The 72,089-nt window shown below is 38.6% G+C and overlaps 1 protein-coding gene and 1 pseudogene across 2 annotated transcripts; both read left to right on the top strand.

The window, feature by feature from the left end:
- The first annotated feature begins 17,966 nt into the window (after positions 1-17,966).
- ABC1 (ABC transporter 1) lies at positions 17,967-35,840 on the top strand. 2 transcript variants are annotated; one of them, XM_079065635.1, is made up of 9 exons: positions 17,967-18,715; positions 19,190-19,415; positions 30,518-30,670; positions 33,195-33,353; positions 33,896-34,055; positions 34,191-34,300; positions 34,672-34,788; positions 35,088-35,457; positions 35,546-35,840. In XM_079065635.1, exons 1-8 carry the CDS (start codon positions 18,087-18,089, stop codon positions 35,451-35,453), a joined length of 1,920 nt encoding a protein of 639 aa, XP_078921761.1. In that variant the 5' UTR covers positions 17,967-18,086; the 3' UTR covers positions 35,454-35,457; positions 35,546-35,840. The 2 variants fall into 2 exon arrangements, with proteins under 2 accessions (XP_078921761.1, XP_078921760.1); XM_079065634.1 differs by having other exon boundaries at positions 35,088-35,840.
- Positions 23,740-25,732, top strand: LOC145128909 (uncharacterized; annotated as a pseudogene).
- Positions 35,841-72,089: the final 36,249 nt, after the last annotated feature.

The following is a 72,089-nucleotide window of genomic DNA, read 5'->3' as shown; positions in this document are numbered from 1 at the left end:
AACCTCTTGTTCTCATCCATTCTTAATTCTGAGATTGGAATTATGTCGGGAACTTCTCCCATGAACTTCATCAAATAACTGATGTGCACGGAAGTACCCACTAATTTTAATATTTATAACCTAACAAACTTAGACTAACTATGCACTTGTAGGCAGTGTACCTAGTCAGATTACAGTATAGCTTAGGTAAGTCGGGTGTCGATCACAGGGAACAGTGTTATTAATTAATCTATTTACTACTAAATTAATCTAATTATTAACAAGCTAAAAAGGGGGTTTTTATCTGATTTTGCTTAACTCAAATTCAATCAATAATTAAAAAGACACTCTTATCTAGTTCGAATCCACTTCGTCCTTACGGCTAGCTAATAATTATGGATTATTAAGTTGGATATTATTATATTAGTAATTTCGGTCTAAATTTACCAATAGTTAATTAATTCATGTAAAACTATGTATGGTCACACACAATTAAACACAAAACCAATTATGTTTATGAATATGCTATGTAAGATTTATCATGCAAACACAATTATGGTCATAATCTATGTTCTCTAGCACAGCAAGGTTAATTACTTCAATTACTAACTAAGATTTTGGTCGATCCTAGCTCTAGCAATTCAATGTTCACTAAATTACTAGGTTATCAAGTTCATGCAGTTAATGGTCACTAAGCTACACATAACATGAGTTTAAGCAATTTAAGCAACAACATGAGCATGCTAGGTAACAATAAATCAAACACAAGCAATTCACCAACTAAATAAATCCATGTAAAGTTATGTTATTCATAAGTTTGAAGCTTCATCTAGCTAGATAAGAGTAGCTAGATTCAGCTGCTCATAGTAGCATCTAACATATAAACACAACTCAAATAAGAAAACATGTCTATAAGCATCAAACAAGTAAACGAATTATGAACTTTTACTCTTTTTGGTGTTGAAAACCCTTTTCCAAGACCTTGCTTCTGCTGTAAATCGCCTCCTGGAACCTCTTCCTTCCGCCAAAAGTCTCCCAAAACGTAATGGAGAAGGGTTTATATATTTTCTGGAAAATCATGTTCCACGTCGTGGCAGGAAGCTCCACGACGTGACTTCAGGAATTATCCGTATTCACCAAGGATTCTTTCTTCGCGTACTTATCTTCTGAAAAGATCGATTCCATGTCGTGATTATCAAGTTCACGTCGTGGCCCCAGTATATTCCGTGAATTACTTCATCTTTTATGATTCAAGCCTCCAATGTTCCATAAATTGTCACTTCTGGTCCCTTTCTTCTAAAATGCTTTATTTTGGCTGCAAATAACATTTTATCCTTATAAGTACCATAATTCTATGCAAATAACCAAAATATTAAATAGAATGTAGATCAATATTGCCTAGAACTATGTATAAGTATGGCAATATCAAAATACCCCACACTTAGGCTTTGCTTGCCCTCAAGCAAATCTACTTATTTAAACTTAAACCTTCATCACTAGTATTTCATAGAACAATCCAATTCCAGCTCAGCCATTATGCCAAGACCTCAACGCATGCATTTGTGTCTAAATTTTTCCTAAGTAACCCCCATACTTTAAATACTCACAATCTTCATAAACACTCGCCCACTTCTTTCGAACAATGCTCATTTTATGCAACCCTCCGAATCCATCCCCAGAAATCCTACTTAACCTCAAAGTATTTTTGTAAAGCTACCCAAGCATACATAAACTAGAGAATTACAACTTTTTAGAAGATACCACAACTTGGAGCTCTTGAATTCTTCTTTTCTTTAATGTTTGATCTTTCACTTTCTTTGAATTCACCATCTGTGTGTAATTTTGATATCTTCAACTTTTGAAACTTCAGAATTTTCGATCTTTGATCTTCTTACTTTGATACTTTTATGCTCCAAAAATTCTTCAATTTTTCACTTTTTTGGTAATTTCTCTCTCTCTCTTTTTTTTACATGTATAACTCACTTTTTTATATCACTCAAAAACCTACATGCTTAAGCAGGGGAGCTTGACTTCAACCTTTATTGGTTAAGACATATCTTTCCTAGATACATTTCAGGTTTAGGCTGCTAAACATGTTGCATTTCTCAAACTAAGAAGGGTTATGTTTTTGTTCCATGATTTCACTAAAATAAGGGAGGCCACAAATGCATTATAACATATGTCGGCTCAACTAAACATTTGAGCTCTTATCGGATCATTCCACTAGCAGGTACAGTTCAAATTATTACTACTAGATCCAATTAATAAAAATTTTAAAATTTACCAAATTATCTAGCAATTTACTTTTTCTACCCCCTACCCCACACTTATGTCATACAATGCCCTCATTGTATGCTTAAAATAATATAAAAATGAAGAGAAAGGAGAAAAAGGAACAGACTCCCCTGGGATAGTGGCATGAACGAAACTCCAAAAGTATGGAAAAACGTGCATCTCGAATATGGACCTCTTTAAAATAAGAACTCGGACTTGAAGCTACTGCATATGGTGGAGGCAAACGAACCACAATAGTCGTTAAAATGACCCCAAGAAGATGCGTGGAAAGCCATATGGAAAAACACCCAATGGTCTTCAAAATAGTGAAATGTACAGAAATCACGTCGTGGTGTATAATACCACGTCATGATATTGTATAAAAACGCGAACAGAATATCCCAGATATATCACTCCACGACGTGAAAATTTAATCACCATGTCGTGGAAAATGGACCATCAGAAAAGTAAGAGTTTCCACTGCTTCATTCAACGTAGCACCTTGACTAGCATCTTAATGGTTTAAGACTCTTCAAATGTTGTAAAAAAAACACTTGTGGACTCTATCCTCTCTCTCTTTAACGCACCCCACACTTATTTCAAATTGTGGGTCATGACTCTTGACTCGACCTTACTCCTTTTCATGATTCCTTAGCAAGCTGCAATCAACCAAAAGAACTAAAAGAGTAACATAATGGTTTACTAAAGTCTTACATCAACAAACCAAGTTCAACATTAACTAGCACCACATAAAACAAAAAACAAAAAACTAAACAGAAAAGAAATTAATCATCATCCTCTCGTCCCTGCACTCCACTCGGTCCTTCCCCATCGTCCCTCGGGATCCAAAGCGCTTCCCATGTCGGAATATAAGGATATTGTGGTGGCACCGCAGGTGGTAGCACCACACCCATGTGGGAAAACATTGCTTCCAAAATTTGTGTGTTGTAATTCATCCCACCACGTAGATTATCCAAATATGATCCAACCCGGGTTTGAAACGGGTCGGTGGGTACTCCTCCCGGGTGACGGTCTCTCTCAACTTCTCCCCGGGCTCTTGATGGGTTTTGAGCATTCTAACACTTCCTAAGTGTACATGCAACCCTAATAACCTTGGATCTATGTTTGTCTAATTATCATGCAAAGTTGAATTCCAAGGTTATATTCCTATCTAGCATATATGGGGAACAAATTTTAACTTGCATGAAAGATAGAATAACTTACCTTGTTGTTGCTTATGATCCTTGAAACCTTGTGAGCCTAGCACCTCAAGTGTGATGCCTCAAATGCTTCACACAACACCAAATGCTTTTGGAATGACTTTAGAGAGAATACACACTTCTAAAATCGGCCTAGCCCTCTTGTTTCTTATGTGTAGCCAATTTTGGTGGAGAATGGGTTTCTTATATAGTGTTGACACATCTAGGGTTACACCATGTAAACCCTAATGTGTCATGACTCTTCATTTCCATGACCCATGGGTTTGTAACTCCCTTGGAGCATCCATGGAGCATCCTATGGGTGGAACCCAACTTGATAATCCACGGAGCCTCTTAGCCCACTATATAAGATATGGAAGATTTACATAATCTACCCATATATTTAATTAGTTATCTTTTGATCACTTAATTAATTCTAAATTAATTCTTGATCAAACTAATTAAATAATATTATTAATATATTAAAACTTATAATATATTAATAAACCATAAGTGTTATTTCTCTCATATTAGTTTATCCAATTGCATGGTGCCATGCAACCCAAATGGACCATGCCGGGTCGGGTCAAGTACATACCAGAAATAGTTATGGACTTAGACACCTTATCCAACAGTCTCCCACTTGGATAAGTCTAATAACTATAACTGTAATACTTCAGGAACCGATCGGCAATCGTAGCTCTTTCAAGGTCTCTCGGAACTGAGAAGATGATGATACGCCATTTAAGATAAGTGATCATATAATCCTCTGTTCTAGATATCAGCCGGACAAATACATGGAACAATGTCTTACTTATTGTCCAGCAGTTTGTTTCCCGATTTCCGATTTGTTTGACAAAGAACTTAATTGAACACATCAACTTAGTTCTGACCGGGCCCGGTACATAGGTCAAAACAAAATCATCGAGGGGCCCAGATATCAGCTTCTAATCCAAGAAGGAACAGATAAACTTCGACTCATATGTTTGTTCTACCACTCATTGAATTATACACAAAAGCACGTTTTATAACATCAAGTTACCAATGCGTTAACGTACAATCAATGCATAACCAACTCATAAGTAACAAATCATATCTCTAGGTTTGAAGACTTATATGATATTACCGTCTCACGATCACTCGAGATAAATTCCATGAAGTGATTCCAGTGAGCGTGGGTTGAGTCCAATGCTCAGAACTTATGAGCACTCATGAGTGTTGTAGCCATGTCCAACAACTTAGACCTCTGCAACCAATCATGACAGTCTTGATTCATACCTACTTCCGACATATGACCGACTGTGAAGGTTCGAATAATATGATATACCAAACATAATTATTCTGGAAGTCAAAACATGCAAAAGAAATATAGTAAACGATCGACAAGAGATAGCAACACTTTACTCATAAATAAAACACCTTTTATTCATCATCTAATGTCAATTACACTTTACAAATTTCAAGGTTATCTAACTACTAAATCTAATATCATCCTTCAGCCCTATGCTCCGAGCATGCTGGAGATGCTTAACCCGAGTCAGTCCCTTCGTGAGGGGATCTGCTGGATTCTCATCCGATGATACCCTCTTTGCCACGAGGAGTCCTTCTTCTATTCGATGTCTGATGAAATGGTATTTTCTGTCGATGTGTCTGGATCTCCCATGATCCCTTGGTTCCTTGGCTAAGGCAACTGCACTTTCACTATCACAGAAAATTTCCATTGGCTCTTTAATAGCTGGTACAACTCCAAGGTCTCCAATGAAGTTCGTCAGCCATATCGCCTCCTTTGCTGCCTCGCTAGCTGCTATATACTCTGATTCGCAAGTTGAATCAGCCAGTGTCTCTTGCTTGGAACTCTTCCAAGAAATTGCTCCTCCATTTAAGGTAAAGACCCAACCTGACTGAGAGCGGAAATTATCCCTATTAGTCTGAAAGCTAGCATCACTATACCCTACAACTCTCAAGTCTTCACTCCCACCGAGGGTAAGGACCCAGTCCTTAGTCCTCCGTAGGTACTTGAGGATATTCTTTACCGCAGTCCAGTGTGCCTTGCCAGGGTTCCCCTGATACCTGCTAACCATGCTCAAAGAAAAGGGTACATCAGGTCGAGTACACGTCATAGCATACATGATCGATCCTACAGCCGAAGCATAAGGTATTCGACTCATTTCTGCTATCTCAGCCTCAGTACTAGGGCTTTGTGTCTTACTCAATCTGGCGTTACTCTGGATGGGTAACTCTCCTTTCTTGGAGTCCTGCATGCCGAATCTCTTCAGCACCTTATCCAAGTAGGTACTCTGACTAAGTCCAATTGATCCTTATCCCTAGAATATAGGCAGCTTCTCCTAGGTCCTTCATAGAGAAACACTTCCCAAGTCAGGACTTAACTTCCTGCAGAGTTGGGATGTCATTTCCTATGAGTAGTATGTCATCCACATACAATACCAAAAAGCTAACTATACTCCCACTAGCCTTGACATATACACAAGATTCATCTTCACTCCTAGAAAAGACAAATTCTTTGACTTTCTCATCAAAGCAAAGATTCCATCTGCGAGGTGCTTGCTTTAACCCATAAATGGATTTCTCAAGCTTACACACTTTATTAGGGTACTCTGTATTGACAAAACCCTCTGGCTGACTCATGTAAACATCCTCAGCCAACTTTCCATTAAGGAAAGCGGTTTTGACATCCATTTGCCATATTTCATAGTCATGAAATGCAGCTATGGCTAACAGAACCCTAATAGACTTAATCTTGGCCACTGGAGAAAAGGTCTCATCATAATCAACTCCCGGAGTTTGTGAGAAACCCTTTGCAACCAGTCGTGCCTTATAAGTGTGTACATTACCATCCATGTCGGTCTTCTTCTTGAAGATCCATTTGCACCCTATAGTCTTACGACCTGGTACATTCTCAACCAAGTTCCAAACTTGATTGTCATACATGGACTGTATCTCGCTGTCCATTGCCTCTTTCCACTTGGCTGACTCAGGGCCTGCCATGGCTTCCGCGTAACTGTTAGGTTCATCCAGACCTATCAGTGTCTCATCACTGATAAGTGTATCACCTTCCGCAGTAATATGGAATCCATAGTAATGCTCAGGTGCATTCCTAACCCTTGTGGAACGCCTCAGAGGTACAGACTTGTCAATTGGCTCAACAGGAGTTTCCTCCTCAAGTTGAGTGCTAGGGTTTGAAGTTCCTTCACCACTTGACTCTTGAATTTCTTCAAGGTCAACTTGCCTCCCACTGTCTCCTTGGCTTATGAACTCTCTCTCTCGAAAGAAAGCCCTCCTAGCTACAAAGACCACATTCTCACTAGGTCTGTAGAAGAGGTAACCAAAGGATTTCTGTGGGTAGCCGATGAAAATACACCTCTCACTTCGAGGTTCGAGCTTATCATGAGTCTCGCGTCTCACGAAAGCCTCGCAACCCCAAATCTTAATGTGGTCTAGTTTGGGTACTTTACCAGTCCACATCTCATGAGGAGTTTTGGCAACTTTCTTTGTGGGAACTAGATTAAGGATATGGGCGGCAGTATCTAAGGCATACCCCTAAAATGAGATTGGTAGCGAAGCTCGACTCATCATGGAACGAACCATATCCAACAAGGTTCGATTACGCCTCTCAGCTACACCATTCAACTGCGGTGTCCTGGGAGGTGTCAATTATGAGACAATCCCACATTCCCTAAGATAGTCGAGGAACTCTGAACTAAGATACTCACCACCTCGATTGGATCGAAGCATCTTAATGTTCCTGCCCAATTGATTCTCGACTTCCTGTTTAAACTCTTTAAACCTCTCAAAAGTCTCTGACTTATGCTTGATTAAGTAGACATATCCATATCTACTGTAATCATCAGTAAAAGTCAAATAATAACGATTAGCATCCCTTGTGGCATGTTTGAAGGGCCCACACACATCCGTGTGTATAAGATCCAACAAACCTTCACCCCTCTCACAAGAACCTGTGAAGGGTGACTTTGTTATTTTTCCAAGTAAGCATGATTCGCAACTATCATCTGACTTTAGGTCAAATGACTCCAATACTCCATCCTTTTGGAGTTGGCCTATGCGTTTCTTGCTTATATGTCCAAGACGACAATGCCATAATGATGCTTTATCCAAGTTATTATCATTAACAGAATCAATACACAATACATTATTTCCTAAGTTATCAACCACAGATACAGTTTCATACACACCATCACAAGGTAATGCTTTAAAATAAAGAACATTATTAAAGAAAGCATTAATTGAACCAACTTCATTATCAAATGAAAAGGTGAAACCTTGTTTATACAATGCATGAAAGGAAATAATATTTCTTGCCATTTCTGGCGAATAACAACATTTATTCAAATCTAAACTAAACCCACTACTTAGCGATAAAGTATAAACTCCAATCTTGGTGACAGGTAAAGCTTTCCTATTCCCCATGATTAAGTTTATTCTTCCATGCTCCACATTCTCACTTCTTCTTAGTCCCTGCAAATCAGAACAGATATGAATACCACAACCGGTATCAAGGACCCAAGAGTTAGAATGGGGTGAGTTATTAGATAAGATAGTGTAAATACCTGCATGGTTGGGTTTAACTTTCCCATCCTTCACATCTTGCTGGTACTTTGGGCAGTTCCGCTTCCAATGTGACTTTTCATGGCAATAGAAGCATTCAGCCTCTTTAGGGTCAGAAGAAGGAGTGACAAAACCTTTCTTGGTTCCACTTGAAGAAGAGCCATCAAGGGTCCTAGCCTTGGTACCCTTCGAAGAGCTCTTCCTCTTCTTCCCTCTACCTTTCCCGATTGCCAAAACCGGGGCGGAGTTTGGAGTAGGAGTGTTAACAACCGACTTACCCTTAAGACCTGTTTCTGCGGTCTTGAGGAGTCCCTGAAGTTTGCTGAGTGTGACCTCTTCCTTATTCATGTGATATGTCATGCGGAATTGATCATAGCACGATGGTAAGGAGTACAAAATGATATCTATTGCAAGCTCCTCAGGGAAGTTCACATTAAGCTTCAGCAACCGATCCACATACCTTTGCATTTTCTGCATGTGGCTCGTGACGAATTCCCCGTCCTTCATCATGGTTGTTATGATAGAACATATGATTTCATACCTCTCTTGTCGTGCACTTTGATGGTATCTTTCCATCAGATCTTGGTGCATTTCAAAAGGGTAGAAGTCCTCATAGGACTTTTGGAGTTCCGCTGTCATGGTGGCCAACATGATGCATGCCACTTTTGTAGCATCCCTTTCATGTGCCCGGAAGTCAGCGATCTCCTGGGGAGTTGCAGTGGTCTCATCAATCTCCTTAAGCTCCTTGTCAAGGACATATTCTTTGTCCTCGTAGCGGGTAATCATCCTGATGTTTCTGATCCATTCATTGAAGTTGGATCCATCAAAAGTGACTTTCCCACACAAGTTCATAAGGGTAAAGGAGCCATTAGGATTAGAGCCAGAAGCAGCATTGTTTGAAGACATCTGAAAGAAGAGGACAAGATTAGTTTAGATATTAAGAGAGTCCTTAATAAAACACCCAAATGTAATATTAAGGCTAGGATCCAATCACAATATATTATAACTTAGAAGAGGTATGCCGTAATCCAAGCTATAACATATTTGAAAGGTAGGTGAATGACGATTCACCAATTTCCACCATGAAAAACGAAATATAAATATTAGGTTTTTAATTGGTTCTTAGAAATTCCTAGATTCTTTTGAGATTCAATGAACTTTTCAAAGGCATGTTTCAATCTCGAGTGTGCCATCCAAGTTTTGTGACTGGGATACCGAGGATCACAAAACGAGGTGTGAAGTAACCATGCAAATCACTTGGTACCCTCAAGGTTTATCACTCAATCGATGTGCCGGTAAACCACACACGCTCCACCGATGCTATGGTAAACCTTAAGTCACCCTTTACCTACCTTGTTAAGTTACTTTAGGAAAGTGTGCCGGTTAACCACACACGCTCCACCAATGACTTAAACAAAGTGTAAAGTGTAATGTCATGGATTAGCACCTTATTCACATTTTCCTAAAGTAACTAAGATTGGGAATTTAATAAAAGCATTTAGTTACTTTATAATATTCATCATACTTTTAATGAGAATTTATAAGTCCTTGTCTTACCCGTTCGGCTAACGACCCTCCACCGATCAAGGAAGCGGTGGGTGAGAGTGGACACACATTAAGTTGCCATTTTATAGGCAACAACCTTATACTCCCCTTATAGACCGGCTTCGTGAATGAGGCGTACTAGCGGTAAGACGACTTGACGTTATACATATATATATTAGTAACTTATAATATTATAAAGTATAAGGGTTGAATTTTAACTTTTAAAATTCTAAGGGTTGGAACTAAAGTTTTAATCAAGACTTTACATGTTCCAAAACTTGAGGGCAAGTTTTGTAAACTTCCAAAACTTTTCATTTCTTATAACTTATGAATTAATTGAGTAATAAAAATGAAGACTCTTCATTTTTATAACTCTTGTGTTCTTTTAATGGCTTTAATAAAAGTGAGACTTTTGGTTTTCCATAACTTGAGGACAAGTTATGGACTCCATTAAAACACATTATGATCATGAATTAAACTACCATGAAGGTTACAAACAATTCCTATGATCATCTAATCTTCATAAGTTCAAGAACATGAATATGAACACTTTCAAGAATCAAAAAATTACACTTAAAAAAAACTTGTAATTTTAATAATTGCCATTGTAAATGGATTAGCATAAACATTACACCATCTAAAACAAGCTTTAAAACATCAAAACAGTTTAGGGTAATGTTTCTAGTCCATTTCAAGCAACAAATGTGCAAACTTTCATACGAGCAGAAAACAGATAACGATTTTTTTTCAAGCTGTTTGCACACAAAAAAAAAACAACAACAAACAAACCTAGGCTCTGATACCACTGATGGTTTTTGAGCATTCTAACACTTCCTAAGTGTACATGCAACCCTAATAACCTTGGATCTATGTTTGTCTAATTATCATGCAAAGTTGAATTCCAAGGTTATATTCCTATCTAGCATACATGGGGAACAAATTTTAACTTGCATGAAAGATAGAATAACTTACCTTGTTGTTGCTTATGATCCTTGAAACCTTGTGAGCCTAGCACCCCAAGTGTGATGCCTCAAATGCTTCACACAACACCAAATGCTTTTGGAATGACTTTAGAGAGAATACACACTTCTAAAATCGGCCTAGCCCTCTTGTTTCTTATGTGTAGCCAATTTTGGTGGAGAATGGGTTTCTTATATAGTGTTGACACATCTAGGGTTACACCATGTAAACCCTAATGTGTCATGACTCTTCATTTCCATGACCCATGGGTTTGTAACTCCCTTGGAGCATCATGGAGCATCCTATGGGTGGAACCCAACTTGATAATCCATGGAGCCTCTTAGCCCACTATATAAGATATGGAAGATTTACATAATCTACCCATATATTTAATTAGTTATCTTTTGATCACTTAATTAATTCTAAATTAATTCTTGATCAAACTAATTAAATAATATTATTAATATATTAGAACTTATAATATATTAATAAACCATAAGTGTTATTTCTCTCATATTAGTTTATCCAATTGCATGGTGCCATGCAACCCAAATGGACCATGCCGGGTCGGGTCAAGTACATACCAGAAATAGTTATGGACTTAGACACCTTATCCAACATCTCTAACGTTTCTTCGTCTTCTCGCAGGAGGTTGCTCGGGTTGTTCCACCTCTTGCTCTCTATCTTCCGGGGGTATAACATAACGTCCCCCGACATCAACCACCACGCGCATAACACCCAAAAACTGAATAGTCAAATCATTGTCTGGAAAACGGGTAAGGTTCCGCACAAATTCTTGGGACAAAATCCCATATGACCGGGCAAGACGGGTGACCAAATGTCCACCTGTAATTGGACTTCCTTGTCGTGAACTAACCGCTCTCTTTCCCAAAAACCTTGCTAGCATGTAAGGAATATCACAACACACCCCGGGAGTAATAATACTCCACAAAAAGAACAAATCTTGTAAAGAAACCTTATCACCGTGATGTTTATGATTGATAGAAAAGGTGATAAGGCGGTGAAAAAAACGATGCACCGGATTCCGAATTTGTGCTTCACTTGAATCACGAGAACTGTACTCGTGATTTGCGATAGTGCGCCAAAATTGAACATCAAAAATACCGGGCACAAAATCTCGAATACAACCAAGTAAAAATGGAACAAAGAACGGGGATTGAGTCTCCACTTCCGTATAGATCCCCATGCACCATGAAAATTCCCGGAGACTACACTCCCGATACACCCCGCCCAACCGAAAAACTAGTGCCCGGTTATAATCAAAATCCATGGTGCGTTCTTCAAAGTTCACAGTAAAGAAAAACTCCACTGATAATTCCCGGTACACGGGTTCTTGGATCGCGAACAAGTTCCTCCATCCATGGCAAGTAAAGGAAAAATGGTCTCCCTCGTATACTTTTGTCCAATGGCGCTCCAACTCAACAACCATTCCAACACCACCAAGCCATCCCAGTCAATAATCGGAGCTATAGCAAACTCCCTATTGTATAACCATCCCAAACGGTTTTGATAAGACGTCAACAAGGCCCGTGAAATGGTTCGCGGAAATCGATATAACAGATTGATATTCAAGACATCAATCGGGTCATTGTCCTGTTGAACAGCCCTTCTAGGTGCCATCTTCCTGCAATGTTCAAAAACAAACCAAAACCAAAACAAAAACAAAACACTTAAAATATGTTATAAAAAACAATGCAGAAAAGTTGTCGCCCAGGGATCACGTCGTGGCTTGGCTCGCCACGTCGTGGTCTTGCAGTCGGATCGTTGGCATCGATCGAACACTAATTACGCGATTCTACCCAAAAACAATACTTGGGGTTTGTTTCTATTGCTATTCTACGGGCATGCAACCTAAAAACAGTAACCAATTTCATCCAATTTCAGAAATCCTATCATTCACATAAACCCTAACCATGAAAATGTATAAATTGTAAGTAATATCTACAATTAATGGATGAAATACATACCAGATGGAGTAAAAGGACAAGAGAATGCAGGAAAATTGGAGGAAAAGTTAAAAAAAAATCGGCTGTGGGGACCTTTCTTCCGTTCGTGAGGCAGTAAACAAATGGGGAAGAAGCTTGTGGTCAAAGGGGTTAATAACTGGTCCCCCCCTGTGACTTTTAAAGGTCACGTCGTGGCAGGCTATACCACGTCGTGACTTTTAATAATAGATAAACCGGTCAAGTCGAATTCAGTCCCCGAATTGTTCCTTAAAATCACGACGTGGCTCTTCTGACCACGACGTGATTGATGTCTGGTCACAAAAATTTGCTAATCTAACAATTTTTATTTATGTTCTTTGTGTTCCAATTATTACCAAAGCATCCCACAGCTAATTTTTTACCAAGTAATAGTCTATAGATGATGACTTGATAACCTTTTAAAAAAAACGTAAAAACTAAAAAGAAAAGAAAAGAAAAAGCAAACCAAACTCGGGTTGCCTCCCGAGAAGCGCTTCTTTTTTAGGAGTCTTGAGCTGGACTCCGTGCCTCCTACGTTGAATCATCTGAAGAGTCCACCACTAGGATCTTTTGTTCCTTGAAACGCCTCTTGTAAGCTTGAACACGTCTTTTATACGCCTTTTTCGAATTTTCCTTTTTAGTTTTGACCTCGTCTCCATCAAGCTTGCGTTTAGTCCCTTTAGTCTTCAATTTTCCATCATTTTTAAGCTCCAAAGTATCCTTCTCTTCTTTCACCACTGGACTTGTTACTTTTGAAGTAACCTCCTCTTCATCACTCGACATCTCATCATCTTCCTCGCTCACCCAAGAAGTTGGATTCGTGTAGGCAACGACTTCAACCAAAAATGGAACAGATGCTCTCGGTTTTGTTCTTTTAACTTGTTGAATTGTTTTGATTTCTTCTTCCATGAGCTTCTCTAATTCTTCAAGTTCACTTTCTTCATCAATGTTGAATACCTCTTCTTGAGCACGATTCCCTTGAAAGCCATCTTCTATCCCAAAAATTTCCTTTTCATCACCAACCCTCAAGGTGAGCTTAGACTCCCGAATATCAACAAGAGCTCCAGCAGTGTTAAGTAACGGGCGACCAAGAATAATCGGTACATTGGGATCTTCTTTCATATCCAATACCACAAAGTCTATTGGAAAAATGAATTTCCCAATTTTTACTAAAATATCTTCCACAATGCCCCGGGGTTGTGTCACTGAATGGTTCGCCATGTGAATAGTCATCTTTGTAGTCTTCAACTTCTGAATATTTAATTTTTGATAAAACGAATAAGGCATCAAATTTATGCTAGCCCCAGAATCGGCTAAAGCATAAATCTTCATATTATTCCCAAACTCACATGGGAGAGTGAGTCATCCAGGATCCCCCATTTTCTTCGGTATTTCTCCCAACACAACTTTTGAGCTTTGCTCACTTAGAATCACCTTAGAATTCTCCTTTAATTGCTGACGAGTGTCTAACAAGTCTTGTAGGAACTTAGCATATTCTAGAATTTTTGCAAGCGAATCAATAAAAGGAGTATTGATAGGAATACCCTTTAATTGTTTGATAAACTCCAGATGTTCTCTTTCCAGTGGACTGAGATTAGCTCTAGACGGGAATGGCAAAGGCGGTTTATAAGTCGAGACGGTTTCTGGAATTTTCTGATCAGACCAAGGCCACGACGTGGACATATGATTCCCACGACGTGGTTTCTGTACTTCAACTACATTTTTGTTCTCGAATTTTAGCTTCTTCGGGTTTGGATCGGGGTGCTGGGGCTCCACTTCCAAGGCCTCTAGGAACTCAGAAATCGGCTCTTCTTCAATATCTATGGCCATTACGTGAGATTGGGTTTTATTTTCAGGATTTTTCGGGAATATTTTCTCATTAACCAAAGTGGTAAGTTGACCAAGTTGTACTTCAAGGTTATTAATGGAGGCTTGCTGATTCTTTATTAATGCTTGCTGATCTATCATTATTGCGTGATGATCTTCATTATATTTCTTTGTTCTTCCATTGCAGCGTCAGTAGCATCATGTATTTTTTCTGAAGCTTCCATGAATTTCATCAACATGGTCTAGCCTAAGGAATCGATATGAACAACAACTGACGAAGCTGCTTCGGAAATTCCCTGGCAGCAAACGAGGATCAATAAAGACATCAATTGAGGGGAATGGAATAAGTTTCACCACGAACCTTCGTTCGTAAAAGAAAGAACCACAAGACAGTTAAGTCAGAGGTAGTTATCTAGATAACAATGCCTAGGCGTGGTTCGAATATCGTGAGGTATTATACCCCCAGACTCTCCCTATCCAACATCGAACTTTGCCTAGCAGTGGCTTGAATACATGAGGTATTTCACCCCCAGATGCACCCTATCCAACAATATAACACCAGACATACCTAGCAGTGGTCTATTACCGACACACTTTATTAGGCAGTCTACGAAGTTCCCTTAATTACTTCGTGAAAGAAAACGCTGACATATGAAGCTCGGTCAATCACTTCATAAAAGAAACGTTGACTCCAAAGCTCCCTCAAAATAAAAGTATGGGGAAATACAAAAAGAGTACTCCCGTACGCTCCCGTAACCGACACACAAAATTGTCAAAAGACATTGTACATTATAGTACTTCTGGCACATTATAGTACTTTGGTATGTGAAAGACTCGTAACCGAGAACATAATAGTACCCTGGCACAAGCAGCACCCCAGACACAGAGCTTTGAAAAGGACTTCGTACATAAAATGTACTTCTGTACGTAGGACGTACTCCACCGATCATCAATCTCACCCCACACGTACTCTTAATAAGAGACTACCCAAAGTCCAATCTTAATTGAACTAAACATCCCATTTAAGTCTTAACCCATCACTAGGCAAACCTACAATACTTATAATCAATTTCTGATACTATCTCCGTTTAAGCAATGCCAACTAGTGTATACTTAACACAAGGTTTTAAGTAATAATATCATATATACACATCTTAACACATATTGAACCATAACTGATTCGCACGTTGTATATCATCAAATATATCTAACACGTATTTCGGACAATAAAAAATACTTCACATACATATATATTTAATACTTTAATCAATACTTGTATTTAAATCATGTCCATGAAAGGGACTATGCACATGATACCATATCGAATGAACACATAATTCAAAAATACATAATCCATACTCCCGGATCTAAAATTTACCTCCTTACCTAATCCATATTATCGGATCTAAAACTAACCTCTTGATCTAATCCATACTCTCGGATCTAAAACTAACCTCTTGATCTGATCCATACACCTAGATCTAAAACAAGTTTATCTCTTTATCCTTTTATCTCGTGGTCCAACCCATCTTTTATTACCTACCAACAACCTCATCTACCCATGTTCTACCCGACATATTTGTAGATACAAAATACATATACAGTTTAACTCATTTAAACTTATATAATCCATCCATACGTCAATCAATATTGTTACCTTTGCATCACGCTGAGCAAAGGGGTACATTCATGAGAGATCATGCTAATCAGATAGAACATATAAATTATAATAGGTATAATTTATGAAACAAACGAGAAATCTATTTTTACTAGATAAGTATACAAGGTTTAAACTACTTTGTTAAGAAAATGATATAATTCAATCTTTACTTAAAACTAGATAAACCAAAAATGTGAGATACTACTTCACGGCATAGCAATATACTTGTTATGTCGCGTTTTGTAACCAGAGTCTCCTGGAGGGAGAGCGGACATTGTGTGTATAGATCTATACGGGACTGACAATCCCACACCTCACTGCTAGCTACAGTGGGACCTGTCGGTCTACGGGTGACAAATGTCACATCAGTTTCGACGCTAGAAGGTCGTCGTGTTTATAGTAGTCAATCAGCATGGTTACAACCTAATCACATTTTAACCCTAATTAACTAGTTTAACAATAGGGTAGTTATTACACCACTAGTGTATTGTTAAGAAATACTACTGCACCAATCATTTTCCACAAACAAAACAGAAAACATTCTTCTTATAATTTTATGGTGAGTTAAAATTATGTCATACTATGTTATAAGTACAATAACACTTAAACGAGACGGTTTTATGAGATTAAAACTACTTTTCAGTTGTAAAGCAGAAAATATAGGATTTTCTGGAACGTAATCAATCACTTTCTTAAAACTAAAGCAACCATAGATGAAACTAATACTTATGAACTCACCAACTTAAATGTTGATCCTCTCTTTCAAAATAATTTGTATTCTATGGGTTATGGACCGGGTCAAGGATCCGGGTATAACACTCCTAAAGCTTTTGGAGAAGACAACCTAGTACCGTGCTGCGTCTTTTGTCTTTTACTGTACCTACTTTTGATGTCAAATATCTAATGTTTGAGCACTTATGTAAAAACTTATACATTATTAATGCAATGGTTGTTGTACTTTGATTACTATAATGCATGTGTTGTGATACTTGACGTGAAGTCACCCGTCCCCGGACGTTTCCGTCGTTCTGGTTTGGGGGTGTGATAAAAGATCATGGGACTGGGCTGCAACAGGTCTCACGTCGTGACACCTTATGTCTCACGTCGTGAGGATGGTTCCAAAACGCGCCTCTTGTGTTTTGCTTGTCACGTCGTGATCACCTTATGGTTACATCGTGACACTCGATTTTCTCCAAAAGTCAAGCTGTTGACTCCTTAAAACCCTAAATCGATCCATCCTGAAAAAAGCGGGTGTTACACTTAAAGTTCTTAACTTTTAGGGGTTCTCATTTGATCTTTAACATATATATAGAAAAATAAGAAAATACGGTTGAAGCGACGTTCGAACCGGTTCCACTAAAAGACCGATTTTTAAAACATTAGTAAATGGAGAATATGATGGATATATTGGAGGGAAGGTGGCATGGAGAGATAACGGTAGTGTAGGGTACATGTAGCGGTAATCGACAAATGGTAAAACGTAGAAAGCGAAGAAGAAAACTAGTGTCCGAAGCAAATACCAATAGGAGGTAGGAGAAGTTTCCTAGTATGTAACTTCTAAATGATGTCTCTTGATAGCAATTCCAAAGATACCAGGTAGATTTCGATGTGAGACAAAATAGATGAATCTGCTGGTATGGATGCCATCCGACTTCTATAGACTTAAATTTGAGACAAAATAGATGTTTATGCTGGTATGGATGCCATCAGACTTCTATAGTGAACACCACCTCAATATTTATTTTTGTTTACATGCCAGAAGCCAACAAGGTTCTATAGTGAATACCACTTTAATATTTTTGTTTATGAGTGACAACTCATAACCCCCTCCCATTTCAAATGGAGATTTCTTATATAATAGTGTAATATTTATAAAATATTAACACGGAAATAAATTTAAAATATAATTAATGAATCATAAAACCTTCCCTTGAAAAACACTAGCCACCGTTGGCTTGCCCCATTTTATCATAGGTTTCTATAGTAGAAATCCCTATACGACCGTCTTTGCCTTTGAATAAACACTAATTCATCGATACGACGCCTCCGCGTCGTTGAAATCGTTGTCTGGATATGGCATCGTTGAAAGACCTTGGCAAGCTCGTGAATGGATTTTCCCTGGTCGCCAAGGAGGCCATGAGACGGGGTATCGATAAGCCAGACTTGCAATCCCTAATCCGGCGAGCCATCTTATCAGCCACCGACATATCCGGTCTCACTAAAGGCGAGGTTCGCAATTTCGTGATCACCAAAGCCATTGGTGATACGGACGGTATCAAACAAGACAGCAGGGTTGTCTATTTTGGGGAGGAGGTAGCACCCTCGTATACATCGGTAGCTTCTTCGTCCGATAATGCACTGTGGCGTACAACTTCTGACCAAAACACCCCCAAAGAAGCGAATTTTGATTCTCAGAGACATTTCCCTTCTCCTACCCTTATATATGACAATGGAAATGTCCACGCGGATGCTCGTATAAACCATCCAAAAAATGCAAAGAGGGAAGGTGATGTCGAATCGGGGTCCCTTCAGACTATGATCATTACTCCTCCGGCTACTTTGGAGAACAATGCTGCTGCAATTGGAGAAGGAAAGGCTGTTCCTTTGACCAATTCCCCGCCTAAAGCACCACCACTAATAAATAAACAGAGGCGGCGCAAGGAGAGGAGGGTTCCTTCCACCCCCTTCTCGAGAGCGCTTGGGTGAGTTACTTTATCTATGTATAATATCTCTTGCTACCAGCTATTTTTTTTTCCAATATCATCACAGCGAACATAGACATTAGCATAATTTGGATTGCGCTGTTCTATTGCTTAGTATTTCCTCTCATATTGTTGACCACTTCCATGGAATGCTCTATTGTTTAATAGAACATCTATATAACTTGTCAGTTTTTTTAATGAACTTCTGGTTGTACAACAAATGGTTTAGAACTTCTTTTTGAGCCTTTAAGTAACTGCTCTACCTTTATTACACTGAATATAGAGCAATAATTTTTCTACTTATTTGTACGCCTCCTTTTAATGTTTTGTACCTTTTCAATGACATGTTGTATATGTTTTGGAATCGAGGGGAACAAGATGCAACTTACAAGTCCGGTCTGATATGCATTGCATGCCTATATTTATTACTTTTTTAGCAAATTGCTGCCTTGATTGCTAACTTATGTTGTTAAGGTTTGCTGGACTAGGAGCTGGGCTTGCCTGGGGAACTGTACAGGAATCTGCTAAGAGACTCGTCTTTGGTACAACTAAATCAGAAAACAAGCAGTCTGCCCTTTCGCCTTTTTTATCCGAAAAAAATGCAGAACGGCTGGCTCTGGCTCTATGTAGGATGCGAGGGGCAGCACTCAAACTAGGACAGATGTTGAGCATCCAAGATGAATCCCTTGTTCCTGCTCCGGTAATTTCTTCTTCTTCTTCTTCTTCTTCTTCTTCTTCTACTCCTCTCTCTCTCTCTCTATATATATATATATATATATATATATATATATATATATATATATATATCGATTTATGGTTAGCAAGATGTTTGTGTTATCATGCATGACAAGTAATTATATGTCTTAGAACCCTCAATAAGTTTTATTTTGAAAACACACACAATAAAGAAAGACAAATGTTCCAACTTTCGAGGGAGAGGTAGGTGCTCAATTTAATTTAGGCTATTATATTAAATGAAGCATAATTTCTACCTTCTCCTAGCACAATATTTGTAGCCTATTTCTAATATGGTAATGTTATGTTCCTGGCTTTACTACGAGTTGTATACAATTGCTATATCTCTATATCACTAGTTGGTGAGTGGCCAATTTGGATAGCTACCGCTAATGCTTCTATGCCATCTACTTGTTTATCTGTCCTTATCAATCAAATGAACGAACGTTAAACAACTCATACCAATTCCTTTTATCCTCTCCCATTTTATAAAAGGGTTAATGTTGTTTTAAATCAAACAACAACCCAAAATGTCTACTTTAGTCCCTCACAATTCCTTTTATAGTGAAAGTTTGACTGAACCGGTTTGACCTGTTAAAATTGCTAAAATTGCTGAGTTGTCACATTTTGCTAATGTGTTTTTTGATTTATTTTCACCTTATAATTTACGCAGATGTGGCTTTTTAGTTTTAGTTTTATATTTTTCTGTCATAATAATTATTGTTCATATTTCTTTCCATACACACCTGAAATGATAAAACCCTCAAAATGTACACGTGGGGTCCATGTGAGCGAACATTCTGCCAAATCAGCATGCGACATGTTTAATGTTTTGTTCTGCATAAATGGAACTAGAAACCATAGTTGAGGGACTTTAACAAATCTTTTTTTGTAATGGACTAAAATGGATATTCAGATTGATAGGTTTAAAACAAGATTAACCATTTATTAAATCCTCAACTCTCTTTTAGTGCCTGTTTAGATTGTTTTCAACTTCATGATCGTTTCAAAGTAGAGTAGAAGCTAATGTAAAAGTGTCATTTTCTAATTCAGGATTAGGAAAAACAATAGCAAAAAATGAAAAAAAAACATAACATTACCCATTGAAGATCAACCTTCGTAGGAAGGATTATTGTAGCAAAAAGTGCAACCGTGAGCAAATGTACGATGGAAAAAGATTTCATTTTTGAAACAAATGATTTCCTTGTTTTAATCTCATTTGAGCATTTTATTGAACACCTAAAATGCTTTATGTAGATAAAAACATAAAAATACCAAGTGGAGAAAGATTATAAGTTAGGTGATATTTCTTTTTTACTTGATGGGCTTAATGAGTCAAGCACTCAATATCTACATCTATACATGGTTGGTTTTTTTTTACTTAATCTATTAAGAGTGGCTTAACGGGTTATGCCAGGAAGTGTGGCTTAATTCATACCGACACAAATCCTTACATATTTTAGAGGTGAAAAAGGAAACCTACCACCTCGCCCCTTCAGGATAAGGATTGCTCCCCTATACTTACATCTACTCCTTCATCATTCGACTCTCCACTGAAATTGCACCAAAGAGTTTGGTCGGGCTCGTTTAAGTTATACGAGGCTCGAGCTCGGATCGATTCAGGCTTTCTTGTATTGAGTTTGGATCGAGCTCGTAAATAATTATACAAGCTCGGCTTGGACTCAAACTCGACTCGTTTTTTGTCTAACGTGCCTAAATAAGCTAAAGCTCGGCTTAAGCTCGTTAAGAAGCTCGTTTGTTAATACCCTAAATCCCTAATTCCCCAAATATGTTTTTATTTTAATATATAAAAATAATAACAAATTATATTATATATAGGCTCGTTTAGGCCCGCGAGCCTAATCGAGCTTAGTGACATAAGCTCAAACTCGTTTAATAAACAAGCTTAATATTAAGCTTGAGCTCGGCTCGGGCTCGTTTAAAATCGGTTTCGAGTCGAGCTTTTAACAAGCCGATCCCGTATAGCTCATGAGTAGCTTGGCTCGTTTGTACCCCTAGTTTTAAGTGGGTTGATATGTAACACTTTTTGTTCTAAAGTTGACCACCAAGTGTCTAGCCGAGCATTCAGCTAAATCTTTGACTCGGCTACCTACAAAATGTCATCGGCAAAAAGCATACACCAAAGCATACCCGACTCTGCATTACTTCTGGGTATTCCAACAGGTCTCGACAATCACTATAAATCCATGTATCTTCTTCCCTTATTCTCTAATCCATGTAGTTTTCTTCCCTCGTTCTCTATATTCTTTTGCTTTCATTATTCTGAAGTCTTTTCTTGTCATCCCTTCTTCTCATTCCACTTCCCTTCTTCCCATTCCACTGATACTATGGACACCAACAATCCTATTGTTGACACTGAAGATCCAATGGATCCAAGCAGGAGATATGGTACAGTTGACCCAACAAATAGGCACAAGTTTATTTGCAAATTTTGTGGAACGTCAACTTCTGGAGGAGTATACCGACTAAAACAACATTTAGTCGGAGGTTTCAAAATTGTAAAAGATGCCCAAAAGTGTCCAGAGCATGTGCGGGAAGAAGTGAAGAACTATATGATCCAGAAAGAAGCAGAAAAAAATGCAAGAATGTTACACCCAAAATTTTAAAACAAATTTTTCATTTTAGCATATAAAAATCACATGTCATATTTCCCAAAAATCTCAAGTATCAACATTAATACAATTTATTATCAAAAGTTGTTTATCACAAAAACCAGGATCCTCCAATACATGTCTCCCAAGCGAGTGTGTGTACAATCAAGCCGGGGCCTTCCCGCGATCTTCTGAACTACCTGAAACACATAACACATAACACGGTAAGCATAAAGCTTAGTGAGTTCCCCAAAATACCACACACATATAATCAGCCACTCGGGCTATAACTCTACGAGACCTTCCGGTCAATGTGTCTCAGTGGGACCTTCCGGTCCCACAACTTGGGTAGACCTTCCGGTCCTACCCATGATGACCTTCCGGTCCTAACTCTGTTGACCTTCCGGTCCAATCCCTGTTGACCTTCCGGTCCAAACCATACAAACATATACATATCACATAGAACATATATCACATAACACTTATAAGCACATAAGACCTTCCGGTCACACATAGTTACCACTCTAGGTAAGGTATAGTGAGAAGACTCACCTCGTAAGCTAATGAATGAAAATCTCGTACTCGGGATCTCGAGCTCTACCCACCGGTCTAGCCTCCGCCTAACACATAATAATTATCCCTAATTAATATTGGCCCTCAAGAAGCTAGACTGTCCTTCTACAACTCACTGTAGGGTAAAAGACCATTTTACCCCTCCAAGGCTTACAAGTCCCAATCTTGACCAAACCCTAAAAGTCAACAAAAGCCAACAGCAGGGAGTACGCTGCGCGTTCCACCTCCCTACGCTGGGCGTACTCGGCTGCTATACAGAATCGAGGGTGCTCGACCCCTACGCTGCGCGTACTAGGGTTACGCCCAGCGTACGCCCTAGTTGCACTCTTCTCACATTTTTGGTCTTAATCAGTTAAGACATAAGCTTATATCTCAGATCTGGACCCTCTAATGTCTCTTAATTCATAAAGTCAGTGACTTTACGCCTTTGCATGGCTGTAAAGGTCACCAACACTCAAAACACCCATCCCCTTTCCTTATTAAGTTCTTAACTCATGCATGACTCATTCTTAACGTCCAAGATTGGATTTTTATGGCTCTATATCATCATATACACTGAAAAGGGGTAGATCAAGGTCTATGGAGTTCCTTTACTCATAAAGTCTCCACCTTTGGGACTAAAAACCCCAAATACTCCAAAAAGAAGAACCAAGACAAAGAATCAGAAAGAATGGAGCTTTATACCTTTTTGTGAAGCTTCTCACGTAGCAAAGCTCAGATCCAAACTTCTGGGGCTCTCACTCCTTCTCCAAGCTCTTTCTTCACCTCAAGAACACAAAGATACACTCACAAGCTCCTAGATGCACTCTCCAGCTACAAGGACGAAGATTTAGGGTTAGGAGGGTTTGGGGTCTGGGAATGGTGGCCAGAAATGAGGCCATCATGTTCTTTAAATAGGGAGCTTGCTAGCAATTAGGGTTTCATTCTGAGCCTAGTACGCCCAGCGTACTGGGTGACCTCCGCGTCAAGAACACGCTCACGAGTACGCGCAACGTACACTCACGTACGCCTAACGTACTCGATTATCACATAATCTTCTTCAAGGACTAAGTTGACAACTTAAGGAAAGATGAAGGGCCAAAGATATATATACCTGATCCCGGGATGTTACAAAGAACTACTGACCATTCAAATGTAGGGGCACTTAATGACTATGGTGAAGATGATGATGGCGTGGGACAAGGAAGTAGCAAGCCTCCACCTAAAAAACCAAGACAAAAGGGTCCTCTAGACAAGTTTTATGCCAATAAACCAGAAGACAAACTCAAAGGAAGAAAATGTGGAAAACAGCAAACAATTAACGAAGTATGTCGAAAAGACCTTAGGGACAAGGCTTGTAAGGAGATAGGTCGTTGGTTTTATGATGCAGGGCTACGTTTTAATGCAGCCTCTTATGATAGCTTTCATATTGCAATGGAATCTGTTGCACAATTTGGCCCGGGATTCATACCTCCAAGCATATATGAGCTTAGAGTTCCTCTACCTAAAAATGAAGTGGAATCCACCCAAAAAGTGTTGAAAGATTACAAGCAAGAATGGGCAGTAAAAGGTTGCTCGATTCTATCAGATCGATGGTGTGATTCAACCGTTTAGAAAGATATTGTGAACTTTTTAGTGAATTCTCCTAAAGGTTCAGTCTTTTAAAGTCCTTGGATATCTCAGAAATCAAAAAAGATGCAAACACATTGTTTAAAATGCTCGATGATATGGTGGAAGAGATAGGAGAGGAGAATGTAGTGCAAGTGGTGACATACAATGCATCTAACTATGTTAAAACTGGTAAGTTACTAAGTCTTAGTAAATTTTTTACTCGTTAGTTACTGTTTTGAGTACACTTGTCTTATTCTTTCATATTTCTCTTAAAACTCTTTTAAGATCAATGTTAGAGGCAACAAGACCACATTTATACCGGACTCCTTGTGCTGCTCACTGTATCGATCTGATGTTGGAAGATATTGGAAAGATCCCAAAGGTGTGGAATACTTTGAAGGGAGCTATGTTCTGCAATGGTTATATTTATAACCATGTTGGCATTGTCAACATGATGAGGAGATTTACAAATCAGAGAAACCTACATAGGCCTGCAATCACGAGATTTGCAACATCATTCATTACTCTCTCCCAAATGCATAAACAAAAAAATATTTTACGGAAGATGATCACGTCTCCAGAGTGGAACAATATCAAGTGGTCAAAAGTTGCTGCGGAGAAGAGACTAACATCAACTTTTTTGCAAGAAAGGTTTTGGAGAAATATAGTCTATGCTTTAAAGTTGACTGGACCTCTTGTTAAGGTTCTTAGAATGGTAGATGGAGACAAAAAGCCAGCCATGCGATACATCTATGAGTCCATGGATAGGGCTAAAGAGACTATTGCTGCTAGTTTTTTTGCATAAAGAACATTATAAAAAAGCTTTTGAGTATATTAATGCAAGGTGGTATTGCCAACTCCATAGACCCTTACATGCAGCTGGATTTTTCTTAAATCCATAATTGTTTTACAAAAATCCCAAGAATGTAATGTGTGCTGAGGTTATGAATGGATTGTATGCAACCATTCAAAGGTTGGTACCTGATTTGAGCACTCAAGATAAGATTGGGGAACAACTAGACTTGTATCAAAATGCCCATGGTCTTTTTGGCAATCCGATGGCCATAAGACAAAGAGACAAAAGAGCTCCAGGTAAAAAAAAAACAGTGGATTGGTCCCTGATTTTGTTACCTGATTTTTTTTTCCTGTTAACAGCTGATTTTTTTTTTTTTTTTTTCTGTTAACAGCTGACTGGTGGTCTGCATATGGAGCGTCGACACCGGAGTTACAGAAATTTGCTATCCGAGTTCTTAGCTTAACCTGTAGTGCTACGGGTTGCGAGAGGAACCAAAGTGTCTTTCAACAACTTCATTCAAAAAAAGGAACAAATTAGCACAAAGTAGATTAAATGACATGGTGTATATAGGGATGTCAACGGATGCAAACGGGAGCGGAAATAGCTGCCCCCGCTCCCGCTCCCGAAATCAGTTGTTGCCCCCGCCCCCGGTCCCGCCCCCGGATCCCCCGTTTACATAGCCCCCGGTCCCGCCCCCGGTTACATCCATCGCCCCCGGTCCCGCCCCCGTTCCTCCGGTTCCCTCGGTTTATAGGCTTAAAAATCGATTTTTTTTGCTAAAAAACTGCTTTGTTTTAGGCTAAAAAAGCTATTTTTAATAACTTTAAAAGCATAAAACCTAATCTTTTAGAAACTAAAAAATTAAAAATCCAACATTATGAATCCAACATTACAAAACGACAATTCCAACAATCTTACAAATATAAAATACGACAAATCCAACATTACAAATATAAAATACTTACATGTCCAAAAATATATTATCAATTCGCTAAACCTACACTAAACCTAAAATTAGAAAATCTATTTTGTATATGTATTTTATATTAAATATATATTTTTTACATAAATGTTCAACCGGGGCCCCCGCGGGAGTACGGGACGGAAATACCGACTCCCGACCCCGGTCCCGAAAATAAACGGGGTTTAATTCTGCCCCCGCCCCCGCTCCCGCTCCCGGTTTTTTAAAAAATTTAGTCCCGTACGGTATCGGGGTCCTGCGGGAGCGAGGTCCCACGAGGGTTTTTGACATCCCTAGGTGTATATCAAGTTTAATCGTGCTTTGCAAAAAAGATATCAAAGAAAGGACACCACAGATCCTATTCTTTTGAAAGAAATAGATGAAAGTAACGAGTGGTTGATGGGCCATATGGATGAGGAAAATGTTGAGGAGGATGACTTTGTGTTTGATGGAAATGATTTAACTTGGTCTGTTGTTGATAAAGCTTCTGGGGCATCTGAGCCTAATTATTCTACTAGGAGGTCATCTACACCAAGTTCAACTTCATTAAGAGATAAAGGAAATGGTGTTGCTGAAACCTCAAATTGTAAAAGGGCTTCTAGGGGATTTAGCTTGATTGATGAAGAGATAGAAGAAGATAATGGAGTTTCTGAAGATGATGGGGAGGAGTAGGTACTTGGGATTGATGTTGATGACGATGATGCTGATGAGTTTTAGGCATTTTGGTTATTTATGATTTCTGTTATGTTCTATATTTGTCTTTGAATTATGACATTGGTGTTTTTGCTTCTTAACTTGGTTATTAAGTTGTTTTGTCTAGGAGTTATGGTTCTAAAATACTTTAACTTTTTTTGAAAATATAAGCGCCTTGCGTACGTGAATCCCTTGATTCGAAGCGCCTCAAAAAATGAGGCTCTCGGATGGCTAATCGCCTCGGAGCGCTTCACGCCTTTTAAAACCTAGCTTTAGTTACCATAGCTTTAGGCATCACCTTTGTTCTTATATATTGGGATCATTGTAGTGGCTCTCCACTCCTTATATATTGGGATCATTGTAGTTCTTATATATTGGGATCATGTTGAATAATGTTTTGATCCACACAAGTTCTTCCTCTCCAAGGGTTTGATTTGGACCAACAACTTTGTTCCTCCTCATCTTCCTCAAAGCCATCATTACTTCTTCGCTACTAATCCTTAAGTAAGAGCCCTTTATGGCGGTCTAAAACCTATCTAAAACATCATCTCTATTCCTATCTATCACAGTGAAGAAACTCTCATTATATAAAATTATAAATAATGAAAGTAGCTACCCCATTTCCTCAAAATATCTTTATCATTTACTAGAGCTTGGCCGTTGTCGTCCTTAATATATCTAACGTTCCATAAGTCCCTCTGTATTCTTTTAGTTTTAGCCGGCTTGTAGATTCCTTGCTCCCCTTATTTTGTGTCCAATCTCTTATATACCTCCTCGTAAGCCATGACCTTAGCTATAGACACGACCCTCTTTGCCTCACGATTGGCCTCCTCGTACCTATCTTTCGCCCTGCCTATATCTTTGTCCCGGATAGCCTCTGAAAACTCCTTATAGTGAGCATGTTTTACCCTAACCTTTGCTTGTACCTCCTTGCTTCACCACCACGATTCTCTATGATCCTTAACCTTCCCTCTCGACATCCCATAGTGTCTTTAACTACCACTTTGATCGTATTGGCTATACTATTCCATAACATATATGCAGTCCTCGCATGATCAGACGATGCGTGTACGGAGGGGGTGGTTTTTTATTGGGTTTTCTGATTTTATGAACGTAACGGAAAATAAGAACAACGATAAGAAAGCAAGAACAATGGTGGGGAAAGGTATGAGGGTATGTGGTGTCGTATGGTGGTAAGGGGAGGGTTATGCGGTTGTATGTTTAATGGTGGAGAAAGTTTGACAGAAGCAGGAGTTGGGTTTGTCCCAACAGCTGTTTAGATGGAGGTGACAAGGATGGGAATTTGTGGGTTTAGTACGGGCACGACAAGAGGTTTATGGGGTTTAGTTTTAGAAAAATATGGTTGTCGTTAGGGCTAGGCTGGCTGGGATATTGAAGGTGTCTGGTGCTACGGTTTGCACTTAGGAGAGTGTACTGCGATTTGCACTTAGGAGAGTGTAAGGAGTGTGGGAAACTTACATGGCTTCTGCAATTAACTTACCTGTGTGCTGCACTAGTCGGAAAATGAAGTCGGTGTTGTTTATGCTGCTGGTGATGTCTTCTCCGGTGATGTGTCGGAAATTGTAATGGATACATGCACAAAAATAAAGAGGAAGGCAATGTACACTACCGAAGAAGAGAGGGAGAGAGAGATAGTGTGTGTGTGTGTATATATATATATATATATAGGTTCAAATGTTTCACATCTATTGTGTGCTAGAATGCACCGATAAGAATTTAGTAAAAATTATATGTATATTAAATGATATCCATACTTATAATTCATTTTTATGGAAACTAATTAAATTCGTCATTAATGTCAACAATAATATTCTTTCGGAATGAATTCGTATCTAGAAGAATGAGAGTGTATTCTAGCAGAATGTGATTGTATTCTAGTAGAATACATCTCGTTCTTCATATTCCATTCAACTTTATTGTATTTTAAGTGAGGGAGTCCTGAAACAAACAACGAACCCATACATAAATCACTTATAATTTATTTTTATCGAAACTAATTAAATTCGTCATTAATGTCAACAATAATATTTTTTCAGAATGAATTCGTATCTAGAAGAATGAGAGTGTATTCTAATAGAATACACTCTCGTTCTTCATATTCCATGCAACTTTATTGTATTTTAAGTGAGTGAGTCCTGAAACAAACAACGAACCCATACATAAAAACCTAGGTATGAATTCATTCTGAAAGAAGGATATTGCTAACATTAATGACGAATTTAATTAGTTTTCATAAAAAGAGAAATATAATTATGGATATTATTTAATATACATACAATTATGGAAATCATTTAATATCTATCTTTATTTAATTAAATAATTATTTAATTTTACTAAATTTCTATTGGTGCATTCTACCACACAATAAATGTAAGAAACACATTAACCTTGCCCTATATATATATATATATATATATATATATATATATATATATATATATATATATATATAATTGTTGGTTCGGTAATATCATGGCATGTAAACTTTTATACTATTACCGTACAATGATTACTCGATTGGTATGCTACTGTCAACAAAACATGTTGGCTACCAAATATATTGGCTTCTAACTTCTTGGTTTGGTTGGTTTTCCATAGTACATTTTTGACGGCCCTAGAAAGAATGCATTAATTATTAATTTTCGCATTAAATTTGATTAAATGTTTATGCTAAATGTTAAAACCATAACTACTCAGGTAAGTTTAAAGCTTATGTATTCGTATTCATGTATGTATCTCAGCAAAGGAGTAGGAACCACATGAAGTAGTTACTATTTTTAACATATCTTTTGGATGTGTTATAAGTTGTTGAGATAGTATTGTACGTATTTCCTTTTATGAAATTTTGTTGTAATAAACCTTGATGAAATAAAAGGCATTTAAGTCATGGAAATCTCTGAGTTTGTATACAAACTGAAACATACTAAGAATCACAACTTTGAACAATAAACCCTTTAACTTTTGAGATTTTGTGGATTAGGCCAATCAACAACTACTTTTATTTTGCTTGGATATGTGGATATTCTGTTTTGAGTGATAATATGCCCCAAGTACTCGATTTGAGTTACTCCAAATGCATACTTGGTCAGCTTAGCAAATAAAGAATGATGATGTTAAGCTTAAAGACAACAGTGAGGTGTTTCAAGTGTGTAAGCCAAGTGGGGCTATATATATGAGGATGTCATTAAAAAAGACTAACATGAACTTCCTTAAGTAAGGCTTGAAAACACTATTCATCAGACTTTAGAAAGTGGAGGGTGCATTAGCAAGACCAAAAGGCAAGAAATTTATTCTGTCCATAATGAGTTCTAAAGGCTGCTTTACGAATATCTTTAGATTCCATTAGTAAGATAAACATGCATTACACTCATGAATCAGAAACCTTCTGACCTGAATGAGAAAACCTAAAAAACTTGAGTCTGGCATGAAAACCCAAAAGCGGTGGCATGAGAACCCAACAAATCGACCATCTAAAGACGACCATGCAGGCTGATGTTGATGAATGACATCCCAAAATTAAATTCGTACGGAACTGAGTCATTAACCGAAGACGACTAGCCAAGATCAATCGATTGAAGAACCGTTGACTACTCCACCCAAATTAAGTATTATGACTATACACACACATTTTATATCTGTTAGACACAAATTTTTATGTAAATTAGATGTAATTTGTATATATATTTATATATTTTTTAATATGTACAAACTGGTAGTATTTGTGGTATTTTTTAACTACGTGTAATTCTTGTTCCAGAACATGCAAATCTTATTTGTGCTTGGTTTATGGTTCTGAATCTTTGATGTATTATTCCTTGTAGATCTTGGCTGCTTTGGATATTGTCCGTCAGGGTGCTGATATTATGCCAAGAAGTCAGCTTAATCAAGTTTTGGAATCTGAATTAGGCCCCAATTGGTCGTCCAAGTTGAAAAGCTTTGATTATGAACCCCTTGCTGCTGCAAGCATAGGGCAGGTGAGTGGGAGTCAAAGTTGATTGATTTGCTTAGAGTGCATTTGGTTGTGGAAAATTGTTTTCATTTTTCTAGAAAATGTTTTCAGAAAACAGAGTTGAATTTTCGTTTTTAGTTTTCAATGAAAATTTTAGAAAATGCATTTGGTTGAAACCGGTGGAGTTTTCATTTTCTGTTTTAGAAATTTAGAAAACTTTGGAAAGCTGTAAAAATCACTTTTCTAATTTACATACAATTTGGAAAACAGAAAGTTTTCATTTTCTTGGAAATTATTTGAAAATTGAATCAACCAAACACGTTTACAAAATTTTCATGGAAAACTTGAAAATTTTCCACAACCAAACGCACTCTTGATGTTTTGGTTCCTTTTAGTTGTCGATTTTGCTGCTTGTTCTATTGGGGTCCTTAATCAACTTTCAAAACTGAGAGTCCCTTAATGCTACGTAGCTAAGATATTGTTGTTTATAAGTTTGTTCTTATCTGTGTTATGAGATCTTAACTTGTATGGGTGGCTTGATGATCCCACATTTAGTTTTATATCAGTAGACATATGTTTTCTGCAATTTTTTTTTGAGAATCCTCTTCACTTCAAATCAAATAACCTACATATAATTATTTCTTTTTGATAGTATAATTAGATCATTGAGTTTTCACATTGCAAGTTCTGGACCTGCATTTGTAATTGTTAGAATGCATATATAGTATAGGGTTTTATCTATTCCTAATGTTGCTTTTCCTAGTTTCCTATTTTGGTATTTGGTTTGTACATAATTGAGGCTTCTCCTCCTTATAAAATATAAGTCATGGTAATATGAGTGTTTGAGTATTTCACATGGTATCATAGCTAGGTTAGTAAGCATTAAAGGTTGGACCATTGTGAGTACAGTACAAGCATTAGAGGTTGTACCCTAAGAGTACAACCTATCACAACTGTTGTCAAGAAAGCCTTGTTCCGAAGTGAATCTGATCTCACCGTCACCACCAGTCTTCGCCCACCCCGATTAATAAACCCTGAAAACACGGAGCTGTTCCGACCACGGACCACCGCACAACCGCCACATGCCGCCGCTCTCCACTGTCTGTCCGCCACTCATGAAAGCACGTGAACCCTCTTCCCGGTGCCGTTTTTTTTGGATTCTAACTTCAACTACGGTTCGTATTTCACTGTTCAAGCTATATTTGGGTTCGTATTTCATTGATTCAATGAGACAATGATGATTTATTGGTATATATACTATACATGTCCTTGACTCGACAACAGATTTTCCCATACCATCTAACTCTGAGCCGTCACCAAAGCATGCAAGACCATTAATGATTCATGTATATAGTAGGCAATATCGACAAATGATGCCTCTGATACAACAATCAATGAGGCCCCAACTTCCCATACATAATTTTTGGATCTTGATATTCCTATAGCTTTTCGGAAATGTTAGCGTTCATGTACTTACCTTGTTGCTTCATATGTTTCTTATGATAAGCTCTCTACATCTTTCCCGTTTATTGGTTGCAACATTAGACTCGATATCGATCACGAAAACTGTTTGTGAGGCTTTAACCCATCCTGGCGTGTTGCTATGGTTGACGAAATGTATATCCTTGATCAAAATACCATGCAGAGTTTGGTCGAGTTGCCTGTTAATAAAAGGGTTTACTATAAAAGTTAATCCATATTGATCGGTGGCTCGTTTAAAGGAAATACTAGTTTGTAAGTCGGTTTATGTCATCTCCAAGGACTTCTCATTGGGACGTGGTTATTCACATTCTGAAGTACCTAAAGGGTGCACCTGGTCGTGGTATGTTATATCAAAATCATGGTAATCACGTCATTGAAGGGTTTATAGATGCCGACTATAATGGGGACCCTAGAAACAGGCTATCCACCACAGGCTCTTGCGTGTTCGTTAGAGGAAACCTGGTTTCATGGAAAATTAAGAAACAAAATGTTTCCCGGTCAAGTGTAAAATTTGAATACAACTATGGCCCAGACCACTTGTGAGCTGATATGGTTACGTAAACCTGCTAGGTGAGATTGGGTTTGCTCAATCTAAACCGATGAACCTATGTTGTGATAATGAGGCGACCATTCACATTTCAAATAATCCTATCTTCCATGAAAGAAGTAAACACATCGAAGTCAGCTGGCAGATGTCTTCACGAAAGTGTTGCCCGGTTCTCGAATCTCTACCATTTTTAACAAGCTAGGCATGATTAACATCTATACTCCATCTTGAGGGGGAGTATTAGAATGTATATATAGTATAGGGTTTTATCTATTCATAATGTTGTTTTTCCTAGTTTCCTATTTTGGTATTTGATTTTTAGTTTTGTACGTAAATAGAGGTTTCACCTTATGAAATATAAGCTCTAGTAATATGAGTATTTGAGTATTTCATAGTAATGAAACAATAGCTTCTTGAATGCTGAGCTCCTATGCTTGTCATTTACGTTATTCAATAACACATGCATTAATTTTTTAAATTTCTTATATTTTGTTGCTAACTGTTTTAAATGAATTCTTAGGTGCACAAAGCTGTCACCAAGGATGGTTTGCAACTTGCAATGAAAATTCAATATCCTGGTGTCTCAGATAGCATTGAGAGTGACATTGACAATGTAAAATTGCTCTTAGACTATACAAATCTGATTCCAGAGAATTTGTATCTCGATAGAGCTATGAAGGTAACTTACTAATCACAAGCTTTTGACCTATCTTGTCATCTGAGATTAGGCCATCCATTTCTTGCATTTCTTCTTCCTTACTGCCTTCACTGCTGTCCATAAACATCTCCATACACACATAAAGATAGAGCAGATAGCGAAAAAACTATAACCACCTCCTAGAGAAGTGCAAGGAGCTTTATTAGATTGAGTACTTCGTGTATGTTTTGCATCCACCTTCGAAATAGAGAGATTATGTCATCAGTATATATTTGCTTTTATGTTTTTTTACTAACAACTTTCAACCCCTAAACTTTTACTTACGTCTATGCTTCCTTGACATTCAACACACCTACCAAGTATAAATCTTTCATTAGGATCGCTCGCGTGGCATACATTCTCTTCCCTATCTCTATTGAACAAGTTATCAAATTCATTTGTGCACCTCTCTTTTTAACATCATCATTATTGTCCAAAGTATGAACTCCACGGGTTGTAAAATGTATAAATGTTATGAAGACTGAAGAAGCATAATTTATGTTGCATTTGAAACCCTTTTACAGGTGGCGAAAGAAGAGTTATCACGTGAATGCGACTACGAGTTGGAGTCTTCAAATCAGAAAACATTCCGCAGATTACTATCAAATGTACAAGGGTTTTATGTTCCATTGGTGGTAGATGAATTATCAAGTAAAAAAGTTCTGGCTACGGAACTTGTTCATGGTAAAGTCAGTATAATAATAACTATGGTTCCTGTCCCGAGGCCTTAAGTAATTTTACACTTCAATATGCTATCTCTGTTAGGAAATGAACTTGTTTTGGGTCTTAAAAGTTTATAACATATTTTTCATGCTGCAGGAATTCCTATTGATAAGGTTGCAGTTCTGGATCAAGAGACTCGTAATAATGTTGGGAAAAAGTTGCTTGAGCTTACACTGATGGAGCTATTTGTCTTCCGATTCATGCAGGCATGTTTTATATTTATTTCTTTCAATTGTGAATTAATTCCTCCTTGTGTAATTCTTTCCATGTAAAAAAGATCCTCAAAAACTTGTAGCCATCTTCAATTTAGTTCTTACTCAAATAGAGTGGTTGAAGTGGGTTATCAGATAAATCTTTTAAAATTCTTATGCTAGTTTTCTATTTTGTCTAAGCTTCCGCATTCAACTTCTCTAAAAATACATGTTGCAAAGGCAAAAGCTGTGTCACACTTTTGCCTTTTTTTAAATGGCAATATACTAGCACACCTTTATGCATTTGGTATATTAAGCTTCAGAACTGATTATTTGGACAGCTAGTCGTACCACCCCCCTTGAGTTTTTTGATGTATCTTATGCAGACTGATCCCAACTGGAGCAATTTTTTGTACGATGAGGCTACACAATCAATAAATCTCATAGACTTTGGAGCAGCTCGAAATTACCCCAAGCGTTTTGTTGATGATTACTTGAGGATGGTAGGTTTTCTTTGTTTCTGTAATTGTCATTCTGTAAGACTTTATAAGGGATTCAAACAGAAGTTTATAAAATAACTAGATAGTATTCTATGTTCAAACAGAAGTTCATAAAAATAAGAGTAATTTACAAGAATGGTCCCTAGGTTTGATTTTTGTTCCCAAACTTGTGTAAAATGACTTGTTTGCCGTTATGTTACTTTTTTATTATTTTTAAATGTGGTGGGTGTGGGTCCTACCACATTTAAAAATAATAAAAAATAACACATAAGATGATATCTGGTGTGGTGAATTGTTATTAGGTGGTTGCGTGTGCAAATTGTGACCGGGAAGGCGTAATCGAGATGTCCCAGAGGCTTGGTTTTCTGACAGGGCAGGAATCAGAGATAATGTTGGAGGCTCATGTTCAGGCAGCTTTTGTTGTAGGGTTGCCGTTTGCAGAAAATCATCCTGGGGGTTATGATTTCCGTGCTAACAACATAACTCAAAGCCTTTCAAACATTGGTGGAACCATGTTGAGACACAGATTGACACCACCACCTGATGAGGTCTATAGTCTACATCGCAAGCTTGCTGGTGCTTTCCTCGCTAGCATAAAGATTGGTGCTGTTGTACCTTGCCGGGACCTTTTGCTTCAAGTATACCAAACTTATCAGTTTGATGATTAGAGAGGTTCTTTGTTGCCTGCCCGCTTTATCTTGGTGTATTAACTAGATATGATATGATATGGCTAACTGGGTTAATAATCGTGATGCTACAGATGACAACACAACCATTTAAGATTCGATGACCAAATTGTGGCATTCTCTGCGTATTGTGGTATTGTTAACATTTTGACAAAATTGCCAAAGCTGTAGAGGTAGGTTAAGTAATCATATGATTTTCTTATGTTAAGTTATTGGTTGGATTACTCAACCTAGCTGTGTATAGTAAATAGGTACGCCGCACTCCCCATTCAATAAATTAGTGGCAAATTATATGATTTGATACTCTAGGTGGTCGCTTATACATGTATAAATACAACTGCGTGTCTGAGTTTGCTGATTCCTTTTATAGTGGGTGGCCTCAAGTTCTTTCTACCTACCATATATATATATATATATATATATATATATATATATATATATATATATATATATATATATATATATATATGCTATCATCTCATCCTAAAAGTAGGGGTGACAATGAGTTGGATCGGGTAATAAACGGATTGACCTGTTTAATTAAATAGGTTGAAAATCTCTATCCAACCCAATGCTATCATCTCATCCTAAAAGTAGGGGTGGCAATGAGTTGAATCGGGTAATAAATGGATTGGCCTGTTTAATTAAATAGGTTGAAAATCTCTATCCAACCCAATCTGTTTAAGTGACAGGTTGAGAATTCCCAATCCAACATTTTTAGTAAATGGGTTAAAAACAGATTGACCTGTTTATTGTTTTTTCAACCCTTCTTATTTATTATGGTTGATATGTTTAAGCTTTCACAAAGACTCCCCTTAAAAATCAAATAATTCAACCAATAAAATTACATACAATTTAAAAGTTATAATAATTGTTCAAGTTTACAAATTATACAACAATAATTTTATAGGCCTATAACACAAATATAAATAAGTGTTTACAATCATAAAACATTATAAATGTTTAATTTCTAAATTCTATGCAACTTGACTGTCATTTTTACTGACCATGGTTTTTGATAAATAAAAAATAATGAAAATATAATGAACAACTAAATAAATATAAATTAAAAAAATATTTAAAAGTTTTAAACAGGTTGGTCGGTTGTAAACATGTTGGGAATTTCAATCCTAACACAACCCATTTAATTAAACGGGTTGATCCATTTAATTAAATGGGTTCAAAATCTCAACCCAACCTGCTATTTATTGGGTTGGATTGGGATTGCCACCCCTACCTAAAAGCATTTACCCCGGTTCTTATTATGCTCTATTGTCTTTTGAGGATTTGTTTAAAATCCATTTCCTCTATCGAGATTTTGCTTTCCCATAGACCTCAGCCTTTTAAAACTTATATAGATGTGCTTGCTCAATCCCTGCCAATACTTATATGGTCCAAAGTTTTGTAGAGCATAGATGTAATGCAAAGTTCAAAAAAGTTTATCAAAATAAAAGAAAAGAAAGTCGTTGAAACACTGTTTATTGGTACAATAAATAAGCATTTGTTTTGGTCAAGATGCCCTCGTCTTCTGAGTTAGAAACAATCCATTATCAATTTAGTAGTCTGAGCACCGTCATGTCATACATTTGATGTCAACACCAAATCATCGAGGAGCCTAGGGATATCACTTCTTCTGTTAGGTAGAAAGGTAGAAGGAACAAATAAAGTTTTACTACATAGACTTTGTCTACACATCATGTCAAACCTAGACATTCCTTTTAAGATTGCCCATAAGTGCATGTTACTCAAATACTTAATCTCCATTAAATACTCACGAGTATTAGTCGCAATGTCAAACCAGAATTTTCATTTAAAATTTGAAAACATTTATTCCAATTACAGCTTCAAAGGTCTAGATAAACCATTTGATTCAAAATATTTATAAGAGTAAAAGACATAAGAGTTAATAAGTGAGAAAATCCCCAATGGATGCGATGCAAACAAACGACACCCTTCCTTTAATATAAGAAACCTGAAACAATTTAAACATAAAATATAAGCACAAAACTTAGTGAGTTCCCCAAAATACCACATACCATACATAACCATAAACATGTAATACGACCTATTTCAGCCACAAGCCTATTTCATCCCAAGTGAATGATATGGTCCTAATAATAGTCTTACAGTCACTCCTACAACGGCCTATTTCACTCATCGGGGCTATTTCATCCCAAGTGAATACTACATCACTCCTGCAATTGTCATGGGCTCCCCCATGGTCTTTCATGCAAATGCCAGATGCCAGATCCTGATCTTCCATACAAGTATCACAAAGACAACAACCGACCAATATAGTATATTGAGGAGACTCACCTAAAACATTTAACACATAATAAAACCATTGCAGCGGTCGAATGGTTTTTCAGCTCCATGAACACCTACCTCCCATATTCATAATGTCTACTTAGTTCGTAACTCGATGATCTCTTAATAATACTTCATAATATTTTTTTATTATTCAATGTTATTTTTTTTATAATAAAACATATTTTAATTATTAGGTTGAGCCTATCTCACTCTTAACCGTCAAAATAATCTAGCCTTTAGATGAAGCATATTACTTGTAATTAACCAACTTGTTAAATAATAAATTTTATGTGTTGTTATCTATTATTACCCAATAGCTATCAGATTTTTATAATCTTAATCCGTACAAAGAAAATAGTCAATAAACTCATCTTCTAATTAATTAAATCAAGACATATCTTAATAAATATTTTCCATCATATTAAAATCTTAATAGTCATGTATTTAGATTTAGTTAGCTCAAAAAATAAGACTTTGCCTCTTTCATACATTTTAACCTAAATTACTAAGCCCAAGTTCTTTAGTCAATCCATTATGTGGCCCAAACAAAATCAAACCTAGTTTCTATTATGAGAGAGAGAGATAGAGAGAGAGAGAGAGAGTGTGTGTGTGTGTGAGTGTAAGAGAGAGAGAGAGAGAGAGAGAGAATCAACCGCATACTCGTTAACATCGATGGCAAGCATGACCATTTCATCTTATAACCGACATCTTCCTTCCACCCCAACGACGCCTTCTCGCCAGTGAACCTGTTCTCTCCGGCAACATCGATGTGACACTTGGTTTTAGTGATGTTCTAGTTTCGAGACGTCGGGCCGGAATTTGATCAAGTGATGATATTGGGCTTCAAAGGAGTAGGGTTTAGGCCCTTTTTAGATATTAGCAATGTTGGATTAAGTGATTAAAGCAATCAATTTGTGCCTTGAAGCAAATGGTAAAATTAGGAAGATGATATATTGGGCTTCTTGCATGAATTAAGGATTTTAGTTCGATATGTTTTTATTCAAAAGTAACTAGATAAGAATGTGGGGCTCGTTGATACCTTTCCATACATATAAAGAACGCCGAAAACAGATTGAAACGAAGAAGTTATGGTTGTTTGAAGTTGAATTGGAAGTTTGGGGTTTTGCCCTACGCATGGCATAGCTTGCTGAATGTGGATCGAGTTTCTAATGGGCTACGCATGGCGTAAGTTAGGTTACGCAGGGCATAACTGTTGCTAACCAAAATCCTAATCCTAAGGTTTTGGGCCCTATTTAAGGGCTCTAACTTCTTGGAACCCTTCCCATTACCAGCGTCCATCACCTCAAATCGTTCCTTTGAAACCCTAGCCACCAATTGCGAGTTTCGGAAGCATTAGTGTGATTTTTGGGTGCATTCTTGAAGAAGGAGTCTATTGGAGAAGCAAGTGTGAGCTCTAAGCTTTGTAGATCCAGACTTTGCACTTCATCACCTATCTCAAGAAGGTATAAAGCTTGCATCCTGATGCTCCTTTTGTCAGATCTAGTTAGTTCTTGGTTTTTATGCTTTTTGTCCCATAATATTGGTCCTTATGAGTATGGGTTACTCCATGAATGCCTATTTATGATGTTTTTAAGGATATACAGTCATAAAAATGGGAGCTTGGACACTCTCATCCATCCATGCATGAGTTCTTGAGCAATAGATAACTTTATGGACCTAAGTATTGGTTTTGTGCTCTTTGTGACCATGAAAATGGATAAAGTCAGAGACTTTATCAATTAAGATGTTCATCTAGATCAGATCTTGGAGTTTGGGGGTTTGGCTTGCTGTATTTGGGATCATGGGCATTACACATGGCGACGTAGATTAGTTACGTAGGGCATAAGTCAACCGAGGGTTGATCGTTGACTTTTGGCCGGTTTAACTCTTGGACTTAGTGTTGGTAAGGCAAAATGGTCTTTTTCCCAAAGGAGGTTTAATTAGGAGCCTAGACCTTTCGTGGGCCAGTTATTTCCTTGATTGTTAATTAGGGTTTTATTGTGGATATATTTAGCAAGAGGAGGCTTGATATCATCGGCTCGAGTGGGTGGTTTATCTTATGTTTAGGATTGAGGTGAGTTTTCTCAGTGTACTCGTGGGTCGAAGGCACCAATGTCGGGCCACTAGATTGTGATATACATCCTTGTGTATAGGATATAACTATGATTTAGTGATCTGTTAGATTGTTAGATATGTATGATTACATGTACTTGCTGGTTAGTGTTATCTGTTGCATATGTCGACATATTGTGGTTGGATTGAGGCAGTCCTGCTTTGTGCTTAAGACCAATATACCACGGGCGGTCCAGTAGATACCGTAGGCCAAAGGAGCGGTCCAGCTTATGATGTAGGCTCGTGAGCGGTCCATCTTATGCTGTAGTGTGACAACTGGAAGATTTTGGATGAAGCAAGGTCTAAATTGTAACCATGTACTAGTGAATTCACAACGTAACTTTGTTGCAATAAAATTTTACAAACCAAAAAGGGCATTGTTTGTACAAGTTAATGTAATTTATACTTAGAAAACCTTGTCGTAATTAACATTGAAAATCAACAAACTATAAACAAAATCACACATTAACAAAATACCCCCCAAGACCGAAATCACCCTTTAGTGGGTGATCTCTAAACCGAAAACCCTTCCATGTGAAGCACCAAACCGAAAACAACATAAACCAAAAGCACCTAAGACCGAAATCACCATTTGAAAAGGATGTAGGATCGAAAACACCAAGAACAAGCCCACTAAGGCCGAAAACTCCTTGTGTGAGGGAGTTAGGACCGAAATCACAAAGGGAATGAGGTGATATCGGTCATGCATGGCCGGAAACACCAAATTTATCCCCTCCCAAGGTGATTTCGGTTTATGGAATAAAGAGATAAGGATAGCTGACTTTAAGAAGTGATGTTTCACCCTTTTCCCATGCAATATAATACCCAACAATATCCCATGTATTAACCAACAGATACCAAAGTAAACATCCCCTCATCTTCTCCTTTTTATACACGACAGAAAACCCAAAATCCCCACCATTTCCATTTCCCCATTTTACTCTAAATTCTCTCAAGGATTAAGCACAAAGCTTCCAAGTTTAAAATTCTCCAAGCATTGTTCTTAGAATTCTGGTAAGTTTTCCTTAATAATCTAGTGTTTTTATACACTTTTGTGTTAGTTTCATTATATTTACACACATAATGTTATATGTTAAAACCTTTAGGATACTAATATTTCCAAGGAAGTTCAATCAAACCATTCAAGTGTTTAGGCTTGGAAATCTTCACACCATCTTCTCAAACAAACCACAAATCCACTCAAGGTGAGTTCACACCCCCACTTTTTCTAGATTTTCATGTTTTTAGGAGGGGGGAATACAAGTAAAAATTCATTTATTACATAAATACTTGTTACTTCTTGATGTTAAAGTACAAAACCATTATTTTCTCAAGTTATGATTATCACTACTTTTTATACAATATTTGTGATATATTAGTTTTGATATGCAAAGTTGACAAAAACATAACTCATTATATGATACAAATATCATCAGGAAAATAAGATTTGTAAAACTACAAGGGTTGGAAACTTTTAGTAAAAGATAACTTTTCTAGCAAAAATGGTTACATTACAGTTATTTACTATTTTGGTGGGTTACAACTTAAAGATATCATGTTTTGATTACATTTTTTGACACTAGACATGGATTACAACTTTATATTTATATAAAAGATTATATAAATAGTCTCAACAAACATATAAGATAAATTATAATTGGTATAGTTTGGGAGTCACAAAACCACACTTTCATTTCAGAAGAACCATATAATTATTCAAAGGTATAATTATTTCATTTTACAAAGGAGTCATAGTTCACGTAAATCTGTTGATGCTCTTGTGAGACATTCACTTCACCGTACCTACCTAGTGTACACCTTAAGTCCTGCATTATAACCAGAGTCTCCTTGAGGGAGAGCGAGATAGTTGTGTATAGATCTATACGGGATTGACAACCCCGCACCTCAGCTGTTAGCTACAGTTAGACCGACAAGTCTAGGGTGACAAATGTCTACCTGCTCCGACGCCTGAAGAACGTCGTTCAGGCATACCAGTCATATTAACATGGTTATAATAACTCACATAGGGATTAACAAAACTACTCGGTTTACGGGGTAACTTACACTTCATTAGTTTTATAAAAAGATATAACTACATACTATTTTTCGGTACAACACTTCTTACATTTCTGGTCTTAGGGTTTAAGACTACAGTTCATATTTAAGAAAATATTGGATTTTCTAGAAACATACATTATCATTTTAGAAGGAAAAGATACAAAGGAAATACATACATCTACAGTTCATATTTAAGAAAATATTGGATTTTCTGGAAACATACATTATCATTTTACAAGGAAAAGATACAAAGGAGATTCATACATTTACAGTTCATATTAAAGAAAATATCGGATTTTCTAGAAGTATACAAAATCATTTTACACGAAAACGTTAAAAATCCTTCTCATACAAAATGGTTATGAACTCACCAACTTTATTGTTGACACTTTTCAAAATCACTTGTATTCTCAGAAAATCAGTAAACATGTATTCAAACCATTTTGAGGGCTGGTGTCGCTGTTGCATGTTTTCTACTTTTCAGTTATTTGTATTTAACTTTTGTACATACAAAGTTTTGTAAAAAATGTAAACTTGAAATCTCAATGTATAAATGTTTGTGTTGCTATGTTTCATTTATATTCAATTGTTATGATACTGTACATGAAGTCACTTCATCCGCCCCCAGACGTTTCCGCTGTTCTGGTTTGGGGGTGTGACAGATTGGTATCAGAGTTATGTTTATAGTGAACTAGTATATCAAACCATACAAGATATACAACTATAAATACAATGGGGCTAAAACACTCTGACTACAAATATACTTTTAAAAATATAATAATATTTTAAGTAAAGTATAAGTACATACAAGTTAGGACAGTGTCATAACGAGAGCATAATAAAAGTAGTATGATGAGTTGAAAACTATGGGTAGGCCTTGGGATATGTAATTAGACCTTGAAAAAATATAACCCGATCAACTATAGTTATCCGAGGTGTGACTAGCATATGTTGGGAAATAGTCGTAGTGAACGACAAGTCTAACACTTACCAACACTAGGATACCAAGAATCAAACGCAACATTTAAAATACTATAGGAGTATTTTAGGATACCATAGAAGCGTACACTTAAACCCCCTATTTAGTTCTTATACCTCTATTCTCGCACATACGACATGGCCAAATTTCACAATGAAGACCCCTACTACCCTGCCATGGCAGCCAACGGATGGATCAAGGAGGAACCAGAAGAAGTTCATGAGGAGGACCCATAAGAAAGTCCTGAAGAATACCAAGAGGTGGATTACGAGGAGGAGGATTCTAATGAGGAGTCAGACGAGGAGGAAGGCGCTGGAGTTATTAGCGAACCTTACCCTATCGGGAGCAGGAAAGAGACCTTTTCACCTCCTTCCTTCCAGGTACGTAAGCACCTAATATGGGTCCTCTTTGGATGAAAATTCCTAGTAAGAAAATATTGCCCATGCAAGGGCAAGCTTCGTTGCTGACATCTACCTCTGTCCAGGATGCACCTCCACAAGGGGCAACCCAGCTACATGTCTGGACTAGAGGAGACAGCCGACGATCACGCATTAGGAATGCACCCATTGTACCATACTCCGGGTCCCAGTACCCTCACAAATTAAGCACTACCTATGATTGTACCACAAGTGGCCCGTCTAGACACCCAGGTTCAGGCTCTCCATCATGAGGTAATGGAGATTGGAGGCGAAGCCCAAATGCGACAATGCAAATTCGACGCCTCCACGAAGAACAAGAACACCATTCAAGAGCCATACTGAACCAGCAAGCAGAGCAGGAGAACATTACAGACCGTCTACACTCCTTAGAGGAGGAAGTGGCCACCATTAGACAACAACTCCTTGCAGCTGAAGCAAGAGCATCCTTAGCGGAACATAGAGTGGAGGAGGCCACTCGTGAAATGGCTGGGCACCTTGTGCGCGATTTTGGCGTATGATAGACTAGTATAGCCGAGTGAGTTAGTGACTACACTACTCGCACTATGTCTTAGGTTTATTGCATCTTTCATCACAACTAGTAGTAGTAAATCAAGAGAGGTACACCCTCCAAGACCTATGTAACCCGAAGAAACTTAATGTATTAACGACTATGCTCTATTTTGATAACTAACATTCGTACAATACCTACTACTTACCACCATAAGTACGTTTTGATGATGTTGGTCGAAACATTTGGGAATCATACAACAAAACATGTAATTTGCATGCGTGTGTATATATATATATATATATATATATATATATATATATATATATATATATATATATTGATGAGATACAACTAGCAACGGCCATAGTTATTTACGGACTCGTTTCGTACCATACAACAGAATCATGCCACAACAAGGAAATAACCAGCATAGCGGCGAAACACCAGTTCTACAAATGGACCTCACTACATTTCAAGCCACTATAGCAACCACCGTGACAACTGTCATGGTACAACTTAGCGTTAACAACACAAACGGAAACGGGAGCGGTGCCAACAGTACCAAGCCCGGTGGCAACCAAGGACACCAGCGGGTGTGTTCCTGCAAGGACACCCCAAATCACAAACCCAAGAAATCCCATGACAATGGAGAAGTACTACCCAAGAAGCGAAATTACTAGATCAAGAGAAGGGGCCGTTCGACCCAACGACCTGCCAAAAGACAACGAACAGTGGCAAACCATGCCACCACCACCCCTACTGACTCCGTACCGACAAAACCATATGCGGGGAAACTGCCTAAATGCAACAAGTGTAACTACCATCACGTTAGATTCTGTCAAGAGCTTCACTGCAATAATTGCAACAGAAAAGGGCATACCACCCGTTTCTGCAGGATGCCAACTCGACAGATCACCGAGCCACTATTACAAAGGTGAGTCGGGTTTGCTACGAATGTGGAGAGGCGGGGCGTTTCAAGAAGGAGTGCCCAAGGACTAATAAAAAAGATGTTAGAGGCGTCGGAAGCATTTCAACAATGGAACATGAGGAGGCAATGAAGGACCCTACTGTGATTACTGATACATTTCTCCCCAACTAACTTATGCACATGCGTACTTTACAATAGAGGTGCGGAAAGGAAACTCGTAAGTCACAAGGTATAATTGCATGCTAAATCAAAACCCTCAAACATTCACAAAAATTCTCCCGGTAGAAATGAATAGGGGAAGAACTAAAACCACTTAGAATACATACCTAGGATGCACTCTTACTCTAAACGGACATTTTTTTTTCTAAATCGACCTAAATTCAGTAACAGTAGGAAACTCCGACGCGACCATTTACATGTTTTAGATAATCCCTCGCCAAACCAACATCATATGTTACAAGAAACCGTTCGACTTAACTCACTAAATAACGAAACCCGTGTTATCTATAACGACAAACCCAACATACACATCCGAATTGTCCTATGCATCCAGGCTCACAAGTACCTATGCGAGGGGTACCACGCTCTTTCTTAGCCCACAATAGTAATAAAGAACAGGGAGTGAAAAACATCAAGGATATCCCAGAAGCCTGTAACTTTCCCGATGTGTTCCCAAAAGACCTCCCAGAAATACCACCCGTGTGCCAAGTTGAGTTCAGAATCGACCTGACCCTTGGAACCACTCACGTAGCCAAATCCCCAATACCACTTAGCACCGACGTAAATACAGGAATTGTCCAGTCGATGGAACGATCTAACAAGTAAGGAAATTATCAGACCGAGCCTCTAACCTCAGGGAGCACCCGTTTGGCTCGTAAAGAGGAAGGGCGAACTGTCCATATGACCAATGACTGCCAAGACCCAAACAAACCCGCCATCAAGGGCCAATATCCCCTATTATGAATCGACGATCTATTCAAACAACTTCAAGGAACGAGCCAAAGACGGCATACCACTAGCTCAGAATTCCGTAGGAAGAAATTCCCGAGACAACCTAAGATTTATAAGGCCAACTGCACCACACACAACCTTAACCTTGGTGACAATAGTGTTCCCCTTAAGGTCTAGAGACACTACCTTTAGGGCGTCAACTACACAATTTTCATTGACCACGACCATCCATTCACATCCGCCCCGAAGATCGAAGAGTCGCAAGCTCGAAGCCTTGAAACCCTATATGGACGCAAATGCAGGCCACCCCTGTGCTAGGCTGAAGTGGGTGACACGCAGCTAGCAAGGTGGAAAGTACCTGAGAGCACCATCACCGGCCCAGAGATCATTAGAGGGACAACCGAGAAGATCGTCCAAACTCAGGAACGACTGAAGGCATCTAGGAACCGACAAAAGAGTTATGCGGATAAACGACGAAAACCCTTGGAATTTCAAGTCGGCGACCGCGTGCTGTTAAAGGTCTCTCCTTGGAAGGGAATGATATGCTTTGGGAAGCGTGGAAAACTGAATCTGAGGTACACTGGACCCTTCGAGATCCTTGTCAGGATCGGTCCAGTGGCTTATAAACTTCGGTTACCACAAGAACTCAGCAACATACACCCCACTTTCCATGTGTCCAATCTGAAAAAATATCCATCCGACGAAACTCTTGTCATCCCTCTTGATGAGATTGAGGTAAACGAGACTCTCCACTTCGTCGAGGAGCCTGTAGAAATAATGGTCAGGGAAGTCAAGAGGACGAAGCAGAGCCAAATACCCATAGTGAAGGTCCGTTGGAACACCAAACGAGGACCTAAAATTTACCTGGGAACGAGAGGATCAAATGAAACAGAAATACTCACAACTTTTCCCTAAGATTACAAGAACCCGTCAAGAAGCAAATTTCGGGACGAAATTCCCTCTAATAGGGGGATGATGTGACAACTGGAAGATTTTGGATCAAGCAAGGTCTAAATTGTAACCATGTACTAGTGAATTCACAACGTAACTTTGTTGCAATAAAATTTTACAAACCAAAAAGGGCATTGTTTGTATAAGTTAATGTAATTTATACTTACAAAACCTTGTCATAATTAACCTTGAAAGTCAGCAAACTATAAACAAAATCACACATTAACAAAATACCCCCCAAGACCGAAATCATCCCTTAGTGGGTGATCTGTAAACCGAAAACCCTTCCATGTGAAGCACCAAACCGAAAACAACATAAACCAAAAGCACCTAAGACCGAAATCACCATTTGAAAAGGATGTAGGACCGAAAACACCAAGAACAAGCCCACTAAGGCGAAAAACTCCTTATGTGAGGGAGTTAGGACCGAAATCACAAAGGGAATGAGGTGATTTCGGTCATGCATGGACAAAAACACCAAATTTATCCCCTCCCAAGGTGATTTTGGTTTAGGGAATAAAGAGATAAGGATAGCTGACTTTAATAAGTGATGTTTCACCCTTTTCCCATGCAATATAATACCCAACAGTATCCCATGTATTAACCAACAGATACCAAAGTAAACATCCCCCTCATCTTCTCCTTTTTACACACGACAGAAAACCCAGAAACCCCACCATTTCCATTTCCCGATTTTACTCTAAATTCTCTCAAGGATTAAGCACAAAGCTTCCAAGTTTAAAATTCTCCAAGCATTGTTCTTAGAATTTTGGTAAGTTTTCCTTAATAATCTAGTGTTTTTATACACTTTTGTGTTAGTTTCATTATATTTACACACATAATGTTATATGTTAAAACCTTTAGGATACTAATATTTCCAAGGAAGTTCAATCAAACCATTCAAGTGTTTAGGCTTGGAAATCTTCAAACCATCTTCTCAAACAAACCACAAATCCACCCAAGGTGAGTTAATACCCCCACTTTTTTTTTTTATATTTTCATGTTTTTAGGAGGGGTGGGGGGGGGGACAAGTAAAAATTCATTTATTACATAAATACTTGTTACTTCTTGATGGTGAAGTATAAAACCATTATTTTCTCAAGTTATGATTATCACTACTTTTTATACAATATTTGTGATATATTAGTTTTGATATTCAAAGTTGACAAAAGCATAACTCATTATATGATACAAATATCATTAGGAAAATAAGATTTGTAAAACTACAAGGGTTGGAAACTTTTACTAAAAGATAGTTTTTCTAGTAAAAATGGTTACATTACAGTTATTTACTATTTTGGTGGGTTACAACTCAAATATATCATGTTTTGATTACATATTTTGACACTAGACAAGATTACAACTTTATATTTATATAAAAGATTATATAAATAGTCTCAACAAACATATAAGATAAACTATAATTGGTATAGTTTGGGAGTCACAAAACCACACTTTCATTTCAGAAGAACCATATATTTATTCAAAGGTATAATTATTTCATTTTACAAAGGAGTCATAGTTCACGAAAATCTGTTGATGCTCTTGTGAGACATTCGTTTCACCGTACCTACCTAGTGTACACCTTAAGTCCTGCATTATAACCAGAGTCTCCTTGAGGGAGAGCGAGATAGTTGTGTATAGATCTATACTGGATTGACAACCCCGCACCTCAGCTGTTAGCTACAGTTAGACCGAAAAGTCTAGGGTGACAAATGTCTACCTGCTCCGACGCCTGAAGAACGTCGTTCAGGCATACCAGTCATATTAACATGGTTATAATAACTCACATAGGGATTAACAAAACTACAGTTAGACCGACAAGTCTAGTGAGTTCCCCAAAATACCACATACCATACATAACCATAAACATGTAATACGACCTATTTCAGCCACAAGCCTATTTCATCCCAAGTGAATGATATGGTCCTAATAATAGTCTTACAGTCACTCCTACAACGGCCTATTTCACTCATCGGGGCTATTTCATCCTAAGTGAATACTACATCACTCCTGCAATTGTCATGGGCTCCCCCATGGTCTTTCATGCAAATGCCAGATGCCAGATCCTGATCTTCCATACAAGTATCACAAAGACAACAACCGACCAATATAGTATATTGAGGAGACTCACCTAAAACATTTAACACAGAATAAAACCATTGCAGCGATCGAATGGTTTTCCAGCTCCATGAACACCTACCTCCCATATTCATAATGTGTACTTAGTTCGTAACTCGATGATCTCTTAATAATACTTCATAATATTTTTTATTATTCAATGTTATTTTTTTTATAATAAAACATATTTTAATTATTAGGTTGAGCCTATCTCACTCTTAACCGTCAAAATAATCTAGCCTTTAGATGAAGCACATTACTTGTAATTAACCAACTTGTTAAATAATAAATTTTATGTGCTGTTATCTATTATTACCCAATAGCTATCAGATTTTTATAATCTTAATCCGTACAAAGAAAATGGTCAATAAACTCATCTTCTAATTAATTAAATCAAGACATATCTTAATAAATATTTTCCATCATATTAAAATCTTAATAGTCATGTATTTAGATTTAGTTAGCTCAAAAAATAAGACTTTGCCTCTTTCATACATTTTAACCTAAATTACTAAGCCCAAGTTCTTTAGTCAATCCATTATGTGGCCCAAACAAAATCAAACCTAGTTTCTATTATGAGAGAGAGAGAGAGAGTGTGTGTGTGTGTGTGAGTGTGAGAGAGAGAGAAAGAGAGAATCAACCGCATACTCGTTAACATCGATGGCAAGCATGACCATTTCATCTTATAACCGACATCTTCCTTCCACCCCAACGACGCCTTCTCGCCAGTGAACCTGTTCTCTCCGGCAACATTGATGTGACACTTGGTTTTAGTGATGTTCTAGTTTCGAGACGTCGGGCCGGAATTTGATCAAGTGATGATATTGGGCTTCAAAGGAGTAGGGTTTAGGCCCTTTTTAGATATTAGCAATGTTGGATTAAGTGATTAAAGCAATCAATTTGTGCCTTGAAGCAAATGGTAAAATTAGGAAGATGATATATTGGGCTTCTTGCATGAATTAAGGATTTTAGTTCGATATGTTTTTATTCAAAAGTAACTAGATAAGAATGTGGGGCTCATCGATACCTTTACATACATATAAAGAACGCCGAAAATAGATTGAAACGAAGAAGTTATGGTTGTTTGAAGTTGAATTGGAAGTTTGGGGTTTTGCCCTACGCATGGCATAGCTTGCTGAATGTGGATCGAGTTTCTAATGGGCTACGCATGGCGTAAGTTAGGTTACGCAGGGCATAACTGTTGCTAACCAAAATCCTAATCCTAAGGTTTTGGGCCCTATTTAAGGGCTCTAACTTCTTGGAACCCTTCCCATTACCAGCGTCCATCACCTCAAATCGTTCCTTTGAAACCCTAGCCACCAATTGCGAGTTTCGGAAGCATTAGTGTGATTTTTGGGTGCATTCTTGAAGAAGGAGTCTATTGGAGAAGCAAGTGTGAGCTCTAAGCTTTGTAGATCCAGACTTTGCACTTCATCACCTATCTCAAGAAGGTATAAAGCTTGCATCCTGATGCTCCTTTTGTCAGATCTAGTTAGTTCTTGGTTTTTATGCTTTTTGTCCCATAATATTGGTCCTTATGAGTATGGGTTACTCCATGAATGCCTATTTATGATGTTTTTAACGATATACAGTCATAAAAATGAGAGCTTGGACACTCTCATCCATCCATGCATGAGTTCTTGAGCAATAGATAACTTTATGGACCTAAGTATTGGTTTTGTGCTCTTTGTGACCATGAAAATGGATAAAGTCAGAGACTTTATCAATTAAGATGTTCATCTAGATCAGATCTTGGAGTTTGGGGGTTTGGCTTGCTGTATTTGGGATCATGGGCATTACACATGGCGACGTAGATTAGTTACGTAGGGCATAAGTCAACCGAGGGTTGATCGTTGACTTTTGGCCGGTTTAACTCTTGGAGTTAGTGTTGGTAAGGCAAAATGGTCTTTTTCCCAAAGGAGGTTTAATTAGGAGCCTAGACCTTTCGTGGGCCAGTTATTTCCTTGATTGTTAATTAGGGTTTTATTGTGGATATATTTAGCAAGAGGAGGCTTGATATCATCGGCTCGAGTGGGTGGTTTATCTTATGTTTAGGATTGAGGTGAGTTTTCTCAGTGTACTCGTGGGTCGAAGGCACCAATGTCGGGCCACTAGATTGTGATATACATCCTTGTGTATAGGATATAGCTATGATTTAGTGATCTGTTATATTGTTAGATATGTATGATTACATGTACTTGCTGGTTAGTGTTATCTGTTGCATATGTCGACATATTGTGGTTGGATTGAGGCAGTCCTGCTTTGTGCTTAAGGCCAATATACCACGGGCGGTCCAGTAGATACCGTAGGCCAAAGGAGCGGTCCAGCTTATGATGTAGGCTCGCGAGCGGTCCATCTTATGCTGTAGTGTGACAACTGGAAGATTTTGGATGAAGCAAGGTCTAAATTGTAACCATGTACTAGTGAATTCACAACGTAACTTTGTTGCAATAAAATTTTACAAACCAAAAAGGGCATTGTTTGTACAAGTTAATGTAATTTATACTTAGAAAACCTTGTCGTAATTAACATTGAAAATCAACAAACTATAAACAAAATCACACATTAACAAAATACCCCCCAAGACCGAAATCACCCTTTAGTGGGTGATCTCTAAACCGAAAACCCTTCCATGTGAAGCACCAAACCGAAAACAACATAAACCAAAAGCACCTAAGACCGAAATCACCATTTGAAAAGGATGTAGGATCGAAAACACCAAGAACAAGCCCACTAAGGCCGAAAACTCCTTGTGTGAGGGAGTTAGGACCGAAATCACAAAGGGAATGAGGTGATATCGGTCATGCATGGCCGGAAACACCAAATTTATCCCCTCCCAAGGTGATTTCGGTTTATGGAATAAAGAGATAAGGATAGCTGACTTTAAGAAGTGATGTTTCACCCTTTTCCCATGCAATATAATACCCAACAATATCCCATGTATTAACCAACAGATACCAAAGTAAACATCCCCTCATCTTCTCCTTTTTATACACGACAGAAAACCCAAAATCCCCACCATTTCCATTTCCCCATTTTACTCTAAATTCTCTCAAGGATTAAGCACAAAGCTTCCAAGTTTAAAATTCTCCAAGCATTGTTCTTAGAATTCTGGTAAGTTTTCCTTAATAATCTAGTGTTTTTATACACTTTTGTGTTAGTTTCATTATATTTACACACATAATGTTATATGTTAAAACCTTTAGGATACTAATATTTCCAAGGAAGTTCAATCAAACCATTCAAGTGTTTAGGCTTGGAAATCTTCACACCATCTTCTCAAACAAACCACAAATCCACTCAAGGTGAGTTCACACCCCCACTTTTTCTAGATTTTCATGTTTTTAGGAGGGGGGAATACAAGTAAAAATTCATTTATTACATAAATACTTGTTACTTCTTGATGTTAAAGTACAAAACCATTATTTTCTCAAGTTATGATTATCACTACTTTTTATACAATATTTGTGATATATTAGTTTTGATATGCAAAGTTGACAAAAACATAACTCATTATATGATACAAATATCATCAGGAAAATAAGATTTGTAAAACTACAAGGGTTGGAAACTTTTAGTAAAAGATAACTTTTCTAGCAAAAATGGTTACATTACAGTTATTTATTATTTTGGTGGGTTACAACTTAAAGATATTATGTTTTGATTACATTTTTTGACACTAGACATGGATTACAACTTTATATTTATATAAAAGATTATATAAATAGTCTCAACAAACATACAAGATAAATTATAATTGGTATAGTTTGGGAGTCACAAAACCACACTTTCATTTCAGAAGAACCATATAATTATTCAAAGGTATAATTATTTCATTTTACAAAGGAGTCATAGTTCACGTAAATCTGTTGATGCTCTTGTGAGACATTCACTTCACCGTACCTACCTAGTGTACACCTTAAGTCCTGCATTATAACCAGAGTCTCCTTGAGGGAGAGCGAGATAGTTGTGTATAGATCTATACGGGATTGACAACCCCGCACCTCAGCTGTTAGCTACAGTTAGACCGACAAGTCTAGGGTGACAAATGTCTACCTGCTCCGACGCCTGAAGAACGTCGTTCAGGCATACCAGTCATATTAACATGGTTATAATAACTCACATAGGGATTAACAAAACTACTCGGTTTACGGGGTAACTTACACTTCATTAGTTTTATAAAAAGATATAACTACATACTATTTTTCGGTACAACATTTCTTACATTTTTGGTCTTAGGGTTTAAGACTATAGTTCATATTTAAGAAAATATTGGATTTTTTGGAAACATACATTATCATTCTAGATGGAAAAGATATAAAGGAAATACATACATCTACAGTTCATATTTAAGAAAGTATTGGATTTTCTGGAAACATACATTATCATTTTACAAGGAAAAGATACAAAGGAGATACATACATTTATAGTTCATATTAAAGAAAATATCAGATTTTATAGAAGTATACAAAATCATTTTAGACGAAAACATTACAAATCCTTCTCATACAAAATGCTTATGAACTCACCAACTTAATTGTTGACACTTTTCAAAATCACTTGTATTCTCAGGAAATCAGTAAACATGTATTCAAACCATTTTGAGGGTTGGTGTCGCTGTTGCATGTTTTCTACTTTTGAGTTATTTGTATTTAACTTTTGAACAAACAATGTTTTTTAATCAATGTAAACTTGAAATCTCAATGTATGAATGTTTGTGTTGCTATGTTTCATTTATATTCAATTGTTATGATACTGTATATGAAGTCACTCCATCCGCCCCTAGATGTTTCCGCAGTTCTGGTTTGGGGGTGTGATATGTAGGCTCGAGAGCGGTCCAACTTATTGCTGAAGGCTCGGGTGACGGTCCAACCTTGTGTTGTAGGCCTTGTGTGCATGCATTATTTTTGTGTTATGTGTGGGGTATTTTGGGGGATATCACTAAGCTTCGTGCTTACCTAGTTGTTTATAATTGTTTTTTAAGCACCATTGGTGATTATGGGAAGGGGAAGGCATGATTGTATACATCCTCCTTTTTATTTATGTTTTGGGAGATTTTTGATACTCTGATTCTATGAATTTGTTTTTGAAAACAATGGTTCACTATCTTATGGTCTTGTGGAAATGATTTGTAAAAATGAAACTTTTTATCATGGTTTATAGGATGTTACTAGTTGGTATCAGAGCCATGGTTTGAGAGAATTGGATGAACACTTGTGTGATTCCAGAATCAAACTATGGATCTAGAAAGTATTTTTCATAATTAATTTAGAAAAAATGATAAACGGAGAGGATATGATGTGTACAGTCAGTTGGAGCCCAAGGAAACTTATTCCCCAAGATACCTACACTTGTTCTATGTGTAGTGATGATATGTTAGAAATACATGCTATCTTATGGGCTATAGATCTTCAAGAATTGCTTGATTTATGATGCCTTATAGCCTAGGGGATTTCTTGATATTGTTATATGAAAATGACATTATTAGTATAATTGTTTAGTGTATGTATCATGGTTGTACATACCTAAGATTTTATAGCTTGAGAATGATTGACTTAGCCTTATTTCCTGCTCCTTGTATGGTTGTGGACTTAGGGTAGAATCAGTTATTCGACTGTCTATCGAATCCAGTGTTATGTATGATTAGCATACACAAGGGGACTGTAGGGTTAATGGAAGTTTCATGAGCTAGTGGGGTTGTTAGTAAGACAACAAGTAAGGAATTGTTAGTTACTCTTGAGAGAGAGAATATAGGATGTATGTGTATCCTAGATGCTTGGGCCTAGTGGTCAGGATTGCGTGTGAGGATTTGCCAGATTTTTTTTATGATGTCTTATTGTCATTTGGTTTCACTACTCTAATGTTGATTGTTTTGTGCTTTGTAGAACTCATATTGGTGTGAGTTAACTATTAAATGAATATGTTAAGTTACATGATACAAGGGTTAAATAATTTTAGAATGATTTATTCGACCCTATTGCGCAACTCTCGTTTGAGTCTAACAGTTATAGGGTTGGGTCTTTTAGTCGAAAGGTTATTTAAGTTTTGTTGCATGTAATTGTATTCATAAAGTAGTTAGCTGACATTAATAGGGGTCTTTCAGCAGCTGATGACAGGGTGAGGTGGGGATCCTAGGAGAGCCTAGGAAGTGCTTTAGTATGGGTATTAGGCCCATACTACTAGAAGCACAAGATCCATACTCAAATCAGGGAAAGTCACGAGGATTCTAAGGAGCTGGTTGAGGATAGATATCATGGTTTGATCCCATGATTCGGTGCATTATTTTTGTATCTGACTGCCTTTTGGTTATGGTTGTTCAGAATGAGGATGAGCTTTATATTTATTCGGGCCTTAGAGGCCATGGCAGTTTGGATCTGAAGGGTATATATCTATACAAGTTAGTTAATGTTAAGGTGTCAAGACCTTGTTCAGAGTAGTGCCATTTTGATTCGCGTGACTCATGAAGAAAGAGAATGTGATGATCGGTCTGAGGTTTGCAGCCTGTGGTTGGGTGGTCATCCAATAGCTTGGGACGTTGTCCCTTACGACGAGGTTATGTTCTTCCAACGTCTCGCGTTTGAGGGGGAAGGGATCATATGTGTGTCAGTCGATAGAAATAAGGGAGGGAGGGTGTTCATTATGGTAATTTCTTCTGCAAGAGGGTATCGTTCAATTCATGGTGAATCATTTCCGTCTTTTAGCAAGGGAATGTTCGAGACTCGACTGTTCTTTTCATTTAGTGGCCTAGGTGAGGACCATGTCTCAAGTCGGATATGTGACACAGTTTCGAGAAGATCGGGATATCTAGGGAGGATTGAGATGTTCTAATTCGGAATGGAGAGTCCCATTGGTATGATAAGTTTTTCAGAGTTGTTGATTGAACATCTAAATTGGATCCTTGAAGCTCCAAAGGAAGATAAGGTTGTGGATAAAAACATCTAATGCAAGTTTGGGTTACCCAAAGATCTGTTCATAAGGTGCCTCGTCAATCCAATGGTATTTTGATCGATTTCGTTAAGGTCGAGGAGTCAATGCTGGTAAGAGTTTCCAAGGCCTCTATCTGAGGTTCAAGGTTTCTTCATGATTGTTTGGTCATTATTCGAAGGATATTCATATGCCATTTTGCATACCGAGAGAAGTGTTTAGAGGGTTTTTTAGATGAACAGGTTTTAGAATTTGATGTGGAAGACGTCGACCAATGAGGGAGTAACCCCTAAGTGGAGGAAGACTGAGTGTTCTGCTTGAAGGATTAGCAGCCAGATGGATTTTGATGGGTCCAACACAATGGTTCAGAAGAAGTTTCAGTGTAAGTTCATTAGATTTTAGGTATTCGAGATTGTTAAGATATTTTATGGTAGCAAGGATTAAGGGATTGATCAGAACATGGGTGCAGGGTGAGTTGCTATTAGATTCATGCTTTCAGGTCTGCGCATATGGTCCTTGAGTCAGAAGCTTCTAGACAAAGATCTCGCTGTACCGACTGTCCCTTCTAGGACAACAAAATAGAGTTAAGAGGAGCGTGTGTTGCTCGTGTTAAATATCAGTTGAAGGGTTGGTTAGCTCATTGTTGAATCATAAAAGTGACCCTCTTGAACTCAGCTACCGCAACCATCTTTCTACCGCAACCGCTTCAGCACCCGGAGTCAATCTTGTTCATCAGCAACCTGAGTCAGCTACTGCAGTCAACTTAGCTAGATTACGTTATTTGTCTTATATGTAATACACTCTATTATCCAGTATGCGTTGCACGGCTGCTTATAGAGTTGTAATCTAGTGTAGTTTCTAAGTCTCTATAAATAGAGACTTACTCTCTTTGTATTCACAGAGATAAGAAAAGGAACCAATAACTTATGAATTCTATTTGAATACACATTCTGAAGTTATCTCTCTTATCTTTCTTCACTCATATCTTCTTACTTAAATCTTATCATAATCCCTCTTCGGAGCAAGTCTTTAAGACAATCACTAAGCTTGATCTTCCTTATTAACTTGGAGTGAATGCATTCCTTGTTATGAATCAGCTTAAGTGTCTTCTTGATATAACAATTGCTGTCATTTCCATTCCTTTACATTTCCGCAACTAACTCTCTAACTATCTAACTATATTATTGTTGAGCTTTTAGATCCTTTGAGATTAACTATTCCGCATTATACTTGTTCTAACTTTTGTTCAAGTGTGTCTCCAAGTTTTTCTCTCAATAATTGGTATCAGAGCCAAAGTGGTTGCTTTTTGAAAACGAAACTCTGATTTTTCAAAGAGCCTTCTATACCACTAAAGCTCATTTCTTCAAAACAAAAAAAAAACAATTTCAAATGGCACAATCATTATCTCTAAATGTTTCCAACAGTGTCGGTGGTTCTAACCGAGCCCCAATACTAGTCGCAAATGAATATCATCACTGGTCACAAAGAATGGAAAGGTACTCGAGAAGACTGGGTAGAGATGTATGGCGATCCGTAGAAGAAGGACCAAATGTTCCAGTCCTTACACCAGTCCAAACTGACGGCGTTGCAACCAGGCTAGGAGGAGGTCAACCAGCCATGAGCCGTCCCACCAAGGATGATCTCGATAAAATGGAAAATGATGCTGTTGCTTTTTATGAAATCTCCTGCGGAGTTGCTCCTGACAACTTCGATATTATCATAAATTGAAAATCAGCGAAAGAGATCTGGGATGTTCTCAAAAACCTGTACGAAGGCTCAGAACAAGCACAAGATAAGAAGCTTACTACCGCACTCAACGAGTTCAACAACTTCAAAGCTCATACTGGAGAAAGTTTGGAAGACTCCTTCAAAAGGTTCAACCTAATAGTCACCAAGTTATCCAATGCGAGCACCATCCGCAGTAACCATGAAATCAATCTTCAGTTTCTTAATGGTTTGGGCAGACATTGGACTACGGCCAAGATGATAGTCCAAGGCGATAGAAAGATTCACTCCCTGTCACTTTACAAGCTCTATGGAGAGCTGCAAGCTCAAGAATCCACCGTACTCAAAGACTGTGCTGTTCGAAGGACCAATTGCTCTCATAGCACAAGCTCCACCGCAGTCACCTTACCCTTCCTCGTATGACACTCTACCACAGTCATACGAAGCAGATTCTGAATATGATGATGAAGAAGATTTTCAGAAGGCTATTGCTCTGGTTAGCCAATAGTTCAACCGTCTACCACCTCCTTCCTTCCGCAAGAATCAGCAGTTCAGCAAACCTCCATTCAACCGTAACTTCGGTTCTCAGAATAACTACTCTCGATTTCCCAAAAGTTCTCATCCACCACCGCAATCTCAGAATATTCAACCAAAGGAGGTACCGTAGTCTCCTCAAATCACTGACTCTGGTACTCCTTTAGAAGACAAGACTGATGTTGTAATTTGTCACAAATGCAACAAAGAAAATCACTTTGCACGAGATTGTAAGGCCAATGTAGTAAAAGACAGAGCATTCTACCTTAGAATGGCTCAAGAGTTGGAAGACAAAGAAAAAGCCGAAAAGGCAAGGGCATACGTGGCCCATGTCAAAAGGGACCATCAAGTCTGGTCATCCGGAGACGAAGATGAGGCCATCAGCAGTGTCAAAGGAAAAGGGAAAATCTGCATGCTAGCCACTGCGGATGATGATGGGTCTACAATGTTGAACAAGAACTACTGGTACATGGCAAAGGATGGAACACTAAGCATCGTTGAACAGGTAAAACTCATGATCCAAACTCTAAACTATAGCATGCATGACTGTCAGCCTTACATAGATGATCTTAATGACACTTGTGCTGCCGTCCTTACAGACTATAATAAAGCCTTAGATGAGAAGAACATTGTGTCCCAAGAGATGTTCCACGTGAGAGGACGACTAGATAACAAAAGACTTAAGATGGCTATGTTAGAGAAGGACCTAGAGTTAGAAAAGGATGCAAGAATGTTAAGTGAAACCCAATTAGAGATAGCTTTGAACCAGAGAGATTTAGCTCAGAGAGAAATTGTACGCTTAAATCTCTTAATTGAAAAATTGTTTAATGAAAGTGAAGCTATTGAAAATTTGGTAAACAATGGAACCGTGGACAATACATACAATTGGGGTTGGTCAAATAGATATCCTACCTCAATGGATTCCTCACTCCGGTTCAACAAAGACAGACTGTATGTCCCTCCTGATCGAGAATTTCATTTCCCTGTCAATGACAAGACTTTTCCCGAAGATATTAAAACTCACTTCGGTAGACTGCACAACTTAAGCAATAATTGTGTCATTGAGGAAATTGTGCCGGAGGTTTTGGGTCACACATGTGATCAAATTCCTATCTGTGGCACCATCTATCCAAATTCTCAAACTTCATCCGTAGTTGATGAAGAGATTGTTGTTGAGGGCCCCGAAGTCTCAAAAGATTTTCCATCTCTGTCCTCAGACCGCAGTGTCTCTCACTGTAGTCAAATGTCCCACAAATGTCCCACCGAAGTCCCATCTAAGACTTACTCAGCGGTAGTCAAGTCATCCCTACCGCAGTCATCAGTTCAAGGAACTGTAACTCTTCAGCCAATATTTCATGAACTACCTATAGAAAATTTTGAAGTAGGTCAATGTTCCCAAATTCCTGAATCCTCAAGTTCTGATGACTCAACTCCGCGTTTTCAAAATCATTCTAAGAATTCCAGGAAACCGCAGTTGAACAACAATGACTGCGGTTCACCAAAATCTTTGGCAAAAAAGGCTTTTAAAGAAGAAATCAGATCTCGCGGTACTAATAGACAAATTTTTTCAAAAAACAAGAAGCAAGTCAGATTTCCTAAATCCAAAAGTCCTAAAAAATTTGTTTTCTCTCACTACATTTCAAAAAACTCTTCTTTCAAGAAAACAAACAAAAAGGAAAGTTCAGTTTCAAAAGTCATTCCTACTCCTTCTGACACAACCCAAAAGGGTGTTCAATCTTTTCGAAACTATGTTTTTCAGGTCTATTCTTCAAATGATCCTAAATGGAAAGATATTTTATCCACTCCAACACTTTTAAAGTCACGTCAAAATTTCAAATGGAAGGGTATCTTACCAAATCCATCAAAAAGAATTCAGAAATCTACACGTGCTAAAACCTTTCATAAACAGACTTTTTCAAAACCCAAAAACACTCGTGTCAGGAATAACCCATCTTGGACCGGTAACAGATCCAAAACATCCTTAAAACCGCTGACCAATCACAGTGTTAGATCAAAAGACAAAATCTCCTTTTGTAAATGTCAGTGTAGTTGTCAAAAGGTTTTATCTCATGTCAAATCGAGTCAGAGTCAGAAACCTCGTATTTTTTCAAAAAATCACAACATTCCAAAACTACTCAAACACCCAGGACTAGGCTCAAAAGTTGACAAGAGACCTGTCCCTGCAACCTCGGACCATGCATCACTCAGAAACACATCAATTGTCCCAGGCTCCAAACTTGTTTGGATGCCTAAACTAACCGTGTAATTCTCAGGCTTTGTGCAATGAGGAACAAGAAGAAGAGTGGTTAATTGACAGTGCCTGCTCCTTGCACATGACCGGAAGGTTAGAGTACCTTCGGGATTTCAGGCCTATATGCAATGGTGGAAATGTCACATTTGGTAACAATGCAAACGGTGTCATCCGAGGTTACGGTGTTCTCACTACGGGGAACTTTTCCATTCAGAAGGTTGCTTATGTAGAAAGCCTTAAACACAATCTCATCAGTGTTGGCCAACTATGTAAAGCAGGACATCGTGTTGAATTTGATGATCAGTTTTGCTACGTAATGACGAGTGATAGAAACACTTGCCTGATCAAATCTCGATCCGAAGGTACCATGTACCCTTTGGATGTTTCTCTAATCATTGGTAAACCGCAATTGTGTTTCTTGTTTAAAGCTGTATCCGAAGTCAGCTGGCTATGGCACCGTAAGCTAGCTCATCTCAACTTCCGGTACATCAACAACTTAGTCACTAGAGAACTAGTCCGCGGTCTCCCTATTCTCAAATTTAGCAACGATACTCTCTGTCCGGCTTGTGAATGTGGTAAGCAGTCTAAAGCAAGTCACCCTCTGATAATGGACTCTTCTATTTCTGAACCACTGGAGCTATTGCACATTGATCTCTGCGGTCCATCAACCGTAGCCAGCCTCCACCACAAGAAGTATATACTGGTTATTGTTGATGACTATACACGCTTCACATGGGTCTTCTTCCCCAGACTCAAATCAGAGACACCGCAGATCTTCATCAACTTCATCAAAGAAATCGAACTTCAGATCAAGCTTCCAGTTAGACGCATCCGCAGTGATAATGGAACCGAGTTCACTAATCATCTTCTTAACAGTTTCTTGGTGTCCAAAGGCATTTCTCATAACTTCTCAGCACCCTACACACCGCAATAAAATGGCGTAGTAGAAAGAAGGAACCGCACACTAGTAGAAGCAGCCATATCCATGCTTAACTTCGCCCAACTTCCTCTCTACTTCTGGGCTGAAGCAGTAGCAACCGCATGCTTTGTCCAAAACCGAAGTATCGTGTGCAAACGCCTCAACAAAACACCATATGAGGGCCTTAACAACCGCAAGCCCAATGTTCGCTTCTTTCATATATTTGGGTGTAGATGCTTCGTGATCAACAACAGAGATCAGCTCAACAAGTTTGCACCGAAGTCCGACGAAGGCATATTCCTTGGTTACTCCACTAACAAGGTTGCTTATCGAGTGCTCATCAGGCATACAAGGCTGATCATTGAAAGCTTCGATGTGAAATTTGATGATTCTCACATCCACGACGCCCCTCCATCTACTGAAACCACCGCAATCATGGAAAGTGACATTCCTGCCTCTTCAGGTCCCTTGAATCTAGTTGAAGTCAACTATGAGGATCTTTTCGATCTTATTGAAATGGCAAAACTATCCGAAGTTCTTGTGTCACCCACAGCTCAACAACAACATGTTTATGTTTCTGGACCATCTCTATCTGAAGTAGCCTCTCTCAATACTTCCACCTCTCCGGTTGAGGGGGAAAGATCTACTCCGGATCTAGCCGCAACCGTCGAGGTTCCAATACTTGATGTTGTTCAAATTCCTGTCCGCAGAGAAGCATTACCATCAAACGTATCTTCGGATTCGGATGATGAACTCATAGAAAATATCGACACTAGAACTGATCCAAGGATTGTCACTCTCCCATCCGCAGTCTAGGGGGAACCTTCTCAGGTTCCAGAGGAACTCCTATCTGCAACCCAGGGGGAACCTCTCCCAACTGCTCAAGAGAATTCCGTTCCAATAGATCAAGATGACTCAGCAGGATGTTCTCAAGTCCATGGGGAACTGTCATCTCCAACCGCAGATTCCTCTGACATTCAAGATATTCCCTCTACCGTAGCTGCTGATCATCTGCTGCCACGTCTTCATGTATGGACGAAAGACCACCCACCAGGTCAAATCATTGGGAACCCATCCGCAGGCATCCATACTAGATCTTCCAAGGACCTATCTGAACACTGCCACTATGCATCATTTATGTCCTCGGTAGAACCCAGAACGATCAAAGAAGCATTGCTTGAATCTGACTGGATAGCCGCAATGCAAGAAGAGCTTGAAGAATTTCAAAGAAATAAAGTTTGGCAGCTCGTTCCGAAGCCACGTGGTCACTCCATTGTTGGCACTAGATGGGTGTTCAAAAATAAGTTGGATGAATCTGGTGCGGTAGTCAGAAACAAGGCAAGGCTAGTTGCAAAGGGGTATAGTCAACTTGAAGGCATTGACTACGATGAAACGTATGCTCCGGTAGCACGCATGGAAGCTATCAGGATCTTTCTAGCATACGCAGCCCACAAAAACGTCAAGGTACACCAAATGGACGTTAAGAGTGCCTTTCTTAATGGGGAACTAAAAGAAGAGGTTTATCTTCAGCAACCTCCAGGCTTTGAAAATGTTAAATTCCCAGACCACTGCTACAAGCTTGAAAAGGCAGTCTACGGTCTGAAGCAAGCCCCAAGAGCATGGTATGAGACTCTTTCTGAATTCCTTGTCTCATCCGGGTACAAGAGAGGAGTGATTGATCCCACACTATTCAGAAAAGCAAATGGCGACCACCTCATGATGGTACAGATATATGTGGATGATATCATCTTCGGTTCGACTGATCAAGGCATGGTGGATGAATTTGCTAAGCTCATGACCAACAAGTTCAAAATGAGCATGAATAGAGAGATTAATTTCTTTCTAGATCTTCAAGTGAAACAAGTACCGCAAGGCATATTCATTCATCAAGAAAAATACACCACTGAACTATTGAAGAAATATTCTATGGACAACTGTTCATCTGCTAAGGTCCCCATGGCCTTCGGTTATAAGATCTCTCCTGATCCCTCGGGCGAATCTGTGGATCACAAGACTTATAGAGGCATCATCGGCTCTTTGATGTACCTCACTGCAAGCATGCCATACATTGTCTTTGCAACTGGTGTATGTGCAAGGTATCAGGCTGACCCAAAAGTCTCACATATGACCGCAGTCAAACAGATACTATGGTACCTGAAAGGAAGCAAATCTCTTGGTCTATGGTACCCCGCAGGCAATGGCTTCAGCCTGCAAGCTTTCACAGATGCGGATCATGCCGAATGCAAGCTCGATCGAAAAAGCACTTCAGGAGGATGTCAATTCTTGGGTGAAAGACTAGTCAGCTGGTCCTCAAGAAAACAAAGTTGTGTCTCTCTATCAACTGCAGAAGCCGAGTATGTGGCCGCAGCCAGCTGTTGCTCTCAAGTCCTTTGGATGAAAACTCAACTAAAGGACTACGGGTATAGAATGCTGCGGATACCGATCTATTGTGACTCTGAAAGTGCTATTGCTATTTCTCACAATCCAATTCAGCACTCCAAGACTAAGCACATTGAACTACGGTATCATTTCATCAAAGACCACATCTTAAAAGGTAATATTGAACTCATATTTGTCCCTTCTCATGAAGAGATTGCTGATGTGTTCACAAAAGCGCTCGATTCAACAAAGCTTAACATCTTCCTGCAAATGTTAGGAATGATGAATCCAGACCCGCAATTCTTTTTGAATTGTTAGTTACCGCAGACCATCCTTGGCCTCCGTTGCGGTTCTAACTGAGAATTACATGTGATAGATGGTTTTGGTACCGCTGTCTAGGTACCGCAACCATATATCATACGTATCTCTCATGGGTCTTTATGGTCTGTTATTACTAATCTTTGTATAAGTGTTTTCCTCAGTTTGTCACTACAGTCTTTCCTTGTTCATCCGCAATGACGTTTCTCAACCGCAATGAAAGTTTCATCCGCAATGACGTTTCTCAACCGCAATGAAAGTTCCACCCGCAATGACGTTTCTCACCCGCAATGAAAGTTCCACCCGCAATGACGTTTCCAACTGCAATGAATTTTCCATCCGTGATCATCATGATAATTTCTCAACAGTTTTATCAACTCTTGAATCTTTGTGTGCTATTTAATGATCCTTCATTAAATTAAACATTAAAGACAAAAAACATTCTCTTTAGAAACTGTCACATTCTCTTTCTGAATAATCCTTGTATCAGACCTATTTTAGGGATGATGACAAAAAGAACGTTTTTCAATAAACTCATCCTTAATTTGTCCTTTCCTCTCCCCAATACGTCCCATCCATTACAACTTCCTCTCCCATCACCCCCTCGATCACCTGACGTATTGACATGCGTCTGACTTTACATTAAATGCAAAACCCCTTTTGGAAATCTCCCAAAATCTCTTCAAACCCGTTTTAATTATGTGTGGCTGAGATTTAATCCAAAATTCATCGATTCCCCCCAAAACCCCAATCGACGTTTTACCCTATCCTTACCATTTACCTAGGGTTAAACATTTTTTTACCCCCTTTATAAACCCATCTTCTTCCCAAACAATACTTTACATTTTCTGAATATCGATTCTTTCTCCCAAATTCCTCAAAACCTTCAAAACTTTCAAGAACTCTGTTTTCTTCTCTCAAATCTTCAACAATGGTGAAATCAGGTGCATCAAAGAAGCAATCCAAGGCTTCAGGTTCTGTAAATCCGATAGGTTCCGACTCTCCAACAATCGCTTCAAGTAATTTCAGAGCAATATTTGAAGATCATCCTTCATATAATGCTCCCATCAAGCTTATGATCAAGTTTCTCAGGAACCACCCTCTGTTTGGTCCATTCGATGCATTTACAGACGTTGTTCCAATTTCTACTCTATTTAAATGTGCATTCTCTGCATATTGCCCAATGGAGAACCCCCAAGAAGTTCACCTCAATCTCATGAACGATTCTTTGGTCATCTTGTCCAAAGAAAAGTTCTTAAATGCCATTAATCTTCTGGTTCACCCCTCCATCAAGATTTTCTCACCTTCAATGGCAGACGTTACATCCGCACTCTACCAGATGGGGTATCAGAAACCAATTCGAGGGAGTGGTGAGTTCAAAAAGAATCAGCTGCCTGCGGTATGGCAGTTTGTGTGTCATTTTGTCATCCGCTGCCTATCCAGCAGAACCGGAGGCACGACAACATGGGACTGAAGCTACTGGAATTGGTATGGAGCATCTACACAGGCCACAACGTAAACTATGGAAAAATCCTTTGGGACGACTTCCTCCAATACATTCCCAAAGAGCACCCAAGGGAGAACCCAACCGAGCTCACATTTGCACGGTTCTGGTCACTTTGCATCTCAGACTTACATGCGGATGCTGGAATAGACATGGGTAGTGACATCAACTTTTTCGTCACTAAGGATCTTAAAAGGTACAACCCTTCTTCTGATCAAATGATATTTGGACCGATCCGCAGACTCCCTACTCATATCCTTTCTTCTCTTGGTCTTGAGACTGCTGATGTCTCAGACCACATTGAGGCTACGGAGGGTATTGCCCCATACCCTCATACCCCGCCTCTTCCATCCGCAGCCATTATCCCTGAGGGTACCGCAGTCCCCTCTTCCACTACACTATCCAATCTTTCTCAAAGAAGAAAGCAGTTGGCATCCAAGAAACAAAGAACACCCAAGAAGGATGCTCCTAAACGAACCGCACCCACCAAGAAACGCAAAACAAAACCTGCCCCAATCATATCTAGCAGTGATTCAGATGAGGATAGGCATCCAATCTCTATCTTCAAGAAAAGGAAAACAACCGATACCACTATCCATATGCGTGACCGGACCGATGCTGAAGCCTCTCAACAGGCTCCAGTAGTCCTTGGGGTGCCCGCACACCCATTCGACACTACCATCATTTTCCAGTCAGACTCAGAAAGTGAGTCTGATTCTCAACTACGTGGAGACTCCCCCCAGTGCACTCCCAAGAGGACGACACTGGTTCACGCCCTAAGGTCTCCAGGGCTTCCCGACTGTATTTCTTTTCCCCAGAGGAGTTGCACTTCATTCTTCTTTCCGTCACCCAAACACTACAAACACCTTCCCACCCGCAGGGCACTTCTTTCGCCCATGCCAGAACTGAGCAGAGGCCACACTTGACCATGGGTCAAGGAGACCGAGGAAGCTCAGGAAATCCTACTCTGCTTTCATCCTTTACAGGTGGTTTAGGCACGGTGAGCACAAATGTGCAAGGATCCGTGGAACCGAAGGACACTTCGGTGCGCTTTGAAGGATTTGACCATGATGCATCCAATGACTCTTGGTTACAGTACAATCCAGTAACTGAGTCAGACAAGAAGAAGTATGCTGCGTTCCAAAGGGCTTTCCAAGCCCGCAAGGAACAACAAATCAAGCAGCAACAACAGAAAGAACAGGAGATCCAGTCCGTTGCTAGATATTGGGCAAATGCCATCAGCAATGCCAGTACCGTAGCCACCATTCAAAAAATTCAGAACTGGATGGATCAGATGGCTGAAACAATTTCAAAAGCTCAAGCTTCAGGTGCAGCCGCAGGTACCTCCAAAGTTCCTCCTACTCCAACTCCCATTCCATCTCCCACTCCTACAGTCAATCCATCACAAGACGAAGAACCTGCAATTGAACTCAGTTCAGCTCCCACCTTCGGTCTTGATGATGAAGACATCCAAGAAGTAAACAAGCCAAGCCCTTCTGATGATGACCTCATGATGTTTGAAGAAGAGGAGTCCAGCGGTTCTCAACATTCGACTTCCAAGCCTAAAGAGAAGAAGAAAAAGAAGAAGAATGTTGTCACCCGAAAGGAGTTCATGAGCCTTCAAGCCAAAATCGATCAGATCCTAGCTGCAGTCCAGCCTACTCAACCACAACCTGAAGACACTCCAGGACCGCAGTCACTGATTGAAAGAATAGAGCGTCTGGAATCAAGGGAACGCATGGCTGCTGAACGAATCTCTCTCAAAGTAGAGATGGGGATCCGGTCCCTTGACAATAACCGCAAGGCTGACCACAAGGACTTCATGGCTGCAGCGGAACGCCTCATTACTGAGGTGACCGCAATCAAAACGGATCTTCAAGCGGCCATCGCGGATCAAGCTTCTCAGTCTCAGAAATTGATAGATGAGACTCATACTGCTTATGAGTCCACTATCTCTGTTCTTCAAGCAACCATCAACAGACTGCAGAAATCCCTTTCCTCCAACTTCCATGGCCCTGAGATCCTCCAGCTCACCAAAGAAATCCACAAGTTGCTCTTCAGCTCCTCCACTCCAAACAACCAACATTTGGCAGAAGCTCTCAAAGCTCAGTTCCAAGAAGTCTTCAACAAGGTGGATGGACTTAAGCAATGGCTTGAGGAAGCACCGGGGTTGCATCCCTCAAGAGGGGGAAGTGATGAAGAACAAGAAGTCCATCACTCTGATACTTCTATTCATCAGAGTCCCCCCATCATCACTGAAAAAATTCCCACACCACCGCAACCATCTCAACATACTCCATCTCCTCACACTTCACCTCCAAAAGATACTCCCAAAAAGCCAGAGACTCCTCCGCACTTCAAGAACTTGGCTGAAAACATGTCTTCTCCAAGCACCACAGACTCCCCTGCCACTGCTCAAAGGAAGCATGATTGGAAAGCAGCCAAGCTGGCAGAGTTAATCTGGAGAGAATGCGGGTTTGACACCATGATGGATGAGTCCTTGATCAATTCTTGGATCAATCCACACCGCAGGCTCCTAGACGAAGATTACAGACCGCACCTCACTTATGATGAATCCCCTGCTGATGGATACTGGGATATACCAATTTCTCCAAATGCCAAGTACTTCACTGTATTTGAGCAGTTTGACCAAAGCCTTCCAGATCACAAGAGACTGCCAATGGAGTTTGAGAGACTTAGTCTTTTTCATGCTAAACATGCCTCCTCCATTGAAAACATATGGTCTAACGACAGACCATCCGCAGTCAAGAACTACAAAGTCAGGAAATTTATGAAGGCTGACTACATCCAGTATACCCTCACCAGAAGGGAGCATGACTACATCCGCACCCAGGCAGACTTTCCTTGTATGAATCCGGAAGAAATTTTCCTTATTGCCAGGGTGTTCCAAAACAAGTCAGAAAAGCACCCTAAAATGCAGATAGCGCTTGAAAAAGCCAACTCTTTTCTCAGGGATACGGTCTGTGACTTTGCCAAGATAGATGCGGATATCTACCCCACCATCCTCAAGAAGTTTGATCTCCCACCTTTTGAATCTGTGCCAATGCCTACCGAAGGCTTCCAAGAAAGATCTCTAGGCGCAACAAACTACCCTGAACTTGGAGTCATATTCAAAAGGAAGACTGACAACGTCAAATATTTCATTCCTATGACTGCCATGCACCGTCTGACCAAGAAACAACTTGACATATGCCGGACTACAATTGAAAGATCTCAGCATACTACCGCAGAAGTCAAGTTCGAGATCACAAGAAGAATCACATGGTTGGAAAACGTCAGGAAGTTCTGGTGGATTTTGATCAAGTTCCTCAAACTTGATAGCTGAACCGGAGTTAAAGAGGTCACTTAGGGGGAAATTGTTGAATCATAAAAGCGACCCTCTTGAACTCAGCTACCGCAACCATCTCAGCTACCGCAACCATCTTTCTACCGCAACCGCTTCAGCACCCGGAGTCAATCTTGTTCATCAGCAACCGCATCAGCAACCTGAGTCAGCTACCACAGTCAACTTAGCTAGATTACGTTATTTGTCTTTTATGTAATACACTCTATTATCCAGTATGCCTTGCACGACTGCTTATAGAGTTGTAATCTAGTGTAGTTTCTAAGTCTCTATAAATAGAGACTTACTCTCTTTGTATTCACAGAGATAAGAAAAGGAACCAATAACTTATGAATTCTATCTGAATACACATTCTGAAGTTATCTCTCTTATCTTTCTTCACTCAGATCTTCTTACTTAAATCTTATCATAATCCTGCTGATCATAATCCCTCTTCGGAGCAAGTCTTTAAGACAATCACTAAGCTTGATCTTCCTTATTAACTTGGAGTGAATGCATTCCTTGTTATGAATCAGCTGAAGTGTCTTCTTGATATAACAATTGCTGTCATTTCCATTCCTTTACATTTCCGCAACTAACTCTCTAACTATCTAACTATATTATTGTTGAGCTTTTAGATCCTTTGAGATTAACTATTCCGCATTATACTTGTTCTAACTTTTGTTCAAGTGTGTCTCCAAGTTTTTCTCTCAACACTCATTGAACCAATCGATATCATTAGTAAGGGTAGAGCTATTGTTGATTTATCAACAAACTTTAGGTGTGGTGGATGCGCGTTCATATGGGTATTATTCAGTGGTTGAGAATGTTTGAGAATTGTTGAGTTGTATCAATTGACGGTGCTGTGGGTGCATCGATCTTTCGTCAAGTGCAGAGAAATGGATATTTTGGACCCCTGTTTAGAGTGTCGAAACAACGTTGACCAGTTTTCTGCAAGGGCCTCAGATCTACATAAAATCCAATTTCGGTGGGTTGTGACAATAGGGTTGGAAAGGAGTCAATCCGATCTCGGTTTTGATAGCATTCAGGTTAATTATGGAGTTTTCCTTCAAACAGGAAGTCTGGTTCAATCAGTTGAGCAATTGTAGGATCTGTTCAATTATTTAAGATTGGAATATTACTTTGAGATGGTTTTATGGTTGGAATGTTTATTATTATGAATTGTGATCACAAGTTGGAAATCATAGGGTGTTGTCGTTATGAATTGTAGACATATAGTGGAATTCTTGAAGTCGTTAGGGATTGGCTGATTCCAAGTGGGGGAGAACTGTTGGGTTATGAGCATTCTAACACTCCTAAGTGTACATGCAACCCTAAATACCTTGGATCTATGTTTTCTCTATTATACATACAATTATGAACATCCAAGGTATTATCCTAATCTAGCATACAAAATAATAAATATAACAAGATAGAATACATACCTCTTTGATGTAGAATGTCTTCATGAAGCTTGAGTGCCTAGTGCCCCAAGTGTGACACCTCAAATGGTTCACACAACACCAAATACACTTGGAATAACTTGAGAGAAACTTGAACACTCCTTGAAATCGTCTAGCCCTCACACTCACACATTAGTGCACGATTTCTTGAGCCATGGGATTCTTTTATATGGTGGCTATTAGGGTTACACCATGTAACTCATAACTTTACCCATTCCTTATGCTCCATGGATTTTAACCTCCATGGAGTATCCATGGGTCACCCCATGGACTTAGTCGAACATAAGGAATCTTGGATCACAAGCCCACATATATAAGAATGAATGATTTACATAATCAACCCATATATTTAATTAGTCTCCTTTTGATCACTTAATTAATTCCAAATTAATTCTTGATCAATACTAATTAAATAAGCTTATTAATATATTAGAACTTATAATATATTAACCAACCTTAAGTGTTATTTCTCTCATTATAGTCTATCCAAATGCATAATGCCATGCAACCCAAATGGACCATGCCGGGTCGGGTCAAGTCTTACCAATTATAGTTATGGACTTAGACATTAATCCAACAGTCTCCCACTTGGATAAGTCTAAAACTATTATTGCGTATGACTTCAGGAACCGATCAGCAATCGTAGCTCTCAAAAGCTTCTGTCGAACTCTGACCTTGTCGATGAACTCTGATCTTTGTCAATGACTTGTCCATTAGATAAGGGATCATATATTCCTCCATTCTAGATATCATATGGACTGAGACATGGATTATCAATCATTCTCTCTGTCCATTTGTTGTTTCCCGATTTCCGATTCATGATGACTGACTGATTGAACAAATCAAATCAGTCCTGGCTTGGCCAAGCACTCACATGTATCATCTTTAAATCATCGAGGGGCCCACATATATCACTTTTATCCCGAAGGTAAAAGGAATGGATAAACTTCGACTCATATGGCTTGTTCTACTACTTGTTGAATCATACACAAAGGCACGTTTTATAACATCGAGTTACCAATGCGTTTTCGTGCAATCAATGTATAACCAACTCATAGTAACAACTCATATCTCTAGGTTTGAAGAATATAAGATATTATCGTCTCATGATCACTCGTGATAAAATCCATGAAGTGATTCAAATGAGCGCGGGTTGAATCCAATACTCAGAACTTATGAGCACTCATGAGTGTTGTAGCACCACTTTGTCCACCAACTTGGACCTCTACAAACCAACCCATGACAGTCTTGATTCATATCTACTTCCAACATATGACCGACTGTGGATGGTTTGAATAACTTAATCATTCAGGAAGAGCGACTTAGTTATTCTGGAAGTCAAAACATGCAAAGTGAAACACAAGAATAAATGAATCAAATATGGTATCAAACCCTATGAATATAAATAAACACTTTTATTTATCACCATACTGATTACTCATTATTCATTGTTTCGGTTTTATCAACTTTATACTTGAATTTAAAACAATAGTTGTCCTATGCTCCAAGCATGTACACTATGTTTTCTAAACACTAGTCATGCCATACACCAAGTATGCATACTATGTTTGTCTATGATCTTTACTTTGTAAAATAGATCAATTGAACATCACTCCAATGATCCTCTTTTCACAGTCCCAAATCCTTACTGCAAATGCAAGAATTCCAAATTCATGCCATTTACTGAAATCTGTTAGATTCTAAACTAATATGCATTGATCCTCTTAATGATTATGCACAAAGTCAGAAAGACTTGACAACAATCATTACAGAGCATTCCAAAGGAGATCAGCTCCTTGGAAACATCCTTCTTTCATTAAGTTTCCTAATCTTACACAGATTGAATAATTTCTAACTTTGAAACATTTCCATATTCCATTTTGACTATCACTTCTGAACAAGAGTTGCCTCCTTACAG

The sequence above is a fragment of the Lactuca virosa genome, chromosome 8 (genome assembly GCF_052849685.1).
Source record: "Lactuca virosa cultivar CGN04683 chromosome 8, Lactuca_virosa_CGN04683_v6, whole genome shotgun sequence".
NCBI classification, from domain to species: Eukaryota; Viridiplantae; Streptophyta; class Magnoliopsida; order Asterales; family Asteraceae; genus Lactuca; species Lactuca virosa.
The sequence above is the reverse complement of the archived record's forward strand: the minus strand, read 5'-3'. Positions and strand labels throughout refer to the sequence as shown.

Excerpts from the sequence above, each read along its gene's own strand:
- ABC1 (XM_079065635.1), top strand. The coding sequence starts at position 18,087 with ATGGCATCGTTGAAAGACCTTGGCAAGCTCGTGAATGGATTTTCCCTG. Across the intron at positions 30,671-33,194 it reads CTGCTGCAAGCATAGGGCAG|GTGCACAAAGCTGTCACCAA; the intron begins GTGAGTGGGAGT and ends ATGAATTCTTAG. Across the intron at positions 34,301-34,671 it reads TTGTCTTCCGATTCATGCAG|ACTGATCCCAACTGGAGCAA; the intron begins GCATGTTTTATA and ends TATCTTATGCAG.